The sequence below is a fragment of the Triticum aestivum genome, chromosome 2B (genome assembly GCF_018294505.1).
Source record: "Triticum aestivum cultivar Chinese Spring chromosome 2B, IWGSC CS RefSeq v2.1, whole genome shotgun sequence".
Taxonomy (NCBI): Eukaryota; Viridiplantae; Streptophyta; class Magnoliopsida; order Poales; family Poaceae; genus Triticum; species Triticum aestivum.
The window spans coordinates 552,201,477-552,273,565 of record NC_057798.1 but is presented as its reverse complement, the minus strand read 5'-3'; the positions used below and the strand labels follow the sequence as shown (position 1 = coordinate 552,273,565).

The following is a 72,089-nucleotide window of genomic DNA, read 5'->3' as shown; positions in this document are numbered from 1 at the left end:
TTTATATACACGCCTGAAAAACAGCACAATCATATTCTTTCCCACACATTCATATTTTCTTTACACAGCCATGGCATCTTTTTTGTCTCACACCTGAACGGCTGAAACCATCCCCGCAAGCTGTGCACAAGAGCACTGCATAGCCAACGGCATGGGCTGTCGCACTCCTCGTGCACTTCATGTCAACACAAGAACGTCGCCATCCTTTTGCTAACTGAACTGCACAGTGCAGTGTACTTAACATCTTGCCAAAAACAAAAAAGCGAATGGCACAAAATCAATTAGGGGCGGTAAGAACTACAGATGGGAAGTCAGTTGAGGGAGTCCCGGATTAGGGGGTGTCCGGATGGCCGGACTATGACCTTTGGTCGTACTCCCGGACTATGAAGATACAAGATTGAAGATTTCGTCCCGTGTCCGGATAGGACTTTCCTTGGCGTGGAAGGCAAGCTTGGCAATACGATATGTAGATCTCCTCCCATTGTAACCGACTCTGTGTAACCATAGCCCTCTCCGGTGTCTATATAAACCGGAGAGTTTTAGTCCGTAGGACGAACAACAATCATACCATAGGCTAGCTTCTAAGGTTTAGCCTCTCTGATCTCGTGGTAGATCAACTCTTGTACTACCCATATCATCAATATCAATCAAGCAGGAGTAGGGTTTTACCTCCATCGAGAGGGCCCGAACCTGGGTAAAAACATCGTGTCCCTTGTCTCCTGTTACCATCCGCCTAGACGCATAGTTCGGGACCCCCTACCCGAGATCCGCCGGTTTTGACACCGACATTGGTGCTTTCATTGAGAGTTCCTCTGTGTCGTCACCTTTAGGCCTGATGGCTTCTTCGATCATCAACCACGACGCAGTCCAGGGTGAGACTTTTCTCCCCGGATAGATCTTCGTATTCTGCGGCTTTGCACTGCGGGCCAATTCGCTTGGCCATCTGGAGCAGATCGAAAGCTACGCCCCTGGCCATCAGGTCAGATTTGGAAGTTTAAACTACACGGCTAACGTCCGCGGGGACTTGATCTTCGACGGATTTGAGCCACAACCGAGCGCGCCGCACTGTCACGATGGGCATGATCTAGCTCTGCCGCCGTACAGTGCCTAGAGCGCCGCTCAGGTGTCCGCTCCGACCCTTAGCTCGGATCCAACTGCGCCGGTCGAGGATGGGTGGCTAGACGTCGTCTCGAGGGCTACAATCTCTACGGTGATCGAGCCAAATACCATCCTTGTCCTTTGTGGAGCTCGTGACTCCAAGGTGCCGGACTCCTTTCCGGACTCCGAATCTTCCGCACCCCTTCTGATCGAACCCAATTGGGCTTTCATCATGGAGTTCACCGTTGCGGACATCTTTCAGCGCTCGCCCTTTGGCGACATCCTGGATTCACTAAAGTCTCTCTCTTTATCAGGAGAGACCTGGCCGGACTATGGTCAGCAAGGTTGGGATGCGGACAATGAAGAAATTCGAAACCCACCCACCACCCACTTCGTAGCCACTGTCGACGATTTAACCGACATGCTCGACTTCGACTCCGAAGATATCGACGGTATGGATGCCGATGAAAAAGACGAACAAGAACCAGCGCCTATAGGGCACTGGACAACCACCTCATCTCACGATGTATACATGGTGGACACACCTAAAAGAAACAACAACAAGGATCAAAAGGGCGCAACGAGGGATCATTCCCTTGAAAAGCAATCAAAGCAGCGGTGGAAACACCGCGCCAAGCCCCACCTCGACAGAGATCCAGCCATAGAGCAGGATGAACCGGCGGACGACGAACATACCATCGAGCAACCGTCCGAACAGGGCAACTCGGAGAAACAAACCAAACATCCCGTCCCCGGCGAAGATAATAGTCCGGACAACCTCACGTCGGACAAGTTGCTGGAGAAGAAGAACCTCCACCAAAGGCTCGTCACCACTGCGCGTAGCCTGAAAAAGCAGAAGCGGAAGCTCAAAATAGCGGAAGATGCACTTAGAATCAGATGGGACAGAGTACTCAACACTGCAGACAAGTACGATAGCAGTCACCACACAAAGAGCTATCCGACGCGAAAGTTACTACCAGAATTTGATGAAGAGGCCCTAGAGCCCCCACGATCAAAAAACAAGGAAGCCACCAGGTCGGATAGACGACCCCATGACCGACATCAAGCGGCAAAGGGTGCCGCACTCAATCCGGCGCGCGATCCGCACAAGGATTCGCATCTAAAAGACGGCCCAACTAGATCTATCTACGGGCCAAGAAAGCAAGCTCTAGTAAGCAATGCAACACAACAAATACTCGAACATCGCGCCACACCCAAATACAGGGGCGCCGCACATCCCCTATGTTTCATCAATGAGGTGCTGCACCATGAATTTCCAGCGGGATTCAAGCCCGTAAGCATAGAGGCATACGACGGAACAACAGACCCTGGAGTCTGGATTGAGGATTATATCCTCCACATACACATGGCTAGAGGAGATGACCTCCACGCCATAAAATGCCTACCCCTCAAGCTCAAAGGGCCAGCCCGGCACTGGCTTAAAAGCCTTCCCGAAAACACCATAGGAAGTTGGGAAGAGCTTGAGGATGCTTTTCGGGCAAATTTTCAAGGGACCTATGTCCGACCTCTGGATGCAGACGATCTCAGCCATATAACTCAACAACCCGGAGAGTCAGCCCGGGAACTCTGGAACAGATTTCTTACTAAAAAGAATCAAATAGTCGACTGTCCGAATGTCGAAGCCTTAGCAGCTTTCAAACATAGTGTTCGAGACGAATGGCTCGCCAGACACCTCGGCCAAGAAAAGCCAAGAACAATGGCCGCATTGACAAGCCTCATGACCCGCTTTTGCGCAGGAGAGGATAGTTGGTTGGCAAGAAGCAGCACCAGCGACCCAAGTACATCCGAAGTTAGGGATGGAAACTTGAAACCGCGCTGTAGCAAGGAACGGCGCCGGTTCAAGGATAACAGCCCGAATAGCGTGGCAGTCAACGCCGGATTCAAGAGCTCTCGGCAAAAACAGAAAAAGCCGCCCCCCAAAGATAATAGGGACGAGCTATCTAACCTCAACAAAATCTTGGACAAAATATGTCAAATCCACAGTACTCCCGGGAAGCCTGCAAACCACACCCACAGAGAATGTTGGGTCTTCAAGCAATCCGGCAAACTCAACGCCGAACACAAGGGGCTCGACATACCAAGCAAGGACGACGACGAACCCCACAAGCAGAACACCGAAGAACAAAAGAAGTTCCCACAAGAAGTCAAAACAGTAAATTCACTTCATGTGACAAAAAGGAAAAACAGAGTGGCGCCCATGGAGATACGCGCCATAGGGCCTGTCCCAGAGGAGTCCCGTCACTGGTTGTTGCAACCAATCACCTTCGATCATCAGGATTACTCTAGAGGTATCCGGAATGCAGGCTGGACTGCCTTTGTCTTAGATCCGGTAATTGACGGACTCCACTTTACACAAGTCCTAATGGACGGCGGTAGTAACCTAAACCTGCTATATCATGACACAATCCGCAAAATGGGGTTAAACCCAGCAAAAATTCGCCATGGCAACACTTCCTTTCAAGGGGTCACGCCAGGCCCAGATACCCATTGTATGGGTTTGCTCTCGCTAGAAGTTATGTTTGGCTCCCCCGACAACTTCCGAAGCAAAAAGCTAACCTTCCATATCGCCCCATTCATAAGTCGCTATCAAGCACTACTGGGACGTGAAGCTTTCGCCCGCTTTAATGCAATACCGCATTATGCATCCCTTACACTCAAAATGCCCGGTCCACGAGGCATCATCTCATTAAAAGGAAATATCAAGTGTTCCTCGAGCACGGGCGATGGTGCGGCTGCATCGACAGCCGCACACTAATCAAGCTTTACTAGTTAGAGCACCTAAATAGGTCGTTAAAGACCCCGGACATGGCTCGACAAGTCCGGCGTAAACATAGACAGGCTTAATAGCCGCATAACCCTGTACAAGGGGCTCCGCGCGTTTACACCAGGAGACAATAAAGCTCACTTCTACCCATTTTTCTGTATTATACTTTGTTTATTTTAACATAGATTGCTCGCACGATTGTCTTCCACTAAGTTCCTCTGTTTTGCAGACCAGCACCGTGCTACACCCGTCCAGGATACGGCACAACGGAGACACAGGCGCAGACGTGCAGTAGGGACCCGTTTCAAGGATTCTTTTCAGATTAAGACCCTGCGTAAACCTTTCTTACTGTCTCTTGTTGATAACATCCCCCGGTTTTTTGCTATAACCGAGGAGGAGGCTGGCGTCTTGGCATGTGGCCATGTCAGAATTTTGCACGTACCTGGACACCAGGGGCTTCTTACCAAGGGCTTTTGTTCGGCCCGCTTTCATAAAGACCGAATACCTTAGGGAGTGTTCGGCGTCGCGAGTTTGGCCTTATATGCATCAGCTCCGAATCATGTCTTTGGTCAAATGTTGGGTTTGCCCGGCTCCTGTGTTTTGCTGCCTTACATTCCGCTCTATCGGCTAAGGCGGCACCAGGAGAACTACTGCGATTGTGCCCTGGTTCGGCCAGACGAGCACCTCAGTAGAGAAAGTCGAAAACTGACTGTCATGATATAGCGAGAGACTGGTCAACCACTCGATGACTTGCCGGAATCTTTAGGATTCATCCGCATTAACGAAGGGCCGTTTCCCGGTCAGGCACACACGCGCTCTGAATTTGGGCGAGCGCGGTGCCCCTCGGGGCTATTCAGTAGCCCCACTGTCAAACTCCTATGGCTAAGTGAAAGTGATAAAGCATTATAGTCCGATTGCCTAGTTAGCTGCGCCATCACCTCCTTTATAGGACCAAGACGTTGGATCAAGTGTGAAAATGCGCCTTCTGTGAACACCCCCGCATTATATGCGTGGGGGCTGAAGCCAACGACTGCCATCTTTCAGGTTATATACACATATACATTAACGGCCGCACATGAGGCATTCTAATTCTTGAAAGCACAAGTATAAAAAGCTTTTTCCATCAAAGCATTGTTTTACAATAGCACATGTTATTCAAACACAACATCCTTCGAGCACTGCGTCTCTATTAAACGAGCGCCCTGCAGAACTTCCTCAAAGTAGTGCTTGGCAGGTACTCGGCTTTTGTCTGAATCCTGGGATGCAACAACGCTGGCCTTCATATCCGCCCAGTATGTCTTGACACGGGCAAGAGCCATTTGTGCACCCTCTATGCATGCTGACCTCTTCATTGCATCAATATGCGGCACTGTACCAAGGAACTGCTGCACCAAGCTAAAATAACTCTTCGGCTCTGGCCCTTCCGGCCACAGACGACTCGCGACGTACCTCATGGCGAGTCCGGATAACCTATTCAGCTCTGCCCAAGCAGCCAAACGGTCGGATACCGAAAGTGGGCGCTCTGGATTGTGGAACTACGACCAAAAAAGTTCTTCCAATTCATGCTCACCCAGGCCCCGGAAGTATTCGGTCGCGTCCGTGGCACTCGCCGCCAAATCCAGATAAGTGTTCGCCGCACTCCACTTTCGGTCCAACAGAGCATACTTAGGATCCCCGAACTTCATCCGCAGCATATAGGGCTTTCCAGCTGCGATATCTCCGGCCTGACGTAGCTCCTCCTTCATAGCTCTCATTGCAGAGCGAGTGTCCTTGGCCTCGGCAGTGACCTTTTCTAGGTCCTTCTGTGCCACCCTATCTTCTTTTCCAAGAAGCTTACAACGGTCGGCAGCATCCTTCAATTTTACAGCCATCTCGGCCATTTCTTTCTTGCTCTGGCAGTGAGCAGCATGTTTGGCTTTTAGCCCTTCAGCCGCTTTAACGGCAACCGCATTGCTTTTCCTCGCTTGCTCCTTGGCTCGGGCAAGTTCCGCCCGAAGGTTCTCCACGGCAGCGGCACCATCTGCATTAAGCACATATGTTATAAGGTACGAACATCAAGCTCCTCTTACCAGATGTCTTTGGAGACATTACATACCTTGTGCCTCATCTAGCCGCTCATTTACAAGCGCGATGTCGGCATCTGCCACGTCAAGTTGCCGCTTTAGCTCGGCAAATTCATCAGTCCGGCTAACCACCGAACACCTCGCCACCTACATATGAAAGGCGAGATATTATACCTGAGATTATGATCCTCTGTGCCTCGTCATTTTTTGACAACACACAGAGTCTCAGGGGCTACTATCTATATAGGGCGCATTTTATATATGCGGCTCTGTCCAAAGGTACATCTTTTCACGTACCTCGAAACCTGTCAGTAAACTCCTGGCGGCCTCGTACAATTCGCTTTCCGCAGATGAAATCCTTCTAATCACCATGTTCATCAACACACGATGTTCTTCTGAGATAGATGCTTGCCCGAGCAGATCCTTCAGCCCCTCCGACCATGCACTGAAAGGTGCCGGACTAGTCTGACGACCTTTTTCAAGGTCCGGATTTGAAGAAACCCTCTGAGACGACACCTCGGGGTCGCCCGCCTCGCAAGACGGTACAGCTGGGGGAGGCGTTTTGCTCTCCATCATCTCCGGACGGAGATCCCCTGAAGATGAGCTCTGCTGAGAAGGGTTGAGATCCAAACTGCAAGGTAAAATTTTGGTTATCTTCCTCAGAAATAAAATAGGGATATCACTCGTTTTAACCCCCCCCCCCCTCTTCACTTACGGCTCGGTGGAGAGCTCATCCCCTTGGGGGCGCAATGCGGCCGGGGCACTCTCCGACGCCGGACCATCTGACGAAGATTTCTTCCCCTGCTTCGAGGCCATTGCCTCCGGGTCTTCAGAGGCGTTCCTCTTCTTTCCCTGGATAGAGGAGTTCTCAATTCCTCCTTTCCTGACAGCCTCCTTCGCGGAGGCGGTAGCTTCTTTGTTCCCCTCTTCACCTTCTTCAAAAGGCGCAATCTCCCGCATCCTGGTCAACACGGGATCCGGCGTGGTCTCAGGAAGGGGGCCGGACACCTAATAAGCTTTGCTTCCGCTATCCACTCCTGTTTAAAGGATAGCTCTTTTAAGGGCAGTTTTGTGATAAATGTACGGATGGCATGTCCGGATATGGGGCTACTTACTTGAGTATCCGGACGATTGCAGCTCAGACCTCCATCCTCGGAAAAGTCCGGACACCTTGCTTGTGATCCGAAGAGCAATTCGTACATTTCCACGGGCGTCGTGCCCATAAAGTGTTGAAGAGCTCGTGGCCCTTCCGGATTAAATCCCCACAGGCGGAGGGGGCGACGTTTGCAGGGCAGTATGCGGCGAATCAGCATAACCTGCGCCACTACGGCCAAATTGATATTTCTCTCTAGGAGATCTCGAATGCGGCCCTGCAGCAAGGGCATGTCCTTGGACGGCCCCCAGTTAAGCCCTTTATTGACCCATGACGCTAGCCGTGGTGGGGGACCCGAGCGAAAAGCAGGTGGCGCCACCCACGTGGTGCCCCTGGGGGCTGTGATGTAAAACCACTCTCGTTGCCATAAGTCGAGCTCCTCTTGAAAAGAGCCCTCGGGCCATGGAGCATCGGCAATCTTGCTTATAATAGCACCTCCACACTCAGCATGCTGCCCCTCGATCATCTTCGGTTCTACCTTGAAGGTTTTAAGCCACAGCCCGAAGTGAGGAGTAATATGGAGGAAGGCCTCACACACGACAATGAACGATGAGATTTGGAGGATGGACTCCGGAGCTAAGTCGTGAAATTCCAGCCCGTAATAAAACATGAGCCCCCTCACGAAGGGATCAATCGGGAAGCCTAGCCCCCGAAGGAAGTGGGATGTGAACACCACACTCTCACCGGGCTGGGGAGTGGGAATAGCCTGCCCTTGAGCAGGCAGCCTATGCGAGATTTCGCCGGTCAAATACCTGGCATCTCTCAGCTTTCGCACGTCTTCTTCCGTAATGGAGGAAGGCATCCACCGGCCTTGGAGGTCGGAGCCGGACATCATCAAAGGTCCGAAGCGCCTGAATCTGGAGCTTTAGGTGTTGGAACTCAAGGCGAGAGGCGGATTTGATTGGATTGAAAGAAAGGAGTCGAGCCTTGGTCTCTTTATAAAGAGGTTGGATACCAAGAGCCCTCCCCGTGACCGTTTGGGACTCACTTTCAATTAAGAAGTCATACCAATGGCACGGTTGGGTTACCCACGCCGTATTGATGAGAATCCCGGAATAAGGGGACACGATCTCTGCTTTGACAAGACGTGCCGAGGAAACCGCCTCGCTAAAGGCGCTGAGGTGGGACGGTAAAACGAATAAAGATTTGGCCATGGCGTGATGTCACACTACGGAATACGTCAGCAGATTAGATTTGTGTAAATATTATTCTCTCTACGGTGGTATGTGGAAATTATTTTGCAGAGCCGGACACTATCCTTGTGTTCAACATCTTCTATGAAGTATTCGGAGGAGGAACCCGCCTTGCAATGCCGAAGACAATTTGCGTGCCGGACTCATCGTCATTGAAGCCTGGTTCAGGGGCTACTGAGGGAGTCCCGGATTAGGGGGTGTCCGGATGGCTGGACTATGACCTTTGGTCGGACTCCCGGACTATGAAGATACAAGATTGAAGACTTCGTCCTGTGTCCGGATAGGACTTTCCTTGGCGTGGAAGGCAAGCTTGGCGATACAATATGTAGATCTCCTCCCATTGTAACCGACTCTGTGTAACCCTAGCCCTCTTCGGTGTCTATATAAACCGGAGAGTTTTAGTCCGTAGGACGAACAACAATCATACCATAGGCTAGCTTCTAGGGTTTGCCTCTCTGATCTCGTGGTAGATCAACTCTTGTACTACCAATATCATCAATATTAATCAAGCAGTAGTAGGGTTTTACCTCCATCGAGAGGGCCCGAACCTGGGTAAAAACATCGTGTCCCTTGTCGCCTATTACCATCCTCCTAGATGCACAGTTCGGGACCCCCTACCCGAGATCCGCCGGTTTTGACACCGACATCAGCCAACTACATCACCACGCCCGCGTTGTGCTGCACTGCATCACCGCCGGAGCCGAACTGCACTCCTAATAAGATCCACACAGACGGATCTTGCCCGCCGGCGGCTCGTGCTGGCAGGTGGCTAGGAGAGGGGGGCTCATCGGTGAGGGGAGGTGTAGAGATTGAGGTGGAGGGGACTAGGGTCACCGGGTCGGTGGGTGCCGGCAGTACCTCGCGTTGGAGTACACGGGCACCTTTTTGCCTTGCTGGTACACCATGGGAAGACAACCGCTAGAGGTTGAGGTGAGCTTGATGGAGGAGGAGGAGGGCGGGGTTGCTGGCGATCTGCAGATTGGGGAGGAGAGAGCTGCAGGGATTGCTCGTGTTGCAGGGGAGCTAAAGCAGAGGAGAGGGTGCTGGAGCAGCAGCAGGCATCCAACACCCAACCACCGCAGGTTACCACAGCCATACCTCCGCCACCAAGCCGAACGGCACGTGCAAAGTCTCGTTGCATTTCCCACCGTCGCATGAGCTCCCTGCTCACGGGAGCCTTGACCAGAAACAAGGGGGGTCGTGATCTGCCGGATCCGAGCTGGGGGGGGAGGTGGTGAGGGGGCGGGAAGGTGGTTTTCCTGGGAGGGCGAAAATAGCACCGGCGGAAGGTGGTCAGGGGGCGGGGCAGTGCGGCGGGGGCCTAGGATGGGGCGGCGGCGGCAGGGGCCTGGGGTCACGGGATCTAGCAGAGAGAGGGGGTTTGAGCTGCGCCGGTCACCGAGAGCACTTCCTTGATCCAGACCAGAGCCATCATCGAGGGAGTTGGCCGGCCGCAGGGACGGCACGTCAGCGGTGGGAACTGATGCATCAGATGGGTCGGATCCAATGGAGAGGGTGTCATTGTGGATCTTGATGGCGAGGAAGGAAGAAGTGGAGGGGGTGCAGCACAGGGTAGGAGGTGGTGGGGCGGCGGCTCGGGTGGTGGTCGCACTGGCCAGCGCTGGAGGTAGGTCGTGGGGCACCGGGTGGTGGGTGGTGGCGGGGCGCCAGCTAGGGTGGTGCTCGCGCTGGCCGACGCTGGAGGGAAGTGGCTCGGCGTGGTGGGCACAGGAGGTGGGTGGTGGCAGGGCGCCAGCTAGGGTGGTGCTCGTGCTGGCCGACGCCGGAGGGAAGTGGCTCAGCGTGGTGTGGCGCGGGAGGTGGGTGGTGGCGGGGCGTGCTGGTGCGTCGGGTGGGGTGGGTGGTGGTGGGCACGCTGTAGGTGGTGGGGGATGTGGGTGCCGCTACGAGTGGTAGGATGGTGGGTGGGGTGGGGGAGGCTTTTTTTCTTCCGTGTGTGTTCCTTCGAATCTGTCGGGTGTTAAGCGAGTTGTTCGCAGAATAAGGTCTTAAGGGGTTATTAGAATAGACCCACCCTATATATATATATAGAGAGAGAGAGATATGTATATATATATACCATATTTACAAGCAAAAAATAACCCCCTCCTAATTAAGTCAAATTAACCACTCTCGTTGTCAGGCAAAAAGTAGTGATGGACCAAGCGGGCCCACAAATGGAAAGCATCGATATCGCTGATAACCGCTTAAGTGGGTGTGAGAGGACAACCACCATCGCTTTGCAAGTTGGCCAAACATATGTTGAATATAATACATAAATGCACAACTTTGATGTGCCGCACATGCCTCAAAACCGTAAACCATGCACCCATACAGAGCGAGGTTCATGAAGCGTACTACATATGATGGTCCCCTTCCCCCTCTTTGACGCATACTATGTGATCCTACCGTAATACAACCCAAAAAGAATCCTCATCGATGGTGAAATTAATTAACCTCTCCCGATGTAGCTAGGTCAAAGTGATGCACATATGCATGGACGATGGCCTTGTGGGCCCACAGATGGAAGCGTCACAAGTGAGTGTCCTTGCTAGGATAACCACCACCTGCATGCATGTGGCGCAAAGAGGTGTTGTGTGATGTTTGAATAGCCATTTTCACAATTTTGATGTGGCACGTGCCTCGAAAACCGAAAAGTCACCGACACTAAGTGAGGTGTACTTGTTCACGGACGCGCATGTATAGTATATATATATATATATATGCTAGTCCCCTCCCACCTCTTCGACGCGTACTATATACCACCATAACACAAACAAAAAAGATTCCACCTTGCTGGTCAAATTAACCTTACTACTGGTTGTTCTTCAAAGTGATGGACGATGACCTCGCGGGCCCATAGAAAGCGTCATACGCGAGTATCGAGTGTCGTGTAGGACAATCATCGACTGCATGTGGCCAAAACATGTATGTATGAAAGGGTTGTGTAATGTTTTAAATTACGAATTCACGACTCTGATGTGGCACCAGCCTGCCTAACAAAACGGCCAACCCACACGGTGGTCACAACTTATAGTGTACTGCGAGCCACTCGCCACCCCCAGACGCACACCCCCCCCCCCACACACACACACACACCACGAATCCACCGCAACTACGGTGCATGTTAAATTAATTATCCCGTGGTGGACATATATATGTTACCAAAGGAGGGACGTTTTAATTTGGAAAAAATAGAGATCATTAAGACATTTTAGTGCATTAATTAATTGATATTCTACAGGTTTAATGTGCAAAAATCAAATTCGAGCTATATGCACACGTGACAGTGCACCTAAATGGATTGCAAAAACACATGTGTCTCATTGGGTGCATGTTTACTCCCTGTGCAACAAATTTCAAACAATGAGAATCTTTATTTTTAAATTCTAGTACATCTAAAACTTATTTGAAGTTCATGAAACTTATCGTGTTGTCATATGGACACCAATACAAAGTTGCATTGTACTTTTTTGGTCAAATTTGATACCAGTTTTGATGTAATCTTTATCTAATTACAAACGGGAGATTATTAATAATTGGGAACCAATATCCCAAATGGACTATTTATTCGAACCGTGAGTGTTAGACCAACAATAGATACGTGTCATGCTTCGATTAAGCAAGAAATAAAATGGCATCATTAATTATCAAAATAGAAAAACAATATATGTGCCGCCATGCGACCCGTGTACCGTGCGAGCAGGCATGAGTTGACGGGACGCATGCGAGCAGTCCACCATGCAGGCAGACCGGGAGGCGTGCATGCAGGTGTGTGAATTGATGGAGCTCTGCTCGCTGCGTAGTGTCATCGGGAGGCATGCGAGTAGCTATGTGAAACGATGGTAGGCATGCCAGCAGTCCGGTGCGAGGCTCACCGGGAGGCGAGCCAGCGGTTTGATCGCGGCCCGCCTCTCTCCCACTACTCCATATTAATGGTGCGCCCAAGCGGCCGCACCCCCCATCCTCGCCACACACACAATCCCCTCTCTCCACTTGCATCCTCGACGCCGCTCTCAGTCATCAAAGTCGTCAGTGTATGAGGATGCCACTGAAGCACCCCATCGGAGGGAGTGGCGATGCCGGGGCTGCTAAAGCACCGGAGCACGGCGTGGAGATGGAGATAGAGGTTGCCGTCATAGACGGCGTCGAGCTTCCACAACCAGAGGCGGAGTTCCACACCAACTTTGGTGATGACTCGGGCGACGACTCCGACGACGACGGATAACTAGTTAGTCATCTATACCCATTTATGTGTCAAATAGATCCTAGGGTTTCTCTGGTTACTCCTGCCTTCCCCTTTTTGGAATAGAAATCCTATGGTTATGTTCTCCCAATCCATGAAATCTGAGTAAGTTTCATTAGATCTGTCTAGTGTATTGATTTTTTGAATGGTACAAGTGATAAGTGATTAGTTGTTTCATCTGTGGAAATGATTTCTGCTAGTAATCCGATAGGGTTAGTGTTCGTGCTAATAATTCCTAGCCAGGACTTGACAATTGATTTTCAATGACCTACATATGTTTGTGCCATTATTTTCTTCAAGATTGGTTTGTACATAGAGGAATGTGCTTAAAAATCGAACCATAATCTCTGGATATGTATAAATAAATAGCCATAAATTCCTAATCCTACTTCACGGCATGTAATTTTTGATTTTGATGCCAATTCTTGGCAACTACCAAATGTTCACTAGAGATTAGTTTCTAACCATTAATTTGATGCCACATGTTTTTAACTATTTGTATAGGTGTTGTCTAACGATGTGGAGAGCGAGGATGAAGATGTCCAGACGAGGTACAAGAGGCAAATCCCAAGGGAGCTTTATACGGGAATGCATAACAGGCGTATTAGGACCTGGAACAGTGGCTATCGATGCCCATTCTCCAACCACAAGCTTGATGACGCGTATCAAAGTGTTCTGGCGCATGCAAGAGGACAGGTCGTTGGCTCCTTCAAAAAGAAGTATGCTCGCAGGGTGGAGCACGACCCGTACGCCGAGTACCTGGAGAAGCTTCGGGATCGTGCCGGCTTGTGAGATGAGATGTGGGATCAAACTATATATGTACGCTTGATCATGCTTAATGACGGTTGAACTATGCTTGTGTACATGGAGGCTTATTATCTATGTCTGAGTATGTTTAATCTATGTTTACTTATGTCTAACTGTGGGATATGGATGCAATCAGTTCGGTTGATGGAATTTGTGTTAAATGTTGACCAAAGATTTAACTGGCAAAATGTTAGTGCATGTCAGCAAAAATTATATTGTTGGATGCATATTTGAACATAGTGTTCAATCATATAATTTTTGGTGACATGCATAAACATTTCTTAGTCCAATATTTGGTCAAAATTTGGTACAAATTACAGAGGGGACCAATAAACCAGGACGGGGGTAGTACGTCAATCACACACAGTTCCCAAAATTGGAACCGTGTGCAATGACTTTCATTTTGCATGTTGCTTCAATCACACACAGTTCCCAAAATTGGAAGCTCGTGCAATGGCTTTCGTTTTGCTTCTTGCGTCAATCACACATGGTTGGCTCTAGCAAACTGTTGCCTCCGAAATTCTTTGTGGGACAGAAAACCCTCACCACCCAATTCTAAAAAGAAAAAAGAAAACCCTCGCCATCCCCACGTCACAAAAGCCCTCACCCCCACCCGCCGCCCCATGCCTCCGGTCCCAATTCACACCTGCACAAGCTCCTCCGCATCTATGCATGGCACCGCCTATCGCGGCGGTAAAAACTTAGCTCGACGCCTGCCGCCGCTGCCAGGCTGCCAGCAAACCCCACCGCATTTCGCCACTTCCGCTTGCTGCCGCCTATCACCATCGACTTCCTCGACGCTACTCGCGGTCGACCCAGCTCCGCTCGGTTGGGGAATCTGCCATACTGAGGGTTTTTTCTCATGGACGACAAGGTAACTAATTTAATGCGATATTATCTCATCTCTCATCCCAGTTCATCTGCCTCCTTTAATCATCCGGCGGAAATCGCCATGAATTCATTTTTATTCGTGTTGATTTGAGGGTTTTCTTTCATTCATAGAGTGTATAGTGCACCGACACATCAGGACCTTGCGACGCCCGCCATAGATTCCATCCCACCGTACCAGATGACTTGAGAATGTGCGCGGTATGTTCAATCTCACGCTAAATCGGTTTGCATGGCCTACTTTCCTGAAGATATTCTAAATGTTGCTACATTTGGTTAAAAGGTGCCACATGCACCATATATGTCAAAGGGGATTTTTCCCTCTTCTTTCTATATTAGGCAAATTAATGATGTATTCTTCTTTCGATTACTCTCATATTTCCATGACGTCATGTTTACCCTATCTGTTCAATTATAGATTTTTGTCCTTCGATTTCAACTGTCGCATGGTTCTTTCTATTTGGGCCCAATTTGCATGTTACCGTATTTTCTTTAACAATCCTACCATTTTCTGCAGCGCATCCCTTGCTATGCAACAGATTATGTAGTGCACAATTTTTCCCTTTACATAGATCAAGGCTGCACGAATGTCATACTGCACACAAACCATGGATTTACAACCGTTGCTACTGTATTACTTGATGAACATGGTGACTCCTACTTTGGCGCTGGCTTTTGGAAAGAAATTTCTAAGTTTTATGTATGAAAGTTGGCACTAAAATTGGACTGCACATAAAAGGGCCCGGTCTTGAGATATATGCTAACTTCCCTGACAAAATCATCCATCATGAGTTTGTTCGAACTAAGTTATCTTTTCAACTCTCTACATGCTGATTTACCCAGCAATGTTAAATGAATTGTGTAGTATTTAAGCAACCAATTGTTATTCCCTTTCTTACTATATTCCTACCTAATAACTTCTAGTTACCAATACACTTTTCTATTGCCCTGTTCTAACTAAATATTCCCTGTACTCTCATTTCTATCAGAAAGCGCCGCTAACAAGGAGACTCCGGAGGTGGAGAACGGGTCTGCCAACAAGCGGAGGCGGGGCAAGCTAGAACCACAACCGACTTCAGCATGCATAGACTTCATCAGCAGCCTCCCCGATGATATGTTGACAGACATCATCTCCCTCCTCCCAATCAAATGTGGGGCGTAGACAACCATACTTTCCCGGTGGTGGCGCCCCCTATGGAACTTCACCCCTCTCGACCTCATCGACACCCACGAGCTCTGCCATAGCTATCGCAAAAGCTTGGATGCATTCTCCAAGATCCTCGGCAGTCACCCTGGCCCAACCAGAGGCCTTAGAATGGGAAAGTTCCGTTCCAACAATAGGGACCGAGCCAAGCTTGATAATTGATTCGGATCCCCCGCCCTAGATCAGCTCGAGGAACTCACTTTTGATGATGGGCATATGCGCTTGCTGCCAACGTCCGTGCTCCACCTCGCGCCCACGTTGCGCTTCGCCAAGTTCAGGAACTATCGTCCCCCCCCTTAATGATGTGCCCGCTCTTATTCTACCATGACTGAAGCACCTCGAGCTCGTCGCCGTCTGCCTCTCAAACGGTGACATGGAGCGCCTTCTCCGTGGCTATACTGCACTTGAGTACCTTCGTCTTCAGGTGATCAATGGGTTGAGTACATTCCACATCACCTCCATGACTCTCCGGACTATATGTGTGTTGTTGGTTCGGCAGGAAGACATCACGAGATGTGTACCACGGTATGGTCATCGAGGACACACCTGCACTTGAGAGATTACTTGTACTTGATCAAGTAGGTCCAACAAGAATCAATGTCATTTCTGCGCCGAAATTGACAGTGCTGGGCTACTCATTTGACCAATACTACGAACTTGTTATTGGATCCACACCCGTTCAGTACAACAGCCGCCTTCTACTTCTCCTTCTACAAATTAACATTATTTCTAATTTTGAAGATGTTTGTTCGTCTGTCATTCAGAAAATGATTCTGACAAGCCTGACCGTGAAACTGCGCATAGTGAAGGTCTTGGCACTAGTATCTATCGGCCCCAACCAGGAGCAAGTTGTCACTTTCCCAAGATGCTTTCCGTGCCTGGAGAAGCTATATATCGAGGTGATGTTCCTTTCCTGTTAAATGTTAACCATAAGGGAGTTCAATTTGTGACACCTTTTTCCAGTTGGTTTCTTCCACCATGTGCCCTGTAGAGCGCATAATTAATTATCGCACTCGAGTGTCCATCATCACCCTTCTATGTAACTTTGACCTCATCACCCACGGGTAAACTTAAGACCGAAGTCATTCCACGCACTTTGTTTTTACAAAGCTTTTTGCCAATAAACGACCACGACTTTTCCCTCTTCTAGCCGACGTGTGGCAAACCAAGCCGGGCGGGAAGCTTGCGCGGTAGCGCGGGAACAGGCTCACCGACGATACATTTCGCGCCTCTTCGAGCCCACGCATGGTCAAACTGCAGTGCGGTGTTGTCAAGCATGCACTAGACTCATCACTGCGGTGCGGTGTTGTCAAGCATGCACTGGAACCCTCGGCTATGAACGCCGTGACAAGCCGTGACGATCAGGCCGGCTGGCCCGCAGTTGTTACAGCGGTTATTTAACCCTTCTGTCTCTTCAACCTTTCGATCGTGCCCCACCATTGCAAGAAGCACACCCACCACGACAAATTCTTAGAGAGTATCCTGCGCGGCTCCAATGGCGCTCCGAGCGGCTGCCGACGACGAGCAGTAGTTCACCATCCATGTCGTGGTGGACACCCACCGAAGGTTTGAGGAGATCTCGGTGGTGTACACCAACCACCCGGTCTGGGTGGAGCACTCCATCCGCATCATGGAGTTGTTGCTTGCTGACAAGAAGTACAAGGTGGTTAGGTTCGACATCAATCACACCCGCGCTTGTGTCGGGTCTCGTCCCAAGGTCGCCGTTGCCCAGATGTGTGTGTGCCACCACGTCCTCGTCTACCACTACTGCCTGGCCACAAGGTTGTGCGAGCGTTTCGCCAGGTTTGTCAACAACTCCCACTACATGTTCCCTATGGTCGACATCACCAACGATGTCAAGGTGCTCAAGAATTCGGGCATCGCCTGCCAGAATCTTGTCGACATCCAAGGCCAATACAATATCTGGGCAGCTAGGAGCATGAGAAGGACTCACTGGTTCACCTCACCGAGGCCATCATCGACCCCTACTACAGAGACATGAAGGATTCCTGCAACAACGACAAGCGTGCCTGGCACTCGGCCTGGATGAAGAAACTCGACAAAGATCACGTCGTGTATGCGGCCAAGGAGGCGTACACGTGCTACGACATGTACAGGCGGATCGTTGACATGAGGAAGTGCCTCCTTCCAAAAAACAGCGAGGGATCCAGCCGGAAGCAGAACAATGGCAAGCATCATCACAACAAGAAGTAGATGATTAGATCCTCGTTTCTCCTAGTTTAGTATGCATGTAATTGCTTACTTTGATGTGTGAAAATGTTATCTGTGTAGTCACTTGTCTAATTGTATGCTTAATTTGGTTATGCAATGCTGTCTTTTTAAGTATATTTGTTGATGCTCTGTAGACAGAGCAAATCACATCGCACACGGACTAAACAAGGGAACCCGTCGGTGATGATTTCATCGATCACTAATGATTGTATACCAGCAATCGTTTGCTCACAACACACATAGCTTGTTAACAGGAATCGTCTGTGTTGTTATCGGTCTTCCCACACATTTCTGATTACAGACTTGTTTGTCGCGTATCACACACATCTTGTCAAGTTGAATTGTTTCTCTTCTCTTGGCTCAACGCAAATAGTTCATCCGAGTGAACTGTATGTTGTATATCGCACACATCCTCATCTGGCTGCCCATTTTTGTCGTTCCACCTCATCACAACCAATTCATCCGAGTGAACCGTATGTTGTGTATCGCACACGCCTTCATCTGGCTGACCGTTTCTTTTGTTCCTCCTCATCGCAAATAGTTAATTGAACTGAAACATATTCCCTGCATCGCACACGAAACCAAAATCTGAAACGTGTTTGATACATACGTCATCGTGAATGTTTTGGACATTTTTTATGGTTCTCTGACACCACCGTTTGCGATTATTGCATCACACACAGTTTCTCGAAGGGTCTCTGATCGTAGTGTCGCGTTAGCAGCATCCTGCAGTAGTGGTGTTCTGGTTGTTGAAAAAACAGAAACTGATACCCCTCTTTTTCTTAATTATTTACTATTTGCCCTTCATGTGATGTTGCATGGTTCAATAACTCTTCAGGGTTACATAAAGAAGTTGGAGTAAATCCTTTTGGTGTAGAATTCAAGGCATTAGTGAAAACAGTAAATAAGGCAGCAACAACTAAGAGAAACTTTTGATTTGTGTTCACTATGGTCTTCTTAAATTTTTGTAAGGGCATGTGATGTCGTCACCATATGAGGTGGACAGTGGCCCGGCTATGAACACCCATTAGATAGGATCAGGAATCCACTGCTCTGGCACTTCACCAGCCACCCTGTTAGGTCTAGCGAGGTATGTTCTGCTCTCCCTCCTTCTTATCCTTTCAGTTCCTGTCCACTCCCCTCCTCTGCTCTTTCTTTTTTGCATGCACGATGTTGTTAGGTGTCAACTGAGAGAAAAATACGATGGATAGTAAGGAGAACGTGGGAGATTGGGAGGAAATTGCTGAAGCTGGCCAAACAAAAGTAAGAATGATCCACCTCGGTGTTTAAGACATAGAACATGTATTCTACATTGATAGTATCATTAGTCTAATGACCAATGTTCAATTTTACTATCATCGACCAGCTTGGGAATGTAAGTGCATCTTTTTTGGTGTGCCCGGCTTAAATATTTTGGTTTTGATATCTACCCAACTTATAAACTGACTACTATTCAAGGAAAGTTCCATCTTTATGAGATAATTTTCTAAAATGCAGAACTGTAAGAATGACCCTAGGACCATCTTTACAATCAATAAATAATGAGTTGCATGTACCACAGGATTTAATGGTTAGCTTTTCATGCCTTAGTTAGGAATACATGTGTGATTTCAAGGCTCGTACTAGTGTTTCCTAAACCTACTTTTTCTCTCAAAGGCTAGAGAGAAAGCATTCAAGAAAGCTTGATAGTTATGTCAATGTTAATGCACCCAAAAAACTTGTGGTAGAAAATCGACGGGCGCAAAAAAACGTCCACACGCATGCACATCTCATCTTTTACATCCCCCTATTCCTAGGTTAAAGGAAAACCTGTTCCTGACGATCTCCACAACACTCACTCATGCACCCATATCAGCCACCATGGCGGCATGGTGTGCAGCGAGGAAGGAGAGCACATCAAGCAGTGCAAGGAGCACAAGCGCGCCGATCGTCACCGCCATGGGGTGTGGTTGCAGAGGCTGGTGAAGAGCCTTTGAGCGATGAGGATGATGTCACATGGCGGGGTGGGAGCGGCAGCATGGGGAGGGTTCTGAAGAGCAGGGATAAATTAGAAGGTACTTTTCCTTGTTGTGAGTAGGATCAGATTTTGATTGACCAAGCTTCTACATGATGTTGCTTTTTTAAACGCATGAGTCTCACACTTTCTCATGAACAATAGTAAATTTTCACAGTAAGCAAAAAATTTGTACGTTTATTTATGTCTTTTTCTTACTCCGTAGGTGGATTTGCTCCGGTGATTCTGCAACCCTCGAGGAGGTGTGGTTTCCATCAAATGATTTTACAATTCGTTTGGTGTCAACAATGGGTGGCAGTAATCTTCACTGTCTTATTATATACACATGACATATATCAAAATGACCATGAAGGATATAGATGCTGCTCAGAAAATGCCTAGGAATATGAGTTTGTTATAATGGCTATTTAGTTGGAAGAAAACATACATTGAAGATGGACATATCAGATGTGCCTGCTTGATAGGTTGCTTACTTGGTTATGAAGATGTAGTGATGCTTCCTTTGATGGGGATAATGTGTTCTTTTTTTAATGTTTTCTCACTTGCTTTTTTGCTTGTCTGTCATGCTATGTTGGTACTCCCTCCGTCCGAGTTTATTAGGCCTCTCAGCATCACAAGCATATCCCCTTTTATAAGGCCCAGCTTGTGAAAGGTGCATGCATGCAACCATTCATTGGATGCATTGAAAGCCATTATTGTTGGTGCCATGGCTGGAAAATCAATACACTTCATATGTGCTTTTTCATTGGCTGCATGCATGTGAGAAAGTGCATTGGAAGTGGAATGGAAGAATTAATATGAGGAAATTACTATGTGTCTTGATCTAAGATAAGTTGTCTTTAGGCCTAACAAACCCGGATGAAGGGAGTAGATTGTAGAGAGAAACTTGTCTTTGAACAAGACTACCAAGGAAGCATGAGGGCAAACATATCTATTGCATTATTATAGTTGTGATAATTTGATTTAATTCTAATATGTCAAGCTTCCGAAAGTTTAGTATGTAGAGTGGTTTGGTGATTTGATATTTGTCGCAATGTAGTAATAAGCACCATACAACACATAAATTCTTGTTTTTTTGTTCTTCTATGGGACACATCCTTATGGAGTACAAGACATTTTTATAACTATACCTATAATTCAAAATCCTAAATTTATTGTTTTGTGGCACTGTGAGCACATTTTTCTCTTGGTGACCAATATCCCTCGAGCTATATGAAATTTGATTAAGAATATGGGGATATTTTTTGAAGTCATGATGATAAATAGGTATATCTGGAATTCAAGTTTGGGTCGCATTTATTTGGTTTAGCTATACATTGTATAGGGAAGAAGGTATCATACTATTTTGTGGGATGAGTGCTTTAAGCAGGAGGGGTTGTTAGGGCTAGAAGATGGCTTATTGTGGTTTCGTCGATAACAATGAGACGAGTAGCAATGTTGGATCAGCGTTGGCGGCCTATGGCAACGCACGACACTCAACTAGTTTTAAGATAATATGCCGGCTCAGTCTATGAAGGTGTTCATATGAGTAGGATGTGCGTGCGTGTGTTCATAAAGGTGACTACATACTTATATATTTGAGCGACTTTTTCGATTGTACAGTGTTTTTAAGAAAAACATTGTAACATTGTACTAACTTTAATACAAAATTATACTTACTCTTTCCTAAAATCTTGGGAGACTAGTGTTTCAGCACGAAATTAGTGTAGGCATTCGTTACTTAGCTGCCATTGGTTGGGAGAGCAAAATTGCCTCCCACGATCTCCTCTACGCCCCAAGAACTCCCCCGTCGTGGGATTAGCGTGGGCTAACTCCAATTAAGGAGGCGGCGATCACAAGGGAGATGAATGATGACCTAGACGCTCCTATCTCGGGTGAGGAGGTGGAGCGGGCTCTTTTCCAGATGGGCGCCGCCAAAGCTCCTGGGCCGGACGGCCTGCCCGCCATGTTTTACCAGAGACACGGGTCTCTCTTGAAGGGGGATGTTTGTGAGGCTGTTCGTGATTTCTTGGCTGGTGGGGAAACCCCGGAGAAGTTAAACGATACTGTAATTGAGATGATCCCAAAGGTGAGTTCTCCGGAGCTTCTCTCTCAGTTTCGACCCATCAGTCTGTGTAATGTCCTCTATAAGATCGCTGCAAAGGTTCTTGCTAACAGACTCAAGGGCATCCTTTCGGTGCTAATTTCTGAGGAACAAAGTGCATTTGTCGCAGGGAGGCTCATTACAGACAATGTATTAGTAGCCTACAAGTGTGTGCACGCAATCAGGCATCGGAAGCGGAAGGTGCCGCTCTGTGCGGTCAAGTTAGACATGATGAAAGCCTACAATCATGTGGAATGGGCTTTTTTGGAACAGGTTATGTTGCGGGTTGGTTTTTCTCAGCATTGGACCAACATGATCATGAGATGTGTCCATACAACAAGGTTCACTGTCAAGCTAAATGGAGGTTTCTCTCGTGTTTTTTTGCCTTCACGAGGCCTTCGACAGGGTGACCCGTTGTCTCCATATCTCTTTCTGTTTTGTGTTGAAGGATTTTTCTCCCTCTTGAAGAAGGCCCAGTTGGACAAGGAAATTAAGGGAGTGTCATTTGGGAGCACGGGCCCCCATGTGACTCATCTCCTTTTTGCTGATGATAGTATTGTCTTCTTGGAGGGATCACAGTCCAATTTGCAGGCCCTCAAAGATATTCTCCAAGTGTATGAGCACGCGTCCGGGCAAAGAGTCAATATGCATAAATCATCTATCTTCTTTGGGAAGGGCAGTTCTGATGTGGACAAGGCTATGTTGAAAGGTACTATTGGCATCAACTCTGAAGCTCTGAGTGAGAAATGTCTGGGTCTTCCAACAGTGGTTGGTCGATCGAAGGAGGGTACCTTCAAACATGTTAAGGACAGCTCTTGTGGCAAAGTCCTAGGATGGAAAGGGCAGGGGCTCTCGAAAGCGGCCAAAGAGGTCCTTGCAAAATCAGGATTACAAGCTACTCCCACTTTCACAATGAGTTGTTTCCAACTCTCTAAGAAAATGTGCCGGAACTTGACATCTATCTCTTCTAACTTCTGGTGGGGTTCAATTCATGGTGACAACAAAGTGCATTGGGTTGCTTGGGATAAAATGTGCTTGCCGAAGAGGGATGGTGGGATAGGCTTCAGAAACTATGAGGCCTTCAATCAGGCTCTGCTAGCGAAGCAAGCCTGGAGGCTGCTGCAAGTTCCTGACTCGCTAGTGGCAAGGGTGCTTCAAGCTTGGTACTTTCCTGATTCTTCAATAATGCAGGCTGCTTGTCCTTCAAATGGATCATTTACCTTTAGGAGTATTTTTGCATGGCTCGGACTTATTGAAGGAAGGATTAGTGTGGCGCATTGGGGATGGCTCAAAAATCCTCATTCACCATGACAATTGGATCCCCCGCAAGGGATGCTTGCGGCCACTGGGCCAGGTGTTCATCCAGGGCGTCACCAGGGTGGCTGACCTCCTGAATGCGCATGGTAACGACTAGGATGGTTCAACTGTGGATGCCATGTTCTCTGAGGATGATGCTGCAGACATAAAGCAAATTCCGGTTGGTGGAGTCGAGGTACAAGACTTCATGGCCTGGAACTATACCAAAAATGGCGAGTTTACTGTTCGGTCAGCGTATCACTTGGCTATGGGCATACGAAGGGCAAAATCCGGACGGCCGGAGGGCTCCTATTCTGTCAACACCCATAGGAATTGGCTCGCTCTGTGGGGCTCGCATGTGCCGAATAAAATGAAGATTCAAGCTTGGCGACTCAAGTCAAATGGTCTGGCCACTGGGTCTAAGTTGCATCATTGCCGGATCAAACCTGGAGTATTCTGTCTAGCCTACGGTCGAGAGGAGACGGCTGCTCATCGGTTCTGGGCATGCCCACACTCCAGGGCTTTCTGGAGGGTGTTGGGCGAGAGGAGAAGCCTGGAGCCAATGTCTCCACCGGAGGAGATCGCCCCAATCTCGAGCTCGGGCGCTGGCTCAGGGGCTGGGTGGGTGATGCGAGAGAGGAACAAAAGGAGAAGTTCACCCATGGAGTCTATGTAACACCCCAAAATTTTGACCTTGATTTATTAATTAAAATTTTGCTAGGAAATTAAATTTTTATTTTCTGGTTTTATCTTTTAATTTCAGATCACTCTGTCCCTCTGAGTTTTTGAGTTTTCCCTTCTAGGTGGAAACCTTTCAAAAATATGGATGGACTTGTGTATCTTCCCAAGACCATTTCTTTTTATCGGTGGAATTATTTCTACCATTTTTTTCCTGATTTATTTCTTAAAAATGATTTTTCATAAGATTTAGTGTCCCATTTGCACTACAACCCTTTTAAATACTCCTTTAAAAATTCCACCAAAATTTGGAGATGTCATGTGATGTTCCCACATCACCTTTATGCAAAAATATCTTTTAGTCATTTGGAGATTTTGAGCCCTACCCCAAGTTTTCAAATCTGGATCAATTTGTAGTTTGCACTGCAACCTATTTAAATATTTCTTTAAAAATTACATAAAAATTTGGAGATGTCAGTAGATGCATATAATTCAACTATATGCAAAAACCCATTGGTGTTCTTTGAAAAATTTGAGCAAATCATCCTCATCTTCATTCTGGTTCGGTTTTGTGTTTTGTACTACAACCATGTTTTATCTTGCCCTATTGCCCTTGATGTTTCTCCTGCTTATAGACCAACCTACCAAGTCCAGGAAATTGGACCCATTGAAATATTTTTGGTCCATGCATTAATGACTTTTATTTTCTGTCCAGATTTGGTTTTCTCAAAAACTTGCACTAACAAGTTTCTGGTTTTGCCCAAATAACCTTGCCACCATCACCTATATCTAAAGAGACTCTGATCTGGAGTTTTTGGCCACCCAAAGAGATACCTAGATGTCCATGGCATTCTATCGAGCACCTTGTGTGCATGGCCAGTTTTGGCATAGTTTTTAGTTTACATTGTGGACTTGATCCCCTCGCCCAGCAGCCATGTCCACTAATCTCCTAGCCACCTCTAACCTAGCCCTGTCTATTCCCAGCCTCATTCAAGCTCTCTAGCATGCTTTAGCATTTTGCCGAGCACCTGGCGTGCGTGCTCTGGGCGCGGCCAGAGCGTGTGTTTTGCACGTGTGTGCGCCCGAGCCGCCGTGTTCGCCCACCCCCGCGCCCCTGGCCTTTGCTCGCCTGCAGAGCCACACCCGTCCTCATCCGCTCATCAGAACCATCCAAGCCACCCCTCGAGCCCCGCAGTGCCGCCGTCAGGTCGGCCATGGCAGCTAGCGGACTGCCGCAGCAGCCTCTGCCATGGACAGCGCCGCCCGAGCCACTCCAGCGCGCCACATGCCCTCTGGAACAGCTCGAGCTCATCCACGAGCCCATCTGCTAGCACCCGTCGTCGCCATGTCGCCCTACCAGCAAAAGAACGTCGGTTCGCCGCTGATCTTATCCTCGACCGCCGTGGAACCGACCTCGACCGCTATAAATAGGGATCCCGAGCTCGACCAGACCCTCAGGCGACCTCGGGCCATCCCTCTAGAGCCTCCACAGCCAGCAATCAATGGAAGGAGGCCGTCTTCCCTGTCTCCGGTCAGTTCGGCCGCCGCCACGCTCCGGTCCGTTCGTCGCGAGCAGAGCCTTCCCAGTCCAACCAGTGCCACCATCCTCCTCCCCTCGACCATACGGAGTCGCCCAACCCCTCAGCCTCGACCGGGAGCCACCGTAGCCCAAGCCCCCAATTGTCTCGAAACCACCGTCCACCGCGGAGCTCGCCGCCGGCGACCCCTCCACCCCCGCCAGCCTATCGACCACTGGGAGGGCCGCCCTGGACTGACGGATCCATCCCTGCCCTCGGAACCCCGTGGGGAGCCGCCATTCATCAACGGCGATCGCCGGAGCCCCGCCACCGCTCGGTCAGGGAGAAGGAGGCGCGGGCGACTGGTCAAACCTGACCAGTGGGCCCGATGGACCCATTGTCAACAACACAGCGACGGCCCATGCTGGTTTAAGTGGAAGCGTAAAACCAGGAGTACGTTTTCTTATTTGAACCATTTTTCTTTTTCTGTTTTATTTAAAAACGGAATATTGACTAAATTTTGACTGGCTATAACTTTTTAAATAGAAGTCCAATTGATTTGATTCTTTTTCTGTTGTTTCTCAAGTTTTGTCTAGTTTATTTTCATATTTATTTGAAAATTTTCCAAACAAATTTTTTGTACTGTTTTGGAACTATGTGTTAAATCAAATTTTCGTAAAATAGGATTTTTGAAGAAGAAGGCAACTTTCAAAAAATGCACCCCACTTGCATACTCTTGAAGGCAGGCATTCTAAACCCCGGCATAATATTTGTTGTGTGTCATTCGATGCATATACGACACCACCGTGACGCAAAGTATTCGGTATTTTATGTGGTGCTATGATCATATTCATGAGTGCATAATAATGATTCCTTGCTGTTGGAATTTGATATGCTTCGGATAGTAATCGCCCTCGTATGCCTTTCGTGCCTATCGGAAGGAATCCGGGAAAGTCTCTGTCTTGGGTAGACATGAGCTCGTCTCTAGTTCTTCGTCGAGACGGTTATGTCCGGTAAGGCATGGTGAGGTATGATGAGTGGTGATTCTATCTGATTGGTGTGAAATATATTTCTTATGCTTATCATGCAGGAAATGCTTTAACCTCCTGAGTTGACCATAGATCGAGTCTTGTTCCAGTAACCCCCATACTTGTTTCGTACTACCACTTGTCCCTGCCATAGGTAGGGTACGGTTCGGTAAGTTGTCAACCCCTTCCTAGCACACACCGTACAGAGAGGCCATGGTGGAAGATACGGCTGCATCCAGTAGACATGCCACCTGGTCTGGGGGCATGGGTGTTTCTGGTTGGAGCCGAGGGGGTAGCTCCCATAGTTTGCGTGCGTTATAAATTTCGTGATCCCATGCTAGTCGATGTTGTAGCCTCCCCACTTAGAGTTTTGCTTAACGGGTGTCGTGGGTGATTCCAGACACCGGTAAGTTAGGCTGGTGTGTGCGGTCAGGTGTGTTTTCAATTAAAAGACCATAGACAGAATTAGTCCCAATGGACTAAAGGAATCCGTTACTTGTGGGTAAAGAGTACACCCTCTGCAGAGATTATATCTATTCGAATAGCCGTGTCCATGGTTAAGGACTACAGTCTGGGATGGGTCAAGTGTCGGTCTTAGTGTCGGTCTTCGGAGAATATTTTTTTTGCTAAACCAGAACATGGATCATGACTTGTGACTCATGATGATTATGATTACTATTATTATGGACTAACCATTTACACTATTTGAATTATTGAGTATCCCTGGGACGGTTCTACCTCCTGGATATTCACTGTGATTAAATTATGGGTTAATTATCCTTTTGCCCTTAGTGGTGTCCATCTGCTCAGTTTTGCCCTCAGATGCAAATTGTGCTCAGTTTTGCCCCTAGTCCATGCGCACCGACTCGTTCTGTGAACTTTGGCGTCTTCGTCAGGTTAACCTTTTGACTCGGCCCTTACAGGTGGGACCAGGTGGCAGAGGCGGCCAATTTTATTCAGACCGTTGCACGCGTGGCTTGCGGGACCCAGCAGAGAGCCGTTGAGCATAGAGCCGTTGCGGGTGTGTGCTATATTAGCGGGCGACAGCGGCGGTGACCACGGCGACAGAGAGCACGGCACTGACCATGGCGAGAGAGTGAGAGCACGACGGCGGTGGGAAGCTAGCTGTGGAGGGTGCGGAGGTGGGAAGCTAGCTGTGGAGGGCGCGGTGGCGTTGAGATCCCGTTCAGCTCCGAGCTCCATGTCTTCCGCAAGCTCCCACGCCACCTCGCGGATGCAGAGCCGGGTGCGTGTGGAGATGCTTGTCTTCGTCTGTCCGCGGTGCCGGGCGAGCGTTGATCGGAGGGTTTCTCACACACCGAGGAACCACAATCGTTCGTTCTACATGTGCAGCGAGAATGGGGTAAGAATCGGGGCAATTGCACCATTTTCATTGTCGGGATCTTTGAGCAATCGGTTGATCTGTTCCGTGTTCATGCAGGTGGCATGCTTCTTTCTTTGGGTCGATGCTCTGTCCAAGACTCTGATAAATGAACTGCAAGAAGAGCATGACGAATGGTTGCGCATGCTGCCCCAAACTGCAGTGGCTGCAGCACGAGCTCCGGAAGAAGAGATGGAGGGCAGAGCACGCACTGACAGAGAGCTAGCTGTTGAGCTTAGGATGTTGAAAAAGAAGGTTAGGAAGCTTGAAGATCAAGCACTACCAATACCCATTTGCAAATACTTTTGGGCATTTGTAGGTATGGTAATCGCACTGGTTGTAATGTTGAAAATGTATGGAAAGGCATGAATTATGGAGGAATTTGTAATCTTGAAATTGTATAGAAATTCACCTAGTTTAAATGTTGGTCAAAGTTGTTTAAATGTTGAAAAAAAGAGAAGAATTGACCATGTTGAAAAAAAGGAGAAGAAATGAGGAATTCAGAAACTTTTGATCAATGAAATGCAGCTAATGAATTATTCCAGAGCCAAACAATTAAGGTTAGAAATTATTTGGAGCTGTTAAATATTTAATAGCAATTTAAGTAATCCAATTCAAATACACCGTCATTTAAATCAAAGACCAAAATGTCATGGAAAATGTGCCTCAGCTCTGGTAGATGTTTACACCTAGTGCCAAAATAAATGAACATTTTTTAAGGGCATTACATTTAGTAGAAACTAATTTGTCTAAAAAATGAAGGGTGGAAAATGCACAAAAATTGGTGCGGCTGGGGACTCGAACCCAAGACCGCGTGGGTTAGTAGTGTTTAGGGCTGCGCTGGGAACCGCTAGGACAGATGGCAAGAGTTTGACATGGGTAGGGAAGCAATGTATACATAGTGAGACTGTGAAATTTGTCAAAAAATGAAGGGTGGAAAATGCACAAAAAATTGGTGCGGCTGGGGACTCGAACCCAAGACCACATGGGTTAGTGGTGTTTAGGGCTGCGTTGGTAACCGCTAGGACAGATGGCAAGAGTTTGACATGGGTAGGGAAGGAATGTATACATAGTAAGACTGTGAAATTTGTCAAAAAAAAGGTGAGACCGTGAATGTTTGCACACGCGTGAGAGTGGTTTTCCTTTGTTTTGCACTGAAATTTTGGAGGGTTGGGAGGTTGAAAACATATGTTTGCACTGCCACGTGGTTTTGGTTAGAGTGGCACTTGGTTTAGTGTTAGAGTCTCACTTGGTTTAGGATTTAAACGAAATAAATTTGCATGTTAGTTCATGACTTTTTTTTAATAAAACGGAGGGCTTCTCACCCCCTCTTTTGAATGACAACCCAAAGTTCTCGAGCTTCATGACTTGGTTTAGGGAAGAAATTATATGCTTGGGCATGGACATTTTTTAACACACATAATAAACCCTAATAAATAACTTAGATAAGATGCAACAAGTACCATTACAATAATAAGTTCACGGACACATGACGAAACATGACATGACACGACACGACATAGAAAAGCAACAAATAAAAAACAAAATAGCCTTCATCTTGATCTCGTCCTTCCACTTTGGCCACGCGCGCCCCTTCAACACCGTCTTCATCTTCACACCTCCTCCTCGTCGTCGTAGGGAAGGGAGTGCATCCCGGCTAGAGTGGGGAAGATGTTCTCGTAGTTGGTGTAGATGTTGTAGACGGTGAAGAAGATGGCCTCGCAGCCGCACCAAAAGACTTGGCCGAGGAGCTCGCGCGCGTCAAACGGGTTGGTGAAGGTGACCGTGAGCAGTAGGAGGATGCCGCCGCGGTCATGAACCTCGTTGACGATGAACATCCTCGGTGAGCCCCATGGGAGGTGGGCATAGCCGGCTCTGAGGAAGGCGCGGGTGAGTTCGACGGAACCCCTCCACCTTGAAAAAGCCCACACGCGGAGCTCCCTCTCCACGAGCACGCCCGGTGGGTAGCGCCGCTCTGGTGCGACAGGCGGACGGCTGAAGGTCGGCCCGTTGAACTGCATGGTCTCGCTTGGGGAGGGCTCGGTCGATTGGGTGTCTCACTTGAGAATGGATCGGATCTGGCTTATGGGTGGGAGAGGAAGATAGGCACCCCATTTATAGGCCTGTGGGTGGGAGAGGAAGAGAGAAAGGGTGAGAATGGTGCGTGTGTGAATCCGAACGCGTGTGTGTATCCGTTACACTTTGCACTCTTAAATTTTTGCACAAAAACGATGCATGCATGGGGCGCGTGCGTGCATTTGAATCACTTGGCTCTTTGACTGGACAGTGCATCTGACTCGTTGAACCACCTAGCTGGCCTCGCTAGCCTAGCGCGCCTAGCACGCCTCGCTCGCCTCGCTCGCATGCATGCACGTCGCAGCCTCCCTCGCTCGCATCCTATGCACGTCGTCGCCTCCCATGCATGCACGCAAGGCCTGGAAAGTCTGAGATGGGCTATTTACTGCAGTCTCGGCGGTCTCAAGCCCAGACAATGAGACAGCCCAACGGTCCATCCAGCGCGCCCGATATTTGTTTAAAAAAACGAATCTCCCAGCCAATCAGATTGCATCTCGCGGATCGCCCCCCTCCTCCCCACAGATTCCTTCTAGAAGGGTTAGATCGACGGCCCTTGTTCAGCGCTAGGGTTAGATGAATGGTCCTGGTTCAGCGCTAGGGTTAGCGGGGTTTGGGAGGGGTTTGGAGCAGTTAAAGCTATGTTTGACCAGATTTCAAATGAGCATAATAAATTAAATAAACATCAGAAAAATATAAAACCTACGCACATAGTCTTCTTATGTCATATACTAACGATTTAAGTTGATAAACAAGGTTTACATACATTTAAACGGTAAGTTCATGTGTATTGTATGATATCTCGAGTATCTCAAACTCTTTTGTGTAAAGTGAGGAGAAGTGTTTTGGGGAAATAAACATGAAAATTTCAAAAAACTCACCACAGCTTCATTTTAGAGTGACTAAGAAGGATCCAGGCTTAGTTTTTCATTTTGATGTTTTACACTTATTTAAATCTTGGTCAAAGTTAAGATTGACCAGAATTCAAATGAGGAAAACAAATTAAAAAAATCAAAAAATGGAAAAACCAGCGCACATAGTCCGTATATATAGAATATATAGAATATATGTTTAGGAAAGTTATTTGGCTGATTTAGAGAAGGTCGAAAAAAACCTTGCTTAGAGATGAGGCCGTTTACCCTACCTTTGGACCCTCATTTTAGCACATTTTTCATGAAAATTTCAAAAACCTCACCACAGCTTCATTTTGGATTGACTAAGAAGGATCCAGGCTGTGACGCCTCCGATTCAATCGTACACTAATCATGCACGCAAATGTGTACGATCAAGATCAGGGACTCACAGGAAGATATCACAACACAACTCTAAAAGTAAAATAAGTCATACAAGCATCATATTACAAGCCATGGGCCTCGAGGGCTTGAATACAAGTGCTCGTACATAAACGAGTCAGCGGAAGCAACAATATCTGAGTACAGACATAAGTTAAACAAGTGCCATAAGATGGCTAGCACAAACTGGGATACAGATCGAAAGAGGCGCAGGCCTCCTGCTTGGGATCCTCCTAAACTACTCCTGGTCGTCGTCAGTAGCCTGCACGTAGTAGTAGGCACCTCCAGTGTAGTAGGAGTCGTCGTCAACGGTGGCGTCTGGCTCCAGGGCTCCAGCATCTGGTTGCGACAACCAGGTAGAAGGGAAAAGGGGAAAGAGGGAGAAAAGCAACCGTGAGTACTCATCCAAAGTACTCGCAAGCAAGGAGCTACACTACATTTGCATGGGTATATGTGTAAGGAGGCAATACGAGTGGACTGAACTGCAGAATGCCAGAATAAGAGGGGATAGCTAGTCCTATCGAAGACTACGCTTCTGGCAGCCTCCATCTTGCAGCCTGTGGAAGAGAGTAGATTGAAGTCCTCCAAGTAGCATCGCATAGCATAATCCTACCCGGCGATCCTCCCCTCGTTGCCCCGTGGAAAAGCGATCACCGGGTTATCTGTGGAACTTGTCTGGGTGTGTTTTATTAAGTATCCGGTTCTAGTTGTCATAAGGTCAAGGTACAACTCTGGGTCGTCCTTTTACCGAGGGACACGGCTATTCGAATAGATAAACTTCCCTGCAGGGGTGCACCACATAACCCAACACGCTCGATCCCATTTGGCCGGACACACTTTCCTGGGTCATGCCCGGCCTCGGAAGATCAACACGTCGCAGCCCCACCTAGGCACAACAGAGAGGTCAACATGCCGGTCTAAATCCTATGCGCGCAGGGGTCTGGGCCCATCGCCCATTGCACACCTGCACGTTGCGAGGGCGACCGGAAGCAGACCTAGCCTCCCTTATACAAGAGTAGGCGTTCTAGTCCAATCCAGCGCGCGCCGCTCCGTCACTGACGTCAAGAAGGCTTCGGCTGATACCACGACGTCGAGTGCCCATAACTATTCCCGCGTAGTTGGTTAGTGCGTATAGGCCAGTGGCCAGACTCAGATCAAATGCCAAGATCTCGTTAAGCGTGTTAATTGATGTAACCACGGACACCGACCAGGGCCAGGCCCACCTCTCGCCTAGGTGGTCTCAACCTGCCCTGTCGCTCCGCCACAAAGTAACAGTCGGGGGCCGTCGGGAACCCAGGCCCACCTCTACCGGGATGGAGCCACCTGTCCTTCCAGCCCCCACATCAGAATCACTTGCGGGTACTCAACGAGCTGACCCGACTTTAGTCACCATCTGTATAGTATGTATATATGTATAGTATATACCCGTGATCACCTCCCGAGTGATCACGGCCCAATAGTATAGCAAGGCAGACTGACAAGAATGTAGGGCCAATGATGATAAACTAGCATCCTATACTAAGCATTTAGGATTGCAGGTAAGGTATCAATGACTGTAGCAACAATGACAGGCTATGCATCAGAATAGGATTAATTGAAACAGTAACATGCTACACTACTCTAATGCAAGCAGTAGAGAGTAGAATAGGCGATATCTGGTGACCAAAAGGGGGGCTTGCCTGGTTGCTCTGGCAAGAACGAGGGGTCGTCAACTCCATAGTCGAACTAGGGGAGCCGACAGTCTCAGGTTCTACCGGAAAGAAGTAATGGAGGGGGAACATAATAAATAACAGAGCAATCAAAGCATCACAAAGCGTAACAAGGCAATACGCGGTGTTCGATGTGCCCTAACGCGGTAGTAGGTGATACCGGTGAAGGGGGGGAAACATCCGGGAAAGTATCCCCGGGGTTCCGCGTTCTCGGGCAGAGGTACCGGAGGGGGAAAGTTGCGTGTTCGGCATGCTAGGGGTGTGTGGCGGACGAACAGGCTACGTATCCGGATTCATCTCGTCGTTCTGAGCAACTTTCATGTACAAAACATTTTCATCCGAGTTACGGTTTATTTTATATTAATTTTTGAAGATTTAATTCAATTTATAATTTATTTAATTGATTTAATCCAGCATTATCCAGAATAGTGTTTGCTGATGTCAGCAGTCAACAGAGGTGTTGACTGGTCAAACTGACGTGTGGGTCCCGCATGTCATACTCTGTTTATTCTAATTAGGGTTTAACTAATCTAATTACTGTTTAAATAATTAACAATAGTTAAATAGGTTAACTAAACAAGATTAATTAAGTTAATTAATTAATTAATTTCTTATTCTTTTTTATCTCCTTTTTTAAACGTTCCAGGGCGGGCCCCATGTGTCTGTGGCCCAGAGGGGCCATAGCGGTTCGGGCGGTAGCGGGTGCGGGCGTGCCCGACAGGACGAACCCGGGTGAGCGGGCGACGGCCGCCGAGGCACGGCAGGGCGCCGGAGTTGGGCGCGGCAGCGGCGAGGCGCCGACGGCCAGCGAGGGGGCCGCGGATGCGGCAAGGCCGATCGCTAGTGGCCGTAGTGGAAGGGCCGAGAGGAGCACCGGGCGGCGTCGGAGTGAGGTAGGGTGAGGCCAAGGCGCCGGGCTCAAGGAGCCGAGCTGTGCACGGCAGAGGGAGGCCTCGGCGAAGTGGGAGGGTGCGGTGGCGCGCACGAGCGAGAGGGGGCGGCGGGCGCGTGGGTCGGCGAGGCCAGGGCAGCGCCGGCGAGGTAGGACCTCGCACGCGGGCGAGCGACGAGCGGGAACCGGAGCGGACGCGGTCAGGGTTAGGCGCGGGCAAGGCGAGTACGGCCAGTGAGCTACGGTGGTGCGGCCCGGGACAGAGGGGAAGCGGAGGAGGGGTGGACGGGGCCTCACCGGGGCCCTGAAGTTGTGCTAAAGCCAGCTCGGGGAGGCGCCGGGGCTGCAAGGCGAAGGCGACTCCAGTGGCGTTGGGGCGGCGCAGTGTCCTCGTGTGTGACTTCTTGTGAAGCCAGGCCGGCGACGATGCTCGAGGAGGGGGGGTCCGTCGGTGGAGGGGTCGGCGACAAGGGCGGCGAGGTGAGGCGGTCGGCGGCGACGAGTGTGGGGGGGGGGGAGGGCGTCGGCGCCCGATCCAGATCGGGATCGGGAGCATACGAGGGAGAGAGGGAAACGTGGGGGAAAGGAGTGGGGGTAGTGTGGTTGTGGACTAGGGTTTCGGGTGTGAGGGGGTTAGTAGGGGGGCGGCTGGGCCGTCCTGGTTGGCCCGGTGACCAGCTGGGCCGTGGCCCGGCAGGGGGGGGGGTTCTTCTCCTTTTAATTTTTTTGTTTGTTTTTCTTTTCCTTTTCCTATTTTATTTTATTCTATTTTATTTTACTTTTAGTTTCTTTAGTGTTGTAAAATAGGACAATAGTTCCTAAATTAATGTCTCTAAATAACTCACTGCCTTAAAAGTTTGGCCCCTAAATAAAATGTTTAAATATTTTATAATTTATAAAAGGCATTTAATTAAATGTTTTAGCTACTGTTTTAATTACATTAGTGCATTGAATTATTTAATAAAAATGTGGTTTCTCCACCAACATTACTAGGGATTATGTGTCACATCCAGAACATTTTAGTTTTAATATTTGAAATTTTTTCTTGTTTTGCCTTTATTTTAAATTGGAATTCGAATCGGTTTTGAACTAACGCGAGTTCCACAACAGTAACCGAGGTGACGTGGCATCATTAACGTGGAATTACTGTAGCCTAATTATTCGGGCATCACAATTCTCCTCCACTACAAGAAATCTCGTCCCGAGATTTAAGCGGTGGAGTAAGGGGGGGAAGTGATGGTAGCGAGAAACCTAACAAGTCTTCTCGGTCTTGGTTGCCCTTTCGAAGAGGTTGATCCCTTTCGTTGATGTCTTCATTTCTCTGCTTCAAGTCACCATGATCAAGTCGTCATCCTTTCTTCGGGAACTCCATCGTACTTACGAAGGAAAAGAGAGAGAGAGAGAGAAAAAATTCCAGGAGAACAGGCCTCTGCAAGGTCGACTATCTGGTCGATAACATTGGGGAAGGTGGCGGATGTAACTCTCGAATAGAACTTAAGAAAACATCGAGAACAAAGTAAGGAGCTGGCAATCATTTGATGCCTAGAACAGGGCGTGAAAGGAGGTTCAAAGCAACGGGAATAAGTATTATGTCTGATACAAGAATTGATGATCTCTCAAAAGGTGGCTCGTGAATTACATACGAGGCCATGCACAAGGAACAACCTTGGGAACATGGGGGTGTATAGGAGAGTCAGGTTTCGATCCTGTGGAACTGTGGGTTATGGTCCCACCATGTAGGTTAAAAGTAGAAAGGCGTTGACAGCTTGCATGGTCATGATAGCAAGGCATGTCAGAGAAGAGACTATCAGATATGTCGGCAACAACTTCGGTACCAAGGGCGAGGGACGAAGAGAACCATTTTTCCGCTCATTGAACGAGGCGAACCAATTGGCAAAGTTCTCACCCATCGGTGGTTACCGGAATGTCATCAACAATAGTAACAGGGTCTTACCGACAGAGTGGTACAAAAAGGTGCTTACCTAAGCAGGGAATTATCTCTGCTCAGCTAACTCAGATTACAAGAAAGGTTAAACAAAAGAATGGAAAGGAAAACACGATTATCAGATTAAACAGAACAATGGGAAGGAAAATTATGATCACACACAATTATTAGGAGCATATCCTTCCCATGGACAAGCAGAACATGGCATATAGGGTAGGAGAGCAAGTACCCAACCATTCAGATAAAGAGGCAAGGATTAATCAAGATGTTACCCATACAACGGTGTTTGGATAGCTGACCAAGAAACATTTAGCATCGCGCCTCCAATGTTCTTGTTGAAGAACGGATTATCATAGCCATGCTTCCAGGTAGCAATGATATGGGGTTTCAATCAAGGGCCAGACTCTGGATACACAAATGATCCATCATGAGCAACTTATAAAATATGTCTTACAATTTCCTCCAGGAAGAATGGTTATCTTGCAAAAGAAATCATAATGGTAGGTCCTCCAGCAGGGGGGGGGTGCTAGGCATGACATCATGTTACCGGGTCATCAAAGGACCAACATCATAACTCTTGGAAAGTTGTCCCAACCATCATATCTAGCCGAGATTTAGAACTGATTGGTGTCATGATACCTCAGACTCAGGATGTCCGAGAAGAAAAGGTGTCATGCAAATCGATGAAATGACATTGCAAGATTTTTGGGAAATGAACTATGGGAGCGGGTTCCTGAAACAATAGTTCATCATTAAACCAAGGAGGTGATGAGGAGGTGGCTGATGGGCTCAGCGACAATTCATCGAGAGTTCCAAACGGATGGATTTCCACAATAAGGTGAACAAGAAGATGACACTTGTCAATTCAAATGATATAATGAAGTATGCTCGAGGAAAACATACACAATTAAACATTGGTTGAAAGGTGCACCCAAAATATGGTTGGGTTGCACGACCAACGTCAGAATGGTGATTCAATAATCAATAGTCCAAGAATGAACGGCCGACCATTAACATCAAAGCAATAGGGTTGCTAGAAGGGCAGAATCCAAACTGCACCATTCACTTGTTGGTACCCCGGTTGGAATCAACACGAGGACCAAGAAGAATGGTGATGGTGAGAAGTATCACCTGTATCAAGAATTCTTAAGAGGTGGTGAAATTCTCACAACATTAATGACATAAGAGATGGTAATGCTCCAAGGTAAAGAAGATCAACTACTGGATAGCAAGGAACTCAAGGTATAACACAAAACACGAACAAGTTTGTGTTGGAGGGAAGGCAGTACAGTGGTTGATGATAACACAAATCATCGAGGCAAGGATGGTATTTCTCATCATGAATCCGATTGATATCCTGGAAGAGCTCATAAGGTTGATGATGATCACGACACATTTGTCGAGAGGTTACACGAAGATGTAATTGATCGACAATGACATCAAGTCAAACGAATGATGAAGCAAAAAGTTATTGGAACCACGAGTACATAACAAACTTGGAATCCATCTTGTTGTTCAAGGCAAAAAGATATGACAAGGAAAGTCGACGTAAGCTTAGCTCATCGTCAAAAATTGTGCTCCGGGTAGGACCAGGTAGCATAGTTAAAATTTAGCACGATAATGATGTAGCCGATCAGGCATCGGAAATGACGTGATGGAGTATTAAACTTCTCAACAACGAGGTACTGGAAGTACTGAATCACAGTGTTGATTTGATTCACAAGTCGGTGTTCTCGGTTGACGACAACCCAGAACCCGTGGAGTGACCATGACGGTGAAAGGTACTACTTCATCAGAAATTCATAAGATGTCATGAAATGGGTTGATATCCTCGAGATACCGGGAGGTATTACTCAAAGGTATATCAAAGTAATTGTTGGACAGGTGCAATGATCTGCAGAAAACAAGTACTCCAACTTGTCCGAGAAATGGTATTTAAAAGGAGAACATGGCCGAAACAACGATTGCAAAATGCCAGATCCCAGATATAAGATAAACTTATACCAAGGAAATATTTATTTGAAGAGAAGCTTTAATGATACGATCTACATCGTTTCCATGGGCATGAACACAAAGTTCAAGGTCGACTCCCACTTCTCTAATGCATAACCTTTCATTCACTTCTCGCCTTCAACGAAGTTGTGTTGAAATTTTATCTGACATAACCACAGTAGAGTATGACCCATAGTAGTTTCCGGGTTCACACAGATTAGAAAAGGCATAGGTTCAACCCACCAGGGTCTCTTAGGTACATATACAACAAACTTCAGGAGTAAATAACACAAGCTCAAAAGTAGAGCATGGTTGACAAAAGTAGAGGATACAATTTACCGAATGCATTATGTATCAGGGAAAGATCTTCTCGAGGTTTTTGTATATGAAGGACATTGTCGGATGATATTACAACAAAGGATCCAATGGTCCATAGCGGAGCTGATGTGAGTATCGGTACACAAGCAGAGGAAGAAACAATGCGAAGGCATTGGATTATAGAAGCAACTGACTAATTCAAAGTTCAATGTAAAGAATCATGATTTCTGATTCAAGGGATCAGAAGCAACGCTCTGATTAAGGAGGGTTAAGCTGAATAGACTTAGGGGTACAATCGTCGACAATTTGATTGGTCGATAAACATATCATGTTCAAAATGACATCTCAGCCGAAAAGGTAATTTTAAAAGAATCAACCGGTGATTGTGTGCATTCGCACTCATGTTGAATCAATAGGATCAAAATGACGATGTCAAAGGAGACTAATGAATGTTGCTAGACCTATGGGAAAGCAACCATAGTGCAAGCAGACAAGTATATGTAGAGCAATAGTTTTAAAGAGGAATCTCGAATGATCGGATAGAATTTCAAAGTATCATATGAAACATATGAACAACTGGGGATGGATCGATACTCGATAAGTGCGAGTAATTATTTGCAGGGGTATTCATGTGGTAAAGAACTGCAAAGAAGTAGACACAAGGTATTCTCATATCAATAGAGAGCAAGATCAACTGGGGATAAAAGTAAGAACGACATGTGTATGTATTTATCCATAGGGATATTTCGGTGGTAGGGAATTGCAAAAGCAACAGGCACAAAGTCTTGAGAGAACATCAAAGGGTATCTTTGGAATCCTTCGGTGCACCAAGCAATCATCTGGAGTGAGGGGCTCTCCGGGAGAAGTAGTTACGAGAACCTAGTGTCAGAATTAGCAAAAATCATTTAACCCGAATAGAAGAGATGACAGAGTCCCGGAGTATAGGTTGAGGAATAAAAGATCCTAATACCACCCAAATGGCGACGTGGGCCCATGGGCCGCACAGCCATGTTAGTAAAATAGTTTTGCAATGTCTAGACTCGACTTCGGCCAAGGAGTGTGGAAGGGGGATTCCTACAGGCAGTCGGCTCTGATACCAACTTGTGACGCCCCCGATTCAATCGTACACTAATCATGCACGCAAATGTGTACGATCAAGATCAGGGACTCACGGGAAGATATCACAACACAACTCTAAAAGTAAAATAAGTCATACAAGCATCATATTACAAGCCATGGGCCTCGAGGGCTCGAATACAAGTGCTCGTACATAAACGAGTCAGCGGAAGCAACAATATCTGAGTACAGACATAAGTTAAACAAGTGCCATAAGATGGCTAGCACAAACTAGGATACGGATCGAAAGAGGCACATGCCTCCTGCCTGGGATCCTCCTAAACTACTCCTCGTCGTCGTCAGCAGCCTACACGTAGTAGTAGGCACCTCCAGTGTAGTAGGAGTCGTCGTTAATGGTGGCGTCTGGCTCCAGGGCTCCAGCATCTGGTTGCGACAACCAGGTAGAAGGGAAAAGGGGGAAAGAGGGAGAAAAGCAACCGTGAGTACTCATCCAAAGTACTCGCAAGCAAGGAGCTACACTACATATGCATGGGTATATGTGTAAGGAGGCAATATGAGTGGACTGAACTGCGGAATGCCAGAATAAGAGGGGGATAGCTAGTCCTATCGAAGACTACGCTTCTGGCAGCCTCCATCTTACAACATGTAGAAGAGAGCAGATTGAAGTCCTCCAAGTAGCATCGCATAGCATAATCCTACCCGGCGATCCTCCCCTCGTCGCCCTGTGGAAAAGCGATCACCGGGTTATCTGTGGAACTTGTCTGGGTGTGTTTTATTAAGTATCCGGTTCTAGTTGTCATAAGGTCAAGGTACAACTCCGGGTCGTCCTTTTACCGGGGGACACGGCTATTCGAATAGATAAACTTCCCTGCAGGGGTGCACCACATAACCCATCACGCTCGATCCCATTTGGCCGGACACACTTTCCTGGGTCATGCCCGGCCTCGGAAGATCAACACGTCGCAGCCCCACCTAGGCACAACAGAGAGGTCAACACGCCGGTCTAAATCCTATGCGCGCAGGGGTTTGGGCCCATCGCCCATTGCACACCTGCACGTTGCAAGGGCGTCCGGAAGCAGACCTAGCCTCCCTTATACAAGAGTAGGCATTCCAATCCAATCCGGCGCGCGCCGCTCCGTCGCTGACGTCAAGAAGGCTTCGGCTGATACCACGACGTCGAGTGCCCATAACTGTTCCCGCGTAGTTGGTTAGTGCGTATAGGCCAGTGGCCAGACTCAGATCAAATACCAAGATCTCGTTAAGCGTGTTAATTGATGTAACCGCGGACACCGACCAGGGCCAGGCCCACCTCTCGCCTAGGTGGTCTCAACCTGCCCTGTCGCTCTGCCACAAAGTAACAGTTGGGGCCGTCGGGAACCCAGGCCCACCTCTACCGGGATGGAGCCACCTGTCCTTCCAGCCCCCACATCAGAATCACTTGCGGGTACTCAACGAGCTGACCCGACTTTAGTCACCATCCGTATAGTATGTATATATGTATAGTATATACCCGTGATCACCTCCCGAGTGATCACGGCCCAATAGTATAGCAAGGCAGACTGACAAGAATGTAGGGCCAATGATGATAAACTAGCATCCTATACTAAGCATTTAGGATTGCAGGTAAGGTATCAATGACTGTAGCAACAATGACAGGCTATGCATCACAATAGGATTAATTGAAACAGTAACATGCTACACTACTCTAATGCAAGCAGTAGAGAGTAGAATATGCGATATCTGGTGATCAAAGGGGGGGCTTGCCTGGTTGCTCTGGCAAGAACGAGGGGTCGTCAACTCCATAGTCGAACTGGGGGCGCCAACAGTCTCGGGTTCTACCGGAAAGAAGTAATGGAGGGGGAACATAATAAATAATAGAGCAATCAAAGCATCACAAAGCGTAACAAGGCAATATGCGGTGTTCGATGTGCCCTAACGCGGTAGTAGGTGATACCGGTGAAGGGGGGACATCCGGGAAAGTATCCCCGGGGTTCCGCGTTCTCGGGCAGAGGTACTGGAGGGGGAAAGTTGCGTGTTCGGAATGCTAGGGGTGTGTGGCGGACGAACGGGCTGCGTATCCGAATTTGTCTCGTCGTTCTGAGAAACTTTCGTGTACAAAACATTTTCATCCGAGTTACGGTTTATTTTATATTAATTTTTGAAGATTTAATTCAATTTATAAATTATTTAATTGATTTAATCCAGCATTATCCACAATAGTGTTTGCTGACGTCATCATGATGTCAGCATGACGTCAGCAATCAACAGAGGTGTTGACTGGTCATACTGACGCGTGGGTCCCGCGTGTCATACTCTTTTTATTCTAATTAGGGTTTAACTAATCTAATTACTATTTAAATAATTAACAATAGTTAAATAGGTTAACTAAATAGGATTAATTAAGTTAATTAATTAATTTATTTCTTATTCTTTTTTTAACGTTCCAGGGGCGGGCCCCATGTGTCTGTGGCCCAGAGGGGCCATAGCAGTTCGGGCGGTAGCGGGTGCGGGCGCGCCCGACAGGGCGAACCCGGGTGAGCCTGGCAACAGCTGCCAAGGCACGGCGGGGCGCCGGAGTTGGGCGCGGCAGCGGCGAGGCGCCGACGGCCAGCGAGGGGCCGCGGATGCGGCGAGGCCAATCGCTAGTGGTCGTAGCAGAAGGGCCGGGAGGAGCACCGGGCGGTGTCGGAGCGAGGTAGGGTGAGGCCAAGGCGTCGGGCTCATGGAGCCGAGCTGTGCGCGGCAGAGGGAGGCCTCGGCGAAGCGGGAGGGTGCGGTGGCGCGCACGAGCGAGAGGGGGCGGCGGGCGCGTGGGTCGGCGAGGCCAGGGCAGCGCCGGCGAGGCAGGACCTCGCACGCGGGCGAGCGACGAGCGGGAACGGAGCGGACGCGGTCAGGGTTAGGCGCGGGCGAGGCGAGGACGGCCAGTGAGCTACGGTGGTGCGGCCCGGGACAGAGCGGAAGCGGAGGAGGGGTGGACGGGGCCTCACCGGGGCCCTGAAGTTGTGCTAAAGCCAGCTCGGGGAGGTGTCGGGGCTGCGAGGCGAAGGCGACTCCAGTGGCGTCGGGGCGGCGCAATGTCCTCGGGTGCGATGATGCTCGAGGGGGGGTCCGTCGGTGGAGGGGTCGGTGACAAGGGAGACGCGGTGAGGCGGTCGGCGGCGACGAGCGTGAGGGGAGGGCGTCGGCGCCCGATCCAGATCGGGGTCGGGAGGATATGAGGGAGAGAGGGAAACGTGGGGGAAAGGATTGGGGGGTAGTGTGGTTGTGGACTAGGGTTTCGGGTGTGAGGGGGGTAGTATGGGAGCAGGGGGGTGGTTCTTCTCCTTTTAATTTTTTTGTTTGTTTTTCTTTTCCTTTTCCTATTTTATTTTATTCTTTTCTGTTTTACTTTTAGTTTCTTTAGTGTTGTAAAATAGGACAATAGTTCCTAAATTAATGTCTCTAAATAACTCACTGCCTTAAAAGTTTGGCCCCTAAATAAAATGTTTAAATATTTTATAATTTATAAAAGGCATTTAATTAAATGTTTTAGCTACTGTTTTAATTACATTAGTGCATTGAATTATTTAATAAAAATGTGGTTTCTCCACCAACATTACTAGGGATTATGTGTCACATCCAGAACATTTTAGTTTTAATATTTGAAAACTTTTCTTGTTTTGCCTTTATTTTAAATTGGAATTCGAATCGGTTTTGAACTAACGCGAGTTCCACAACAGTAACCGAGGTGACGTGGCATCATTAACATGGAATTACTGTAGCCTAATTATTCGGGCGTCACACAGGCTTAGTTTTTCATTTTGATGTTTTACACTTATTTAAATCTTGGTCAAAGTTAAGTTTGACCAGAATTCAAATGAGCAAAACAAAATTCAAAAAAAAATCAAAAAGGAAAAACCATGTGCTCATTCAAACATCATCCAACAGATTTAAACATCATGTCAAACATAGTTCTAACATCATCCAACAGAAATACAACATTATTCGTAATGTTTCATAATTATTCACATATAGCGTTCGGGCTTCTGTCTGTTCCTTGAGCTTCTTGCCATCACTTTGCTCCTCGTGCACCTTGTGCTCATTGCTTCTTCTCTTCTCCTCTTGGTTGTCGGTACCTTGTGCATCTTCTTCAAACCTATCATAGAGCTGTGCAAAACATAAAGGGTAATGAGATCATGTCAAGTGACCCATAAATGTACAGTAGTATTTGACCCTTGCAAAATTTACATACCTAGGAGAACTCACAACAATAGAAGGTTGGTCACCATTTAGAGCCTCACTTGGATCATCATGATCATCATTTGGAGCCTCACTTGGATCACCAAGATCATCATTTGGAGCCTCACTTGGATCACCATGATCATCATTTGGAGCCTCACTTGGATCACCAAGATCATCATTTGGAGCCTCACTTGGATCACCATGATCACTATTTGGAGCCTCACTTGGATCATCGTCAAAGTCATGCGGCTATTGACCATCATCATTTCGAACCTCGTCAAAATCCTCATCTGATGCAACCGGCTGTTGTCCATCATTTTCATCGAAGCCTTCATCGAAACTCTCTCCGAACGCTGGATCTACTGTGTTATCACAATACTTACCGAAATGACCAGACCCACCACATCTTGTGCACTTACGCTTCCTCGCTCCAAGTCTAGCTCCTTCGCTGCGAGGTCTGATTCGACTCTTCCTTGGTCTACCTGCTGCTCTCTTCAGAACTAGAGCGCAAAGCTTGAATCCAGGGTCCACCATGTCCCAATGTTGTTTTCCCTCCATAGCAGGCAAGGCATAAGCATATGTGGCTTTGAACCTTGCAACAGAGTAGTAATCATGCACATACTGCTGAATGTCCCCTACTGGACCAGGGAGAGAAATGATGCAAAACAAGGCATGAATGCATGGCAACCCAGTTATCTGCCATTGCCTACAACTGCAAGTTCTAGCTTCTAAATCCACTGGATATCTCCATTCCCTCTTCTCTTTATCCAAATATGATATCTCTGCTATGGTACCCGAGCAAAGAGTCATGTTCATTTCCAAGCCTGTTGTTTTCTGCTTCAGTTCATTCATCACGGCAGGGATGATAATGTGGCCCATGAATTTTGCCTCGGCTATTCCTGCACGATAATGAAATTTCTGCATGTATTCTATCCTTATCCTGTCCAGCAAATCCACCACATAATGACCCTTTAGTTTCCGGATCGTTGAGTTGAAAGACTCTGCTAGATTATTGTGCACATAGTCAACTTTGCTCAGTACACTGAATTGGCTTCTGGCCCATAACTTGGAGTGGTGTGTTTCCAAGTATTCTTTCACTTTGGGATTCATGTATAACTGCCTCAAGTGGTAGTTGTGCTTCTTCACACTGCAAGTCAAAGATGCTGGCCATAAATTGTCGGTATACACCTTTCCTTTGAATTTCTTCATGAAATTTGCAGCAAGGTGACGCATGCATTCCCTATGCTCTACTCCAGGGAACACATTGTCCACGGCCACTTCTAAACCTTTGCAGGCATCTGTATGAATGACCAACCCATTGGGATGTGCAATAGCCCGGCGCAGATTATGCAAAAACCAAGTCCAGCTCTCCTCAGACTCTGTCTCCAGCACACCGTAGGCAACTGGAAATACAAAACTGTGTGCATCAACTGCACAAGCAGCTACTAACTGTCCTTTAAACCTCCCTGTGAGAAAAGTGGCATCAATAGCCAAATAAGGCTTGCAACCTGCCAAAAAACCCCGGCGACAAGCCTCAAAGCAGACAAAAACCCTCCTAAAGCATTCCTTGGTCTTTGTCACTCCCCTGAATGTGTACTCCACGGTGTGGTGATCAATATCTACAATACTACCTGGGCTTGTCCTCTCCACTTCACCTTTGAATGAATACAACAATTGAAAACTTTCCTGCCAGTTACCATAAATAGAATCCATAGCATGTTGTTTACCATTAAACAACCTCATGTATGGTAAATCTATCTTGAATTTATCTTTGATGTTCTTCTGCAATTCCTTTGGACCCACTTGCTGGTTTTCTTTCACCCACTTCTTTACTTCTTCTGCCACCCATCTTGACTTGGCTCTACTGATTGTATCCTTCCTAAGAGTTGATTCCTGGCATGTGTGCTTAAAAGGGTTCACTTTGACCTGAACATTAGTGCTATTACGCATTTTAGATGCCAGCAGCCTCCATGGACAACCCTCAGTCGGACAGTGCACTTTGTAACGTACTTGATCGCTCTTGTCAACTTTGAAAGTACGTTCTACCTTGATGCAGTATGTCACAACTGCATTTCTACACTCATTCATGGATGCAAAAATTGTACCTTCTTCCAAATTAGGGTTCAAAGGGTCCCATTCAACAGCTGCAAGGTCTTCGTCCTCACCCACCGCGTCATCATCCACATGGACTGCATTGTGAGCCTCATCTTGGTTATCAGCCCGAGGTGCCCGTCGTAAATTCCGAATAACATTAGAATATAGCTTCTCTTCATCAACCCCAGAATTGTAGTCATCATGCTCCACTTCAAGGGGGACCCTACTGCTGTTGCCCACACTTGCCGAGCCACCACGTCGTCGTGCACCAACTGAACTATTCTCGCTAGAGATGCCATTATGATGACTTGGTTCTCCCCGAGATGTTGCACCCGTCATCCTAGGTCCAAATGCCTGCTCAAGCACATCAACTTGCAGCCTCACATGAAAACTATCTTTCTCTTTATGCCTAACAAACATGGTAGCTAGCTCTTCATCATTACTAGCTGTCACCCATTTCTTTTCCCCATCATAGTATTTGTATACCACTTCATCAAGCAAACCCCAAGGATATTGGCTACAAATTACCTCCCCAAATTGTCTGAAACTCCAGTTACTAGCCATTGGCAACCGATAATCAAAACCTCCTTGGTATTTCTTCTAATCCTTTGCATCGAACGTGTACCGGTCCCTTCTAATGTGCATCAAGAAAGCAAACCGCAACTCCATCCTAACCGGCGAAAAACAGAGACGCAATCAGCACACTAATTGGGCAAACCTACTCGAATTGAGTGTTCAAATGCACAACTAAGCTCAATCTAAACAGGAGGCGAGACTTACCCCTCGGGAACCCAGTCGTGGACGCGGCGGATCTCCGGCCCGATGCCTGCCTCGCCAAATACTACAGGGTCGCCGTTGCTCTCCATTTCGCCCTAGGGTTCTTCCTCCTAGTTCAGATAGCTCCAGCAGCCCCCCACCTTTGAGCTCTCCGGTCGGGCGCACGGAAGGAGGCCGCGCCCCGGGTCGAGCAGGTGGCGGGCGCCCCACCCGTGGCGTCGCAGGAAGGTGGCGGGCGTCGCAGGCAGTCGTGGAGCGTAGGCGCAGAAAGGTAGCGGTGGAGTAGGCGTGCAACTGGTGGCGGGGCAGGTCCTGGCCACGGCGCAAGTGCCGGCGGCGGCGCAGGTCAGCCGGCCGGCAGGGAAGCAGATGGGCAGAGTGAGCTATGAATGATTTGGGGATTTAGTTGCACGGGCCTACATGTCAGCTCCGGACCCACGTCCACGCGGTCCCACGTGTAAGCTCCGGACCCACAACTTAACGCTGGCGAACGGAATGGCCTCAAATATGGTCGTTTGGCCTCGTCATAGTAGCTGTGCATGGACTAGGGGCAAAACTGAGCACACTTTGCATTTGAGGGCAAAACTGAGCACATAGACACCACTAAGGGCAAAACGATAATTAACCCTTAAATTATTTATAAGCCCTTTATGTGGTGTCGCTCAGACGCCCGATTGTGGCATGCTTGTTATTTAAATTATTTATAATCCCTGTATGTGGTGTCGCTCAGACGCCCGACTGTGGCATGCTTGTTATTTAAATTATTTATAAGCCCTGTATGTGGTGTCGCACAGACGCTCGACTGTGGCATGCTTGTTATTTATTTTATTTATAATCCCTTTATATGGTGTCGCTCAGACGCCTGACTGATGCATGCTTTATATTATTATCCTTTCGAGGCGTCGCTTCAGACACCCGATCGGTGCATTCTAGTTCTACTCCCTTATTGCATATTCATGTTGTATATGAATAACCTGCTTGCGTGCATCATGGATTTTTATTTTGTGACTGACGTGGTGATCATAGAATATTTCAGAGATGATATCATTTGTTATATTATACATGTGTTCATAATGTTTGCGAGTACATTCAAAGTACTCACTGGCTTGTCCCTGGCTATTGTCTTGGCCAGATTTCTTGCATGGAGAGGAGCGTTGCGATGACAGCCCTGGAACCTACGCAATGGTGATAGCAGCCTCGTGAAGATAGGAGTTATCCAGGTCAGCTGTTCCTGTGGGAAATGGAGTCCCATAGACGCTAATGAACCACAAACCGCTTCCACCATGAGCCACTAGAAACCTTGTGTTGTACTCATAGGCCAGAATGGTCTTGTACTACACATTATGTTTTTTTTTGCTTGGAATTTCTGTATCAAGTTGGTGCCTCATCAGCTAACAGTAATCCTGGGGCTGGTGAGCACAAGGACCATTTTCTGGGAAATATATCCTGGAAATCCGGTCGTGACAACCTTGGTATCAGAGCCAGGCTGACCATTGGCTAATCCTATCTTAGCCAGATCAATAAACCTAGGTTAGCCAATCCACCAGACCTTAACCTAACCCCGGCCAAGCTTCTCGTGTAAGATAGCCACACAGTGACCCCAACACCTTTTGGCAGTCGGTGCCCAACCTATCAGCCTAGCCTGTCGATCACGCGCCAGTGACCGACACCTAAATAGTCTCTTTCGCAAGCGTGCGAAGGAAGACTCCGTCTCCTTTTTCTATAAAAAGGGCACGCTAGCCTCAACCCAGCACAGCATAGCCTCTTCCCCAAACCGAGCTATAATGACTGGCCCCGTTGTGCACAATGAGACCACAGCAACCAACCTTGGAGGATTTGTGACCGTGCTAGCAAACCTCACCCGCCGTGCCTTTGCATTAGAAGAGCCCCCAGAATTTGTTGTGTACCAAGGGCCCATGAGCGGTGAGAGTCGTCAATTCTGGGCCACTGTGCACATCTATGTAGGGGTCTATCGCCAGAACGCCCCTACAGGTTCACCAGAAGGACAACTTCCTTTGAGCCACAAGCCATCTAACTAGCGGCTCGAGAGGCCATAGTTCAACTCCGGCACTTGTCGCCCAGAGTTAACTGTCGCTCGTTCTACTACTACCCTAGCCGTGACGGGTATGGTAGACCACCCCAGGTTGCCAACAGAGATCACGAGACGGATCCTACATTGTTGCATCTGGTGCGCTATGTAAGTGCACTAGAGGAACTGTTTGATTAAATCACCCTTTATCTGATCGCAGCTCATGGAGAACTGGTTCACCGAACCCCGGCAAGAGGAGAAGATGAGCCCGACACTGACAACACAGTCATGGTGTTCGGACAACCGATCGAGTCCTTGAGGTCTGCCCCAACCATCGACCAAAATGCTTTGGTGTCCCCAGAAGTGATTCGTCGCCTTTTGGGAACACGCTCCAACGGGATTGTGGCCAACCCCCGCGATGGTCATCATCGCTACCTCGACCCTGCAGCCCCTCAACTCCATCCAGCTAACCCCGACGGTGAAACCCATGGAGAAGCCTCGATGTCCACAAGGCACGCTCGCTTAGATATTAATGAGGTAGACTAAGTCACTCGAGTAGTACCGAGTCTTAGTATGTCCACACCCTGTAATTGTGTGACCTTGTATCACCCTAAATAAATGATGCCTGCTTGTGCGCCCCTATTTTAGATATTAGGCATGCATAAGTATGTTGGCGTGCGGTTGCATTCTTAATTCCGGGCACAGCTACCAAAAACCACCCCCGACGACACCCACAGTAATACATCACTTTTGTGAGATATGTGTATCTGTAGCATTGACCCCGACCCCATAGAGCAGAACCGACAAACTAGTTGCCCCACACCGTAATAAATGACCTAGCCCAGATGCTATATAAAAGGCCACCTCGTGACCTTACCAAGTACCCCTCACCTTGTACACAACTCTCACAACCATTTCTTTGCCATGCCAAGCCCTAGTATTTATCTGAGAACTCCAGATGCAACCCCTGGTAGTTTTGTTAGAATATTGTGGGACTTTAACCGCAGTACCATGAGTTCTACCCATCCACCCCAGTACGAGTTACTCAAATCGAGGATCACCCCATCCACCTCGAAATATTGGGCAGTGGTGCACATCCCTCCCGCAAACCCAAACCAAGACCCAACGAAAGTCTCCTTTGTGCGAAAATCTATGCCGACTCCGCAAATGGCCATGGAAGCTACTGCGTACGAAGCGCTTGCTCGCCTCCGATTTACGGTACCCTATGCCAGCGAACGAGGGTATTATTACTTCCCGAGTCGTGCAGCACCCGGAGAAGTAGCATCTTTTCCCGGTGGACGAATCGAGAGAGACCCTGTACTGGCCAACCTTGCCCAGTATGTCATCGCTCAAGAGCGTTTGACCCAACGAGTAATGGGTTATCTCCAGAGCCTCGCTGATTTAAATCCTCAGATCGCCATCAGCAGACCATTGAGGCCCGACCAAGAGGGACGCGTTCTTCATCTAGCCAATCCGCTTCCCCCGATAGAAGAGGAGTGTGCCCTAGTACCAGAGACGTTTCCTCAGGACCCTGTCAATTTACCGCTTTCATTGTAGACGTCACTGTATGTTTATTGTCCCAGCATTTATTTATGTGTTGCAACTTATGCGTGGTATCCTAAAATTTGTACGGTGAATTAAATATTTGGCTTCAATTAATGTGAGTAGTTTTTACTGCTGTTAATTTTGATTAACTGTTTTCACTCTCGGTAAATCCTGAAGTGAGATTTTTTCCTGAGTTGTTGCAGCGTATATCTCTTCACGACATAGATTTTTATTCTCGCAGCACCACGACAGCAGACACACAACCACAACCACTCACCACGTGCACTAATTGCAAATCCACGTGCACATTTTTGCACCTAACTGATCACCTCACTAGCACCACAGTCTCTGAAGGAGAGATTTGTGGGTAATCATTCGGGTACAAGTTGCCTACAACACACTAACAACAGCTAGCACCCGACACCGCACTTAATCCTCATGATCACCGCCACCGCACAGAGCTAGCACTCAAGCGGCAGCATCACGACGATCATCAAGGATCATCATGCACAAGAGCACGGAGAACCCCAGCAATGCTGCCAACCCTCCGCACATCAGGATCATGTACCAGTCCGGCATCACCTCCGCCATTAGAGCCTCGTTTCGAGATCCTGCAAACAGAAATGGAGGAGAAGGAGAAGCGAGGCCAGGTGTGAGGAAGAAGAAAGGAGCACCTCGGTCATTTTATAGCTCAAGATCGGTGCACGGTGGTCGAAGTCCACCAGCGCCGCTCATCGCTCGATCACCGGTGTTCGGAGGCGAATCCGCGAGCAGTGCCGACAGCGCACTGGCCCGCAAGGTGAGCGCACGCTGCCCCGGCAGCTAGCACGTCGCGCACTACCGAAGTACGGCCTAGATGCCCTATGCGCTAGACGTCGCCGGTGGAGAAAGCGCGGGAAAGCGCGAGAGAGAGAGGAAGAAGAGAGAGCCAGAGGTGGAAGAAGAGACTGACAGTGGACCCCGGGTTCACCTGTCAGCCAGAGAGAGCACTGTGCTCTTGGGTACGACCAGCGTATTTTTAGAAATTTAGAATTTTATTCTAAATTTACTGTAACCAAAAGTAGAAATTTCTCGTTTTCCCCCAACCATAGATTTTTCCACGCAGCGCCAGTATTCCACACTGTAGTTTTACACCACTTAATTGCCCATTCACTGTAGCCACATTTTATTGCTTGGGTAAGATAATTTTTTTTGTGATATTACTTTGAGATAGTAGAAGTAATTTTTTTTCAAAGCAGCCCTTAGCAAATCTCGAGGACGAGAATTTTCTTAAGGGGGGTAGTGTTGTAACACCCCAAAATTTTGACCTTGATTTATTAATTAAAATTTTGCCAGGAAATTAAATTTTTATTTTCTGGTTTTATCTTTTAATTTCAGATCACTTTGTCCCTCTGAATTTTTGAGTTTTCCCTTCTAGGTGGAAACCTTTCAAAAATATGGATGGACTTGTGTATCTTCCCAAGACCATTTATTTTTACCAGTGTAATTATTTCTACCATTTTTTTCCAGAGCTTTATTTCTTAAAAATGATTTTTCATAAGATTTAGGGTCCCATTTGCACTACAACCCTTTTAAATACTCCTTTAAAAATTCCACCAAAATTTGGAGATGTCATGTGATGTTCCCACATCACCTTTATGCAAAAATATCTTTTAGTCATTTGGAGATTTTGAGTCCTACCCCAAGTTTTCAAATCTGGATCAGTTTGTGGTTTGCACTGCAACCTATTTAAATATTTATTTAAAAATTACATAAAAATTTGGAGATGTCAGTAGATGCATATAATTCAACTATATGCAAAAACGCATTGGTGTTCTTTGAAAAATTTGAGCAAATCATCATCATCTTCATTCTGGTTCAGTTTTGTGTATTGTACTGCAACCATGTTTTATCTTGCCCTATTGCCCTTGATGTTTCTCCTGATTATAGACCAACCTACCAAACCCTTAAGTCCAGGAGATTGGATCCCATTGAAATATTGTTGGTCCATGCATTAATGACTTTTATTTTCTGTCCAGATTTGGTTTTCTCAAAAACTTGCACTAACAAGTTTCTGATTTTGCCCAAATAACCTTACCACCATCACCTATATCTAAAGAGACTCTGATCTGGAGTTTTTGGCCACCCAAAGAGATGCCTAGATGCCCATGGCATTTTGTTGAGCACCTTGTCTGCATGGCCAGTTTTGGCATAGTTTTTAGTTTACATTGTGGACTTGATCCCCTGGCCCAGCAGCCATGTCCACTAATCTCCTAGCCACCTCTAACCTAGCCCTGTCTATTCCCAGCCTCATTCAAGCTCTCTAGCATGCTTTAGCATTTTGCCGAGCACCTGGCGTGCGTGCTCTGGGCGCGGCTAGAGCGCGCGTTTTGCACGTGTGTGCGCCCGAGCCGCAGCGTTCGCCCACCTCCGCGCCCCTGGCCTTTGCTCGCCTGCAGAGCCACGCCCGTCCTCATCCGCTCATCAGAACCATCCAAGCCACCCCTGGAGCCCCGCAACGCCGCCGTCAGGTCGGCCATGGCAGCTAGGCTGGTGTGTGCGGTCAGGTGTGTTTTCAATTAAAAGACCGTAGACGGAATTAGTTCCGATAGACTAAAGGAATCCGTTACTCGTGGGTAAAGAGTACACCCTCTGCAGAGATTATATCTATTCGAATAGCCGTGTCCATGGTTAAGGACTACAGTCTGGGATGGGTCAAGTGTCGGTCTTAGTGTCGGTCTTCGGAGAAAAAAAAATGCTAAACCAGAACATGGATCATGACTTGTGACTCATGATGATTATGATTACTATTATTATGGACTAACCATTTACACTATTTGAATTATTGAGTATCCCTGGGACGGTTCTACCTCCTGGATATTCACTGTGATTAAATTATTTATAAGCCTTTTATGTGGTGTCGCTCGGACGCCCGACTGTGCCATGCTTGTTATTTAAAACAAAAAAGAGGCTAGCCAACTCACCTCCAGGATGCTCCGTCGATCAGCTCCTTCATCGGCCGTCCGATCTGGCTTTTGGCGTGTCTGAACCGTCGGATCTTCACCTGCAGTCAAACTCGATTTTCACCCCACGGTTGTTTCGGTTGGCCAATGACGGGTGGGCTCGTCTCGCACGCTCGTTGGCTGGGTGAACTTTGTTCGTGTGCCCACTCCGCCTCGTTCTCCTCCCTCGACAGCGCCGCACCTCCTCCCTCATTCCTGCTCGTCCGGATAGCCGCCGGCCGCCGCATCCCTTCTCCCCCTTCCTCCTCCTTCCTCCTTCCCGCTGGCGCTGACGAGGGGGCCTCTCGCATGGACGGCCGGGGCTTCAAACCAGGGGGGGCCAAGAAAGCCGGCCGGCGGCGGTCGGGGCGGGCGCGGAGAGGGCCGATGCGGCGGCCGCGGGCGGGGCGGTGGCGGCCAAGGCAAGGGAGGATGAGGTTGCATCCATCGGCGGCCGATCCACCTGCGTGCCGTCACTGCTCACATCCTTCCCCTAATTTATTTGCTTTCTCGATCTCCAGCAGCAGCAGCAGCAGCGTCTCCATGGACGCGGCGGCGTGACGGCTTCCAGGCACGGATCCCCTCCTCCGCCTCCATCCTCCACCTCTCCGGTCGCCCGGTTGCAACGGTGAGCTCTCCCTTTCCCCGACTACTCTCCTCTCTCACATCACATCAGATCGAATCGGACCCCTGATTTCTTTTTCTGTTGAGCAGCAGCAGCTCCTTCCTACCTTCCATGGACGAACTCGACGGAGACGCCGTCCAGCCCGACCACGGCCACGACTACCCCACGCACAAGGTCCCTTCCTGCTCCCCCACCTTCTTCCATGGTTCAAGACGCTACATACACTGCTGCTGCTGTTTGTCAAATTCATTCCACTGAAGCCATCTGCTTCGTCCACCAACCCGCCCAGAAAGGTAGTTATTGTGAATTGATGTTCGCACTGAGGCCGGAGGCGAGAGGCGAGGGCACGAAGGTCGACGGCAAGTGCTCAGGAGAGAAGAGGAAGGCGGCGGTGGCTGCGGTTTACACGAGAGCCAGGTGACCTGCCCAGAAAGGTAGTTACAGTGAATTGATGTTCATATGAACTTCAATGCTGTGACGTTTTTATTAGATCTGAGTTGCAATCCTCAATTTTTTTAGGTTTGAGTAGCAATGTTCCTGCTCTACTAGCTATGACATTTTCCATGTTTTTTCTTCTAATATCGTATTGCCTCCATGCTTATGGGTTCAACTTGACAAGCTTTTTTCATCTTACATCCTGTTTTAAGCTCTGTTGATGGTTGATTTCTGCCATGTTTATGGAGGGAGAGGACGCCAAGTACTAGGAGAAGGATCAGTTTAGCAAGTAGAGGCTGTAATTCTCTTATGATTATGGGTAGATGCCTCCTTTATTTAGTTACCAGAGTTGGTCACTATTGAATATGCAAATTCAGCATCCTGTTACTTTCTCCATCATTCACATTTAAATTTACTAATATTGGTTTTCTAAAGTCTAAGCATGATGTGTACAGATCTGAGGATGAAGAGAAGATATGGGTTAACTTTCGGAGTGATTGAGTTGGTCAAAAAAATTGAAGCACATCAAAGGGGTACTATGCAATACCTAGAGCTCGAGTAGATATACATTATTCAATTCATATTTGATTCCAGTGGTTTTACTTCCATACAACAGGCTTGTTGCTTGGCTGCTATGGAGAAGGGTATTCTTTGAAGGAGTTGTAGACCTTTTGGATATGCTTCAATTTGGACACTTTTTCAGTATGTATATGATATGGGCAGGTAAGAACGCAACTTGGTTTCGGCTCAAGTTTTACTAGCCTTTATGTCATCCTCACATTTATGTTGCAGGTTACTTGTCTTTCAACCCGTTTGTTAAATTTATAGTGCATTTTTTATGGGGCAGGTTAAAGAGCCCCTGTTATTTTTCTTGGCTTTTATTTAGAAGGTGCCATATGATGGTACTAACTCTATTCTGCTATCACTTTCTACATCACTCACATTTAAATTTGCTAATATATGTTTTTTTAAACATGATATCTACGTATCTGAGAATTTTTATTTGTGGGTAAGGATTCTGTATATTGATATGATGTATAAGAAAGAAAGAACTTATTGACTTATTTGGAGATTAGCTATGTAGTATAGGACTGTGATTTCCTGCAAAAAATAGTATAGGACTGTGATATTTTAAGAATTCACAAGAAGTATTTGGTATGTCCACATTTATATGATACATAGTCATGCATATCTCATCTCTTTTCCTGATCAAATGAAGCACAGGTCGTGGTAACTTTATCAGTTCCTTACATCTATTTGTGTAATGTCGATTCAGGAAATGAAAAACTTAATGTGGCTGGAGTTCTACGCGGATTAAATCTAATTATCCTTATATTTCAACTCCAATGACTCGGCCTCACATGGTAAGGCATGTTTTGTACAGGCAGTGAAAATAGGGTGCTCATTTTTATCTTACTGATTTGGATTTTGACAGTAGAATGCGGTTTTGGGCATGTGTTTCGGTTCATTCGGTTTCGACGGAATCAAAGGTCAGGAAAAATATATAGGTGTTAGTTCATTATCTTTTCAGGTTTCTTAATTATTCATACATTTGCATCTATGTTACAGGTGTTAGCTTTCATGGCTAGGATTTTTTTAGCATATTCAAATCTGTATTAGAATAAGGTTTCCCCCTTGGATGTTCCTTATGTATCCATATATTAGATTTTTTGTGTGGTTCATTTGTTGCAAATATATAAATAATAATCTGATTGACTATATGCAGATTTGGTTTGAAATCTTCAAGCAGTCTCTGACAAGTTGTAGGTGAAGAAGATCATGTCCTAGGAGTTATATGCACGTGGAGTACATTTATTGTATGCATTTTGTTTAGAAGTATTCAGTTTCATAGCATAATCAAGTGTTTTTCAATACTCTCTCTCTCACACACACACAAAATGTCTTTAATTTCTGTTTTTTTAATGTATTGGCCTCTGAATGATCTGCATGGTATATATCTATATCGCTGAATGACCTCGACTTGTACCTTTGTGGTTTGCAAACACTAAAACATGTGTTGCTACAGAGTTATCTTAATTTTAACGTTGATCGGTGCAGGTGGGTTCTCATGGTAGGATTTGATCCACTCGGATATCAATGGTACTGATACTTAAGTTGGCTTTCTTTAAAAAAATAAAGTATGTCCTGTGTTAGTTTGGGCGCAAGCCTGTATCATGAATACATACTGCTCACAGTGCATTTGCATGAGAAGCCCTTCACAAGAAAAAACTATACATTCACATTTTTTTCTGCGGAAACTATATATTTACTTATTATTCAGAGCTCGCTGTATAAAATCCGAGTGGTGCTCAAGATGTTAATTAACTAGCTTTGTGAATGGGGTGGTGAAAAATACTGCTCACTTTATTTGTTTGGTCGCAAGCCTATATCATGTACACATACTGCTCAATTTATTTGAACCTTCAGAAAATAAATCAATTTGCTCAAGCCTTTCTGCTGTTGATTCCAGTTCATTGGAGTAACTTTAGTATTTCTTCTCATTGCATCAGTTAACATGAATGCAAAATAAATTTGTTGTCTTATGCGATCCCGTATCAGGGATGATGCCACTAAGTTGTTATAATTATGCTTGTAGTCCTTGTCGGAGTTTGGGTACTGCACTTTATAATGCAAAGGAATGGTATAAACTATAGCTGGTTCTTTCATGTAGTATGCCTTTTTCTATAATGTAAGTTATGGATGCGGTACTTCTTCGAAACCTTCATAATGCTTTTTGTCATGCAACAACTTGCTAACAAGTCCTGGTCTGTTGCAGTTGATTGCACATGTGGAGGGCTTCTGGATGCATTTATTGTCTCATGTCACAAGGATTTACAACTTTTACGAGAATGCGGGTGTAGAGTATTGATAATTCCAGATGGCTCACTTCCTACAATAGAGCACCCTACAGTACTATCAATTATTCAGTCAGAGAACCACACTATGCTGAATATATTGGTGGATCAGGTACATCGATAAGCACCCAATGTTCAGTCAGATGAAGAGAGTGAAAATATATTGGTGGATCAGGTACATTGACAAGCACCCAATGTTCAGTCAGATGAAGAGAGTGAAAACAGCGTTTACTCTGAATTTTCAGACAGAGTGGCGATGCAGCTGGAAGTTTGAGGCACTGGATTCCCCCTGACGGAGGAACAATCAAGTTAAATTTAGATGCTTCATTCTTTGCTGAGACTTGGAGGAGCTATATCGGGGCCATCGCCGGTTTTTTTTTTTTTTGGTGTTTCTTCTATTTATCCAAGAGCATTGACAAATGTAGTTCTGTGGAAGAGGCTGAGGCTCAGGCGATGCTAGATGGATTGACAGCTCTGACATCTATGTACAACAATGTCTGTTTCCCAACTTCATGCGACATTAAGACCAGCTCTTCGTCTGTTCTTGTCCAAGTCCGGGCAGCAGAACCAGTATACCATCGCCCATGCCCTTGGTGTGTGTGTGCCAGAACTAAAGAGAACATACTCAAGATTGCAGATATCCCAGCGGAGTTACATGGGGCAGTTAAATCTGATTGTAAGCAAGGTTCCCGAGTAGTTTCTACTCTGTATCTAAAACATGCATCCGATGGAAAAAACTATTAATATTGCGATGTATTTCAGGAAGTGGATTAGGAGCACTCGGGTGCTCTACCCCCCTGCGTAGCACCCGAGAGCTCCTATGCATTTTCGTGCATTTCACTCCTTTTGTCATGGAAGTAGATAAGGCCTCGCCGGTTCGGGTGTGACCGTGTTGTTGTGTCGCGTTCATGTGATTTGATTTCTTAGCTGTGTTCTTAATATATTGATAGAAACACCAATTTCTAAAGCAAAATAAGGCCTCCTTAACTTGTTTTATATGTCGTGTTAAGTATAAGCATGTTATTAAGCAAAATGATATGTATATATTTTTTATACAAAGGGATCTAAATTCTTACTATGCTTGCTTCCTCAAACAAAATACTACCAAAAAAATGCACATATTTTTCAACACAATGTGGTTTTTGATGAGACTTTACGCTAGCAAATTGAAATGTGTTTATAGATGTTATTGTAGACAACGGGCCTATTTTTATTATTATTATAGGGGGTTAAAATTGTTATCGTATGTACACCACTCCATCGGAGCTCATGGACGCTCCTTCATAAGAGGAACTATCATCGGATCCATCTGAGTTGCTGTCCGAGTTTTTCGTCAGAGCCATTGTCGGCGCTTCCATCAGAACTGATATCCACAGGCTCAGTTCGAGATCCCCTCATGCTCAACTGTCGCACTGACCTACGACACCATCGATTCTCAATCAAAACAATGGCAGCTAAACAGAAAGGATCCCATATGAGTGCATCCCTAAACAGAAAGGATCGCAACACAAGATCTATAATGCCTAAAAAACGAGCCAAAAGGAGTGGGAATCGCCACAAAAAATAGGGGACATGCAAGATCGAGATAGATGGAAAGTAAATCCATGCATGCAGACAAATCCGAAATCAAAAGAGGCGAGAAATCGCACCGGTCGCGGCTGATGAAACGCCTCTGTCACCCAGCTAAGGAACCGAGAAAGAAAGGAAGGGGATACACAGTCTTCGCTGGCTCCGCCCCCTGCCGCTTCATATTCAGCTCCTCACGGGCAGGGGCAGAGCCCAATGGGCCAACCCTGTAGCACAGGCTACAGGGTCCGATTTGTTTTTACGTACTAAATATCAGGTTTTTGGCCCAGGGCAACAGGGTAGGCCGAAAAGAGTGCTACAGGGCCCATAATACCAGGCGCGCCAGGCCTCCTTTGGTCCGCTTCCAGCAGCCCATCACGCACGAAGCCATCTAGCAAAAAAAAAGCAACTAGTCAACGATTCCCTCAAAAAAGAAAAAAGCAACTAGTCAACGATCTATGTGGCTTCCCGTATAACGAACAAAACAATCGATCCGAGAAAAAAGGCGTACCGCCGCGCACAGCGATTCGGCGACGTGTGCAGCGGCCGGCGGCGATCGGTCGATCCAGGGATTGAGAACCTGTGCAGCGGCGGCGGTGATCGAACCAAGACTATAAGAGGCAAGAGCGGAGTAGGTACTTCTACTGTAGCTACTCTTTCTATAGCGTTCGATTTAAAATTTGGAATTGATCTATTTCTGAGTCCTGACGAAGTGACGATCCGAAGCAGCCCGCAGCAGTAGCACGGATCCGTTACTGTCTTCCTCGTCGATCCGAACGTCCGCACAGCAGCGGCAGCCGGCACCGGTGGCGTCGTAATTTTCTCTTCTTCTCTCTTAGCAATATATCAATGTGTTTTTGATTTTTTTTGTCTAGATTAAGGTCATCTATTGAGTCGAATTTACCCCTTATTTGTGTTGTTTGTCCTACATATTTTTGTATGTTGCCACAATTAAATCAATGAAATTGTTGCTAGCAGATTGAATGACCCGGGCAAGATAAAATTGATAGAACATTATCATCCAAAATCTGAAAGATCTAGTAAGAAGAATACACTTTCTTAGGCATTTTATTATGTTCTACTCCTTCCGTTTGTTTTTATAAGACGTTTCAGACAGCTTGCTTTCTACTATTTTGAACAGTGTCTCTGAATGTCTAAAACGTCTTATAAAAATGAACAAAGGTAGTACTTGAAACTGTAATTCTAGTTTTGTTATTGTAGGTTATTGAGCCTTGGTGTCTGATAATTTGTTTTGGAATTTGAGAATGCAAGACATCCTTTTCAAGAAATTTTGTCGTTTATTTTAACATTATATTGAGCAGTGTGACTGTTGAATCTTTTTAACCTTTTATAAATCGACTTCTATTATGTTTGGTAATCCGTGTTACAAGCTATGAAACACACCTTTATTTAACGCATCGGTTGCTAGATTTTTTTGCAATGGTTAAGTGGTGCATCAGGGTAAGATTAGCTCCGGCTCCGCCCCTGCTCACGGGCCACAGATATCGCTCTATGTGGGCTGGGCTAAATAATATATGGGCTATTCTAATACCTCCTGATCCCTATATCTCCCTATATGCACAACAAAGACATGTTTTTTTCTTAGGTTTCTTATCTTTTCCCCTCTTTTTCTGCAGGAAATATATGCATGGCCAGATTTCTAATCATGATAACCATGTTTTCAAACTTACTAAAAAAATACAACCATGCCAACTTTACTCTCTCATCATAGTGACCATATTTTCAAACTGAACATATTCATATCATGCAAATTTTCCCTTTTCCCAGACTATTATTTAACAACGTAATAAACATGTTTACAAAATAGCATGATTTAGTTGAAGGTTCTTGCAGCATGAAACTATTTTCATCGACAACATGTCTTCAGCAGGTCTCTGCGCCATTTGGCGCAACGGGTCCACTAGTTTAAATTATTTATAAGCCCTGTATGTGGTGTCGCTCAGACGCCCAACTGTGGCATGCTTGCTATTTAAATTATTTATAAGCCCTGTATGTGGTGTCGCACAGATGCCCGATTGTGACATGCTTGTTATTTTTTTATTTATAAGCCCTTTATGTGGTGTCGCTCAGACGCCCGACTGATGCATGCTTTATATTATTATCCTTTCGAGGCGTCGCTTCAGACACCCGATCGATGCATTCTATTTCTACTCCCTTATTGCATATTCATGTTGTATATGAATAACCTGCTTGCGTGCATCATGAATTTTTATTTTGTGACTGACGTGGTGATCATAGAATATTTCAGAGCATGATTATCATTTGTTATATTATACTGTGTTCATAATGTTTGCGAGTACATTCAAAGTACTCACTGGCTTGTCCCTGGCTATTGTCTTGGCCAGATTTCTTGCATGTAGAGGAGCGTTGCGATGACAGCCCCGGAACCTACGCAATGGTGATAGCAGCCTCGCGAAGATAGGAGTTATCCAGGTCAGCTGTTTCTGTGGGAAATGGAGTCCCATAGACGCTGATGAACCACAAACCGCTTCCGTCATCAGCCACCAGAAACCTTGTGTTGTACTCATAGGCCAGAATGGTCTTGTACTACATATTATGTTTTTTTTTTCTTGGAATTTCTGTATCAAGTTGGTGCCTCATCAGCTAACAGTAATTCTGGGGCTGGTGAGCACAAGGACCATTTTTTGGGAAATATATCTTGAAAATCCGGTCGCGACAGTCTATGGACTCTGGTTAGCCAGGAATGCGACAAGGGATGGTGTCCGGATCCAGGAGCCGAAGGAACTTGCTGCTGCTGTCTCAAGATCAATGGATGAGTGGTCCCATGCAGTCTCAAAGTGTGATCGCGTCAAGTCCAAGCCACCTGATGAGAAGTGGACGCCGCCGGAGCAATGTTGGATTAAAGCCAATGTGGACGGTGCGGTGTCAGCTCGGGCAGGCGATGGAGGCGGGGGTGTTGTCTTCCGCGACCATGCAGGAGCGTTCAGAGGTGCTCTTTCCCATTTATTCCCTCATGTATCTAAGCCTGAAGCTGCGGAATTATTGGCCTGCCGAAAAGCGCTTCAGGCTGGGCGCGATCTAAACATCCAGAGGATCCATGTTGAGATGGACAGCAAGGAGGCGGTGGGTATGATTAACAGGGCGTCTAAGAACCTCTCACTGATGGGTGCTGTTATTGAGGATATTAAAGGCCTCATGCAGGGTTGGCAAGGGTGCAAGGTGACATGGAGGAGGAGATCCGCCAATAGAGCTGCTCATGTTCTTGCTAAGCTAGCTGTAGGTGAGGGTGTGTGTGTGGTGTGGCCAAAATCGTCGCCTGATTGTATCTTAAGTGTAATTGCGGACGAGATACTAGACCACTTTTAAATAAATCAAGTTGTTTCCCTAAAAAAACTCCAATTAACATCCAGTCAGCGATTGTTTTCCTTCCCAAAAATATCGTTGTCGTTGGTTGTAACGGAAGGAGAGAGGAAGACGTGCACGCCCTACATTTGGAGTACATTACGGGATTATATGCAAAAGATTAGACGCTGAATATTTTAGAAAGGAGGGGTTACTAAAGTTGCGAAAAGACTTTCTGACGAGCGCACGTCGCAACGCTCCATGGGCTGCGTGGAGTTTTTCCTAATCACTCCTCTGATTTTACGTGCGCCCGGATAGATTTTCTCCTAATCGATCTCTCCGAAGAGGAGGTCTTGTGATTTTAAGTGGAGTGCTTCCTCTGATCTTTCTCTCCCCCTGAGTTCTCCCTCTAATCTCTTTACCCCCTCATTTTAAGGGGGTGCGTGGCTGCATGCAATATAAAAAAAAGGAAAGAAATAAAAAAAGAAACAACACATCGAACCAGATCGATATGAAAACGTACCCTGTGTGAAATCGAGTGCGTCAACGCGCGAGCGCGAGATAGCCACGCTTGAGACGAGTACGTGTGAAAAGTTGCAGCCAAAATCAACGTACGACGCAAATACATCTCTTACACTTACTAGCCCTGAATGCTACGGTCCAGGATCTGCCAAAGCACGATAAAGGCGTCCAGGGTAAATCATGCTAACGCATCCTCGGACGGTCGGACCGACAAGAGGCAGGCATGTACGCCGCACTAAAAGCATCTATAGTCGGGTGCCTTAAATCCGTCTCATACGTTTGCGTGGATCGGTCATTGATTGGTCATGATTTTCTGATCCAGACATGCTTCTTAAATAAGTCTCAAACGTCTGGGCTGATCGGCACCCTCATATCCAGCTCAAATATGGAGCGGATATAAGGCGCCCGTCACATCGTACCCGACAACCCGACGTCACCGTAAATTGCACCAAATTCATCAAACCCTTCCTTCTTCTCCTGCCGCCCTCCAACCTTTCCCACGCCCTGAGCCTCACTATCCTTCAACATTGTTGCCAATCCTTACCACTTCCGATCCATCGGCGGAGACGTTATCCAGATCGCTGCGACGGAGACGCAGTCCGCCTCGTCTGTCGGCGGGATCCCTTCTTCGTCTACGACTTGCAAGGCATAGAATGTCGCCCGGAAGTTGCGGTGATGCCGACAGCAAGAGAGGGAGGCGGCGGTGGCGTCGCAAGGAGGTCAGGACATGGTAGCGCAGCTGTCTCCTCGGCCGTGCCCGGATCCCCGCACCCCTTCCGTTCGGGGGAGGCATCCCAGATGCAGGCGGAGCAAGGAGCCCGGATGCAGGCAGATCAGGACGAGCACGACGCATTCCGTTTGGAGCAGGCGCTCGGCCAGTGATCCGAGGCCATCCGTCACACTCGGACATTGATTTTACTTTGGCATGTCTGGTTTGTTAAATAGTGATTTGCTTTGCTTTGTTTCAAACTTTTGAACTCGGACAATTTGTATCGTATCGTATGATCGATGTGCACGGATTACATGGTTTTAAGGATCAAAATTTGAGATATGTGAATGTAAGGCACAACATATGAGGGGCCGTATAGGGGGGCAGATCTGCCAAGTCCGATTGTAAATGCTGTAAGCGACCGCACCACGCGCTGAACAGATTCTCAGATCACACTCCCATATTCTGGCTTCGCCACCGGCGACCAGACCACGACGAATTTCTTCACAGCGTAAACTCGACCCACGCCCCTATATATATGGCCGTTCATACGCTCATAGATGCATATGAAACGATCGAGTACGATCCAGCGTCCGCCATTTGCCACGGTAAGTTAAAGCAACAGCGGCGGCGGCCTTAATAAACCAAGTAATTTAGCGCTTCTACTATGGCCGTCGCGTCCCTGGCTTTCGTGGCGCGCCGCGGCGAGCCGGAGCTGGTCGCGCCGGCCGGGCCGACGCCGCGCGAGCTCAAGCGGCTCTCGGACCTCGACGACCAGGAGAGCCTCCGGTTCTACCGCTCCGTCATCTACTTCTACCGGGGCCGCCCCTCGCGGGCGCGCGCCGACCCGGCCAGGGTCATACGTGACGGTCTGGCCGCCGCGCTCGTGCACTACTACCCCATCGCCGGGCGGCTTCGCGAGCTGCCCGGCAGGAAGCTCGCGGTGGACTGCACGGGCGAGGGGGTGTGGTTTGTCGAGGCTGACGCGGACGTCGCGTTGGACGAATTCGGCGACACCCTGTGCCCGCCGGTCCCTTGCGCCGGCCAGCTCCTGTGCTTGCCGGAGAGCAACTCCGCCGTCGTTGTCGATCGTCCACTGCTCTACGTTCAAGTAAGTCATGGACTCATGGGTGCATCCAAGATTATTTTTTCCTGGACGAACTAGGCCAGGGTTGAAGAATTGATGGTGCATCCTTAATTTGTACTACGTGTACGTGAGACTGACATGCACCATGCATGATGGCATGAAGGTGACGAGGTTGAGGTGCGGAGGCTTCGTGTTCGGCATCCAGGTGTGCCATAACCTGGTGGACGCGCCGGGCGTCACGCAGTTCCTGCAGGCCGTCGGCGAGCTGGCGAGCGGCATGGAGGCGCCAAGCGTGCGGCCGGTGTGGGCAAGGGAGCTGCTCGACGCGCGCGACCCACCGTGCCCCAACTACCAACACCCCGAGTACGAGCTCGCGGCCGACGCGGCCAACGACAGGCTCCGTCCGGGCGGCGAGCTCGTGCACCGGGCATTCCTCTTCGGCCCCGAGGAGTTGTCCTCGCTGAGGGACCAGCTACCGCCGCGGATGAGGTCGCGGTGCTCCCGGTTCCTGCTCCTGTCGGCGTTCGCGTGGCGCTGCCGGACCGCGGCGCTCGGGTACGAGCCCGGCGACGAGGTGCGGTTCATGTTCGTGGTGAACGCCCGCGGGAAGCGCGGCTGCCCGCTCCCCGAGGGGTTCTACGGGAACGCGCTCACCTTCGGCGTGGCGCGGACGACGGCCGGCGAGCTCTGCTCGGGACCGCTGGGCCGCGCCGTGGAGCTGATCGTGGCTGCCAAGGCGCGGGTCGCCGCCGACGACTACGCGCAGTCGGTGGCCGACGCGCTGGTGCTGCGCGGGCGGCCGCGGTTCACGACGGCGTGGACGTATCTTGTGACGGATCTGACTAAGTCGAACCTGCACGAGGTGGACCTCGGGTGGGGCCTTCCGGTGTACGGCGGGCCGGCCACGACGACGCTGGCCACGTTCCACATTCCTGCGGCGGCCGGAGGGATCACCGTGCCGATGTGCCTGCCTCCGCGCGCCATGGAGAGGTTCGCGGCCAATGTGCGCGCGGGGCTCTCGGAGGCTTCTTCGCACCGTGGGCGTTCTAGTGCCGTGGAGTCGACCGTGCTTTCCAAGATGTAGGAATGTAAGAGCCAACAGTCGCTCAAAAATTGGGCCGCGCGCTAAAATCCGGGTTTTCTGGACGCGGGACAGCTCCAGCAGAATCTGTAGAACAGTGCGCGCGCAAAAATGGATTGGGTGCGCGCTGAAAAACACTACTCCGTCCTTTCATCTATATAGGGCCTAATGCGTATTTCAAGACCGTCTTTGACTATTGACAAAATTAATACTACATGAGATGCACAAGTGAAAATTATCGAAATAGCTACCTTCCAGTCAGTTGATTTTTTAGTTTTGCGGCAGTCGAATTTTGGGCCGTTGGATTGTGCTTTGAGATGCGTGTTTTATTTTTTCTGTTTTGACTGCATTCTGTTTTCGTTGGGCCGGCTAGCGTCGACTTACCCGTGCTTTGGGTCAGTCGATCTGGGGTGCGGGCTGGCTCGTGTGGCATGGGGCGCGACCTGGCTCGTCTGGCGTGGTTTGCCCGTTAAGAAGCCCGACCCGTTATCGGGGATCGCCGACCGTCGCCGATGTCCTCGTCTTATTCTCTCCCCTCCTCTGTGTTGTCAGTCACTTGCCCCCTTCTCTCCTTCAGTCTCGCTCTTCTGCTCTTCCCCTTTCCGAGCTAGGGTTCGTGCTTTTTAGCTTCCTAGTTTCGCTTTGACCGTTTCATTACCTTGTGTTTTTTGTTATCCTTTTGCTAGATCTGCTCACCTGGGTGTTTCGTTGTGTGGATATCTGTGGTGTTTACAGGAGTTTGCAATCTGGGGTTTGTGTTTGTTTCAGGATTTGATCTTGGTGCATCTGATCATCTGCTTGTAGTTTCTTGCTAGATCCGGTCCTTGTGTGACGCCCCCGATTCAATCGTACACTAATCATGCACGCAAACGTGTACGATCAAGATCAGGGACTCACAAAAAGATATCACAACACAACTCTAAAACATAAATAAGTCATACAAGCATCATAATACAAGCCAGGGGCTTCAAGGGCTCGAATACAAGTGCTCGATCATAGATGAGTCAGCGGAAGCAACAATATCTGAGTACAGACATAAGTTAAACAAGTTTGCCTTAAGAAGGCTAGCACAAACTGGGATACAAATCGAAAGAGGCGCAGGCCTCCTGCCTGGGATCCTCCTAACTACTCCTGGTCGTCGTCAGCGGGCTGCACATAGTAGTAGGCACCTCCGGTGTAGTAGGGGTCGTCGTCGACGGTGGCATCTGGCACCTGGACTCCAGCATCTGGTTGCGACAACCAGAAAGAAAGGAAAGGGGGAAAAAGGGGGGAGAAAGCAACCGTGAGTACTCATCCAAAGTACTCGCAAGCAAGGAACTACACTACATATGCATGGGTATATGTGTAAGGAGGCCATATCAGTGGACTGAACTGCAGAATGCTAGAATAAGAGGGGGATAGCTAATCCTGTCGAAGACTAGCTTCTAGCAGCCTCCGTCTTGCAGCATGTAGAAGAGAGTAGACTGAAGTCCTCCAAGTAGCATCTCCAAGTAGCATCTCCAGTAGCATCGCATAGCATAATCCTACCCGGCGATCCTCCCCTCGTCGCCCTGTGGAAAAGCGATCACCGGGTTGTCTGTGGAACTTGAAAGGGTGTGTTTTATTAAGTATCCGGTTCTAGTTGTCATAAGGTCAAGGTACAACTCCAAGTCGTCCTGTTACCGAAGATCACGGCTCTTCGAATAGATTAACTTCCCTGCAGGGGTGCACCACATAACCCAACACGCTCCATCCCATTTGGCCGGACACACTTTCCTGGGTCATGCCCGGCCTCGGAAGATCAACACGTCGCAGCCCCACCTAGGCACAACAGAGAGGTCAGCACGCCGGTCTAAACCTAAGGCACAGGGGTCTGGGCCCATCGCCCTGAGCACACCTGCACGTTGCATGGGCGGCCGGAAGCAGACCTAGCCTATTGGCGTTCCAGTCCAATCCGGCGCGCGCCGCTCAGTCGCTGACGTCACGAAGTGCTTCGGCAGATACCACGACGCCGGGATACCCATAACTACTCCCGCATAGATGGTTAGTGCGTATAGACCAAATGGCCAGACTCAGATCAAATACCAAGATCTCGTTAAGCGTGTTAAGTATCCGCGAACGCCAACCAAGGCCCGGCCCACCTCTCTCCTAGGCGGTCTCAACCTGCCCTGTCGCTCCGCCACAAAGTAACAGTTGGGGGCCGTCGAGAACCCAGGCCCACCTCTACCGGGATGGAGCCACCTGTCCTTTCAGCCCCCTCATCAGAATCACTTGCGGGTACTCGTCGAGCTGACCCGACTTTAGTCACCATCTGTATAGTATGAATGTATGTATAGTATATACCCGTGATCACCTCCCGAGTGATCACGGCCCAATAGTATAGCAAGGCAGACTGACAAGGATGTAGGGCCAATGATGATAAACTAGCATCCTATACTAAGTATTTAGGATTGCAAGTAAGGTATCAACAGATGTAGCAACAATGTCAGGCTATGCATCAGAATAGGATTAACGGAAAGCAGTAACATGCTACACTACTCTAATGCAAGCAGTATAGAGAAGAATAGGCGATATCTGGTGATCAAGGGGGGGGGGGCTTGCCTGGTTGCTCTGGCAAGAGAGAGGGGTCGTCAACTCCGTAGTCGAACTGGGGCATCAGCATCGTCACGGGGTCTACCGAAGAGAAGAGGGGGGAGAAACAATAAATACATAGCAAGCAAGTGCATAACAGGATAACAGGCAGAGCTAGACGTGTTCTAACGCGGTATGAGGCGATACCGGTGAGGGGGGGGGGAACATCCGGGAAAGTATCCCCGGTGTTCCGTGTTTTCGGACAGATGAACCGGAGGGGGAAAGTTGCATGTTCGATATTCTATGGGTGTGTGGCGGACGAACGGACCACGTATTCGGATTCGTCTCGTCGTTCTGAGCAACTTTCATGTACAAAGTTTTTTCATCTGAGCTACGGTTTATTTTATATTAATTTTAAAAGATTTAAATCATTTTTAAGATTTACTTAATTATTTTAAAACAACATTATCCAGAACAGTGTTTGCTGATGTCATCATGACGTCAGCAGTCAACAGAGGTGTTGACTGGTCAACTGACGTGTGGGTCCCGCATGTCATTGACTGCTAATTAACCTAATAGATTAATTAACTAAACTAGGTGATTAGGTTAATCTAATCAGGATTAATTAAGTTAATTAATTCTTTATTTAATTAACTAAATAATATTTTATTTATTTATTTATATTTTTTTATTAAATCCTTTTTTTTGTTCTCAGGGGCGTGGGCCCCGTTTTTCATTGGCCCAGAGGCCATAGCGGGCACGGGCGCTAACAGGCACAGCCCGAACGGGCGCTAGCCCGCGGGGGCGCACCCGACCAGGCAACAAGGGGCGGCTGGTGGGCGCGGGCGCCAGCACGCCGGCGTTGAGCTCCGGCGGCTGCGACCGGGCGGAGCATTGGGAGGGCCGCGGCTGCCGACATGCAGCAGGGCGGCCAGAGGCGGACGACGTGAGCGCGAGGCCACGACGAGAGGGGCGGAGGCTCCTCGGTACGACACAGGGCGAGCGGGTTGGAGCAACGCGTGCGGGCGCGGCGAACTGGTGCGGAGGCTCGCACCCGACGCCATGAGAGGCGAGGGTGAGCGCGCCTGGGGGCCTCGGTGGTCGCGAGCGGAGGCGGCCGGGGACGTGCCGGCCACGGCAGACAGGGTGCGCGGGAGCAACGGCCGTCAGGGCGGTGCGTGTGGTGAGCGCGGACGGGGCGAGGAGCAACGGGTCGGCGCGGCGACGGGCGCGACCGAGCGGCCGAGCGCGCGCACTGGGCGGCCAGGACGCGTGGGGGGGGGGTGCACGACGACGGAGCGAGCGTAGGGAGCAGAGGGGAGTGGAGAGGGGCGAGGCCTCACAGGGGGTTCGTGGGGGCCGGGACAGTGGGCTCGGGGAAGGTTGGGGAGGACGACGGGGACGAGCGGCGGAGAAGAGCAGTCCGGCGAGGAGGGTCCGACGACGGGGAGGTCGAGGCAGAGGTGCTCCTAACGTGGGGGGGCGGCGAGCTCCGGGCGGCGTCGTGTGGCGGCGGGGTGGCGTCGAGCCCGATCCGATCTGGATCGGGGGGGGGGGGGGGAGGGCGCGTCGTGGGGGGGGAGTGGGTGGTGGCCGGTTAGGGTTTGGGGGAGGGAGTGGATAAGGAGGGGGTAGTGGGCCGGCCGGCTGGGCCAAGTGGGCGAATGGGCCGGCCCGCTGGGTCTGCTGGCCCCCGGGGGGGGGGGTCTTTCTCTCTCCTTTTCTTCTAGTTTTAGGATTTAGTTTTTCTGTCTTGTTTTTATTTATTTTCTTTTCCGCTTTAAGTCACTTTAAATTATTTAGACATTTTATAAAAATGTGTTTGCTGCACCATAATTATCCTTGTAATATTTGGCAACCACCGAACATTTTTATTTCAATTTCTGAAAACTTTTATTATCGACAATAATTTAAATTCGAATTTGACGCGGTTGAACTAACGGACATTTAGCAAAAGTAATCGGGATGACAGGGCATCACTAGCAGAGGATCACTGTAGCTTAATTACCCGGGCGTCACAATTCTCCTCCACTACAAGAAATCTCGTCCCGAGATTTAAGAGGGGGACTAAGGGGGAAGGTCTGGTTACGGAATCCTAACGAATCTTCTCAGTCTTGGTTGCTCTTCTTGAAGAGGTCGATCCATTACATTGACATCTTCATTTCTCTGCTTCAGGTCATCATGGTGATGTCGCCCTTTTCTCGGGAACTCCAACGTACTTACGAATAGGTAAGGGGCAGCTCGGCTACGACAGAATGCTTATGAGGGAAACAATCTGGGGGTTAACCCATGAAGGAGCATCAGATTATCTCTCGAGTCGAACATCTAGAATACATCAAGAGTAAGGTACGAAGGTACAATAACAGGTTCCAAGTGGATAGATAGTTGCTCGAAGTCTGAACCAGAGTGAGAAAGTGGTTCAGGGCAGTGAGAGTAAGTATTGCGTCTGATACCAGAATAGAGCACTAGGAAGGTGGCTCATGAGTTACACACGAAACCAAGAGTAAGGGATAACTTTGTCAACAAGGTGTACAGGAGAGTCAGGTTTCGATCCTGGGACCTGTGGGTTATGGGCCCACCATGTGGGTTAAAAGTAGGAAGGGCGCCGACATATTGCACGGTCATGGTAGCAAGGCTTGGCAGAGGATAGCCTGTCAGTTATGTTGGCAACAACGTTGGTACCAAGGGCGAGGGACGAAGAGAACCATTTTCCTGCTCGTTGAACGAGGCGGACCAATAGGCAAAGTTCTCATCCATCGGGGGTTACCAGGATGTCGTCAGCAATAGTAACAGGGTCACTCTGACATAGTTGTAAACCGAGGTGTTTTCCTAAGCAGGAGAATATTACTGCTTAGATCATATAGATCACAAGAAACGTTAGCCCAACAAATGGAAAGAAAAATATGATTATCAGATTAAACAAAACAATGGAAAGGAAAATGTGTTTAAACACATATGACATTACCCATACAACGGTGTTTGGATAATTGAGCAAGAAACATTTAGCATTGGGCTTCAAATGTTCTTGTTTTAAAACGGAGTACCGTAGACATGCTTCGAGATAGCATTCACATGGTCTTCAAGCAAAGGTCGTACTTTGGATACACGAAGGATTCATCAAGAACAACTTGTAGAATAAGTCGTACAGTTTCCTCATGGAAGAATGGATAACATTGCTAAAGGGAACTATAACAATAGGGCCTCCGGCCGGGTGTGCTACCATGTCATGTAAAGACCAATGTTATAACTCTTGGAAATATTTCCCAATCATCATATCTGACCGAGATTCAGATCTGATTGGTGCCAGGATGCCTCGGACTCAGGATGCCTGAGAAGAAAAGGTGCAACACAAATTGACGAGATGTCATTGTAAGATTCTCGGGAAATGAACTACGGAAGCGAGTACCAAAACAAGAGTTCATCATTTAACCAAGGAGAGGACGAGGAGGCGGCTGATGGACTCAGCGACAAGTCCTCAAGATTTCCAAAAGGATGGATTTCCACAACTATGTGAATAAGGAGATAACATTTGTCAGATCAGATGACATAATGAGGTATGCTCGAGGAAAACATGCACAATTAAACAATGGTTGAAAGGTGCACCCGAAATATGGGGTTAGGTAGCATGATCAATGTTAAAATGATGATTCCATAACCAATAGTCTAAGACTGAACTATCGACCATTAACTTCAAAGCAATAGGGTTGCTAGAAGTTTGGAATTCACACATCATAGCTCAATTGTCGGTATTCCAGTTAAAAAAAACAATACGGGGTCCAAGGAATGAACGGAGATGGCGAGAAGTATTATTATATCAAGAATTTTTTAAGAGGTGGTGAAATTCCCACGACATTCTTGACATAAAAGTTGGTAATATTACAAGGTAAAGAAGAACAATGCTGGGTAGCAAGGAACTCAAGGTATAACACAAATCAACGAGGGGAAAGGAAGGTATTTGTCATCATGAGTTCGGATGATATCCTAAAAGAGCTCAGAACGGTCATGATGATCACGACACATTTGTCGAGAGATTTCACGAAGATGTAATCAACCAACAACGACATCAAGTCCAAGGAATGAGGTAGCGGAAGGTTATTGGAACCATGGGTAGGACACAAACTTGAAATCAAGCTTGTTGTTCAAGGCGAACTGTTATGACGAGGAAGATCGACGTAAGCTTAGCTCACATCGAAAATTTTGTGCTCCGGGAAGAAGGACCAGGTAGCACAGTTAGAAGTTTGCACGATAATGATATAGCCGATAAGGCTAGGAATGACTTGAAGGATTATTAAACTCGTAAGCAACCAGAATTACTTAGATTTATTGAATCGGAGTGCGGAATCGATTCACTTATCGGTGTTCTCGGTTGACGACAACCCAGAACCCAGGAAATTTGGAATCGGTGAGAGATAATAGTTGATGAAGAACCCATAAGAAGTTATGTAGTTCCCTGACATTCTCGCGGTACCAGAGGGTATACTCAAGGGTAGAGCGGGATAGAGGTTGGACAAGTGAAATCATTTGCAGAAGGCAAGCACTTAAACTTGTCCAAGAAATGGGAAAGAAGAACAATATGGTCGAAACCACGGTCGCAAAAGACCAAGCATAGATAAGAGAAGAAGTTATAACAAGGGGATTATTATTACTACGAGAAGCTTCCATGATAAGTTCCACCTCGGGTCCATGGGCATGAACACAAAGTTCAAGGTCGACTCCCACTT

General features: G+C 47.9%; 2 protein-coding genes across 50 annotated transcripts; both read left to right on the top strand.

Moving 5' to 3' along the window:
• The first annotated feature begins 52,783 nt into the window (after positions 1-52,783).
• On the top strand, positions 52,784-57,364 carry LOC123045979 (uncharacterized). 49 transcript variants are annotated; one of them, XR_006421823.1, is made up of 12 exons: positions 52,784-53,051; positions 53,136-53,242; positions 53,329-53,413; positions 53,529-53,993; positions 54,130-54,207; positions 54,291-54,397; positions 54,951-55,038; positions 55,113-55,164; positions 55,244-55,300; positions 55,401-55,491; positions 55,733-55,774; positions 56,451-57,364. XR_006421823.1 is itself a non-coding variant. In XM_044469243.1 (6 exons), the coding sequence occupies exons 2-6, from the start codon at positions 55,021-55,023 to the stop codon at positions 57,271-57,273; spliced, it is 711 nt and encodes a 236-aa protein (XP_044325178.1). In that variant the 5' UTR covers positions 54,404-54,683; positions 54,951-55,020; the 3' UTR covers positions 57,274-57,364. The 49 variants fall into 49 exon arrangements, 1 of the variants encoding a protein (XP_044325178.1); XR_006421835.1 differs by having other exon boundaries at positions 56,271-57,364; XR_006421833.1 differs by adding an exon at positions 56,271-56,363 and having other exon boundaries at positions 55,113-55,300.
• A 5,953-nt stretch (positions 57,365-63,317) lies between these two features.
• Positions 63,318-64,821, top strand: LOC123039293 (benzyl alcohol O-benzoyltransferase-like). The gene is made up of 2 exons (XM_044462515.1): positions 63,318-63,761; positions 63,901-64,821. The coding sequence occupies exons 1-2, from the start codon at positions 63,318-63,320 to the stop codon at positions 64,819-64,821; spliced, it is 1,365 nt and encodes a 454-aa protein (XP_044318450.1).
• Positions 64,822-72,089: the final 7,268 nt, after the last annotated feature.

Coding starts and splice junctions, on each gene's coding strand:
- LOC123045979 (XM_044469243.1), top strand. Junction 56,530..56,641: donor CAACTTTTACGAGAATGCGG/GTGTAGAGTATT, acceptor TTGGTGGATCAG/GTACATCGATAAGCACCCAA. Junction 56,705..56,774: donor AAAATATATTGGTGGATCAG/GTACATTGACAA, acceptor CTGAATTTTCAG/ACAGAGTGGCGATGCAGCTG.
- LOC123039293 (XM_044462515.1), top strand. CDS start 63,318: ATGGCCGTCGCGTCCCTGGCTTTCGTGGCGCGCCGCGGCGAGCCGGAG. Junction 63,762..63,900: donor GTCCACTGCTCTACGTTCAA/GTAAGTCATGGA, acceptor GATGGCATGAAG/GTGACGAGGTTGAGGTGCGG.